At 39.7% G+C, this 72089-nt stretch overlaps 2 protein-coding genes across 5 annotated transcripts; one reads left to right on the top strand and one right to left on the bottom strand.

Moving 5' to 3' along the window:
* Nucleotides 1–18823: 18823 nt before the first annotated feature.
* Nucleotides 18824–55854, bottom strand: DCUN1D5 (defective in cullin neddylation 1 domain containing 5). Of its 4 annotated transcripts, XM_079787153.1 has the most exons (8): nucleotides 52735–55854; nucleotides 50617–50708; nucleotides 44509–44579; nucleotides 44005–44096; nucleotides 22722–22830; nucleotides 22527–22631; nucleotides 20165–20267; nucleotides 18824–19020 (listed from the first exon to the last, which is right to left on the bottom strand). In XM_079787153.1, the coding sequence occupies exons 1-8, from the start codon at nucleotides 52818–52820 to the stop codon at nucleotides 18965–18967; spliced, it is 714 nt and encodes a 237-aa protein (XP_079643279.1). In that variant the 5' UTR covers nucleotides 52821–55854; the 3' UTR covers nucleotides 18824–18964. The 4 variants fall into 4 exon arrangements, with proteins under 4 accessions (XP_079643279.1, XP_079643280.1, XP_079643281.1 ...); XM_079787154.1 differs by lacking the exon at nucleotides 50617–50708; XM_079787155.1 differs by lacking the exons at nucleotides 44005–44096; nucleotides 50617–50708.
* Nucleotides 55855–63135: 7281 nt separating this feature from the next.
* LOC307108878 (uncharacterized protein) lies at nucleotides 63136–66816 on the top strand. Its single transcript, XM_079787152.1, has 2 exons — nucleotides 63136–66617; nucleotides 66688–66816. Exon 1 carries the CDS (start codon nucleotides 64424–64426, stop codon nucleotides 65633–65635), a length of 1212 nt encoding a protein of 403 aa, XP_079643278.1. The 5' UTR covers nucleotides 63136–64423; the 3' UTR covers nucleotides 65636–66617; nucleotides 66688–66816.
* The last annotated feature ends 5273 nt before the right edge of the window (nucleotides 66817–72089 follow it).

Consider the following 72089-nt stretch of genomic DNA (forward strand, 5'->3'; position numbering starts at 1 on the left):
TCCCACACTCAAACCTATACACTGTATTTGTTTCACCTGTAGATGAGCCATTCAGTGCCTATATCTATAGGCATTTGCTTAGATAGATAAGATGTGGAAGTTATGGAAGGCATTTGTATTTTAATAATTGGAGGAAATAACATTCTAAGTAGTTCTGAGCAAATTGCACATAAATCTATACTGGGGCTGCATTAAATTATAGCTTTTATTTTTATAAAAGCTTATATCACTTTAAAATATAACAGAGAGTTTCTAAATAATCATTTTTCTGAAGTCTTGCACGTAATTAACTTTTAAAAATTATTATTTTTTGGTATATTTTTATTGGTTTCAGAGAGAAAGGAAGGAGAGAAATGTCAATGATGAGAGAGAATCATTGATTGGCTGCCTCCTACACGGGCATCAAGCCTGAAGCCCAAGGAATGTGCTCTGACCAGGAATCAACCATGACCTCCTGGTTCATAGATCAACACTCAACCACTTGGTAACACTGGCTGGGCAGTAATTAACTTTTTTATGTTAAGGAAAGATATTTCATGATTGTTAGATGGACCTTGAAAATGAAGTTGTGATACCATAAGCACAATAGTCATAATAAGGACAAAAGAGGCAAGCCTGTTTACATAGACAAGCATGAAAGACCAGAGGAAGAAAGAAAGTGAAAAACAAAAGAATGTCTTAGAGAGCTAAGAGTAGGCCAGAAGGTAAAACAAAATAGCAGGTCTTAACTTAGCCTCCCTGTTCTCTGTTCATGGGAATGTGAATCTGAAATTAAAAGAGGATAATTTCAAGAAAAAGGTGAGTAGCCAATCCTCTACATCCTCTACTGGCTGAATTTTATGTTTCTTTCTAGGATATCTGGTATTTTATGTTTCTTTCTAGGTCCAATATTTTAAGAGAATTCAAAAGATGAAATATAGCAAAGCAATAGTGTATTCATTTGTTCACCCATGTATTCATTAGTTCTTCTATAAACACTTCCTGAGCACCTACTTTATACTGTAATCCATAGTATATGTTAGATTCATTCATTCATTCATTCATTCACTCACTCACTCATGCATGTCCATCATGTTCCAGGAATTGAAGAAGTCAGTTAAGGTCCCTGCAATCACAGAACACTTGGATATGTTAAAGAAAACTTAAAATACAGTATAAAACTTAAAATACAGCATTTATAAAGCACAGAGGACAGAGGACAGGATATGTCTGGAAGAGGAAAGGGTTTAACTTGGGCCTTGAAGAATGAGTAAATCAGTGTATGGAGAAAGGGCGGAAGGGTACCACCACCAGCAAAGAATTGCATGAGCAAAGTCACTGAGGTGCAAACATACAATCAGGTTGGAATACAGCAGCAGGAATAAGGAACAATTTGGTCATATGAGAAATTGTTAAAGAAACTAGATTTTTAACCTGGAGAATAAGAGGCTCATGGCTGGGGTATTATTATTGTCTTCAAATATCTGGAGGTATGTCATGTGTAAAAGAGAAATTCCATTCCATAGGGCAAAACCAGAAGCAATCCACAGAAGCTTGAGAGAAATAAATACATCTAGAGTGAATGTCAGAAAAACTTGCAACGAGGGTTGTGTCATATGGAATGAGAGGCCCTTTGTGGAAGTTAAGATCGAACTACAGAAAATATTCAAGCAGAGCCTGAACAAATCATAGGTCTACAGAGCCAACTCCCACACTGGGCTGAGCTCTGACCTTTAAGTCTAGTCCAGTTGTTCAGTCCAAATGTTCAGTATCGTTGAGAGCTAAGATCAGGTCTCAGTGTACTGAGAGCACAGTGGAATCCCGGAGAGGAACAAGACCTTGATGAACGAAGCCAATGGTTTTATTTTACAGATGGAAAATGGAAGGCTTGGAATGAAAAATGGCTAAGGTCGCCAAGCAAATCAGTAGCTACATTTGGATTAATCACCCCTTCAACTCCCTGTGTGGTAATCATTCCACCATATTACACTGTTGCTCTGATGTAAGTCTAAATATCTGGAACCCAAATTCTCATGAATAGACACACTTAATCACCAAAGCACACTCTGGAATGTTAAGGTAAAGATGCGGAACCAGAAGCTCAGTTATTAGAAAACTGGAGAAGGGGATACATTTTCCCTGATTTTTCAGAAATAAAAGGGTTTCTGGAGATTTTTACTTTAACCCAGGAGAAATATATATCAGATCAATGAATATAATAAAAAAATTGTGATCATAAGGAACCAATGCAGAACAATTCATGCCAAACTAACCTTTCTTTACCTTTTAACATAGTAAGAAAATGTGTCTGTGTATGCCATCATCCATTTCTTCATCTTCTCAACAAGGATACATTTGAGTACCTGCGATGGGTCTCACACCGAACTAAGCACATCAGGAAGATAAAAAGCCTCTTGTTTCAAGGAGCCAGAATAATACAATATGCTGCGACCAATGCTACTGAAGGTAAGAGAGGATGTTGGGGTTTTAAAGGATGAGTGAAGAGGTGGAGAGGGTAGCCTGTAAAGAAGTACATTTGGTAAACTGCAGGTAGTATAGTGCTGTGCTGTTATTATACTGTATCTGTGTTTCAGCAGTTGATAAAATCTGCATAATAATCTCCATACATAATGTAAATACATTAGGTAGGATAAATTACTGACTGGCTAAAAGGCCCCTCCCTAAAAGTAAGAAGCAACAATTTGATGTACTCGTAGATGTGGGAGAGGGTCAATTGGCTTTTGTCTACTTTTAGATTAAAATAAAGCAAATGTATAATATGAGGACAAAATAGCTTAACAATGACTAATATAGTTAAGGATTGGTTGATATACTAGTAAAGTTTTCCTTAACTATATATTCTATGAGGCAAAGTAAAACAAGGCTACTAATTAAAGATATTGTAAGAGATACAAGCATGAAGATTTCTCTTTACTTGGAGAATCTGTAGTTGTACAGATGATAGTTTTACAAAATGAGAGGCTCAAGTGATCAGCAAAAGCAATAGACTAGAAAGTGAATTTCTGAATTCAGGTTTAGACATTTTATTTATTATCCACTTAATCTTGGGCAAATCTTTGGGATCCAGTTTCTCTGGCTCCAAAGAGAGAGGTTTGGACTAGATACTTAAATTCTTAGTTTAAAAAATATAATTTGGCCTTCAAGAATTTGATGCTTATCCTTGTATCTCAAGTTCCTAAGCCACAGTAGGGTCTCAGTACGTATTTCCTGAATGAACGAATCAGTGTTACTTCTAATGCTCCACTGTTTCCTATGACTACCATGGGAACTAGGGTGGAACAGGTTAGGGGAAAAGGTCTGCTGCACTGGGTCCAGGTGAAAATTCCTATTTGAAGGTTGGTTTTCCTCCTCCCCCTTCTTCTCTCCTCCTCCTTCCCCTCCCCCCTCCTCCTTCTCCTGCTTTCCTTCCTTCCTTCCTTCCTTCCTTCCTTCCTTCCTTCCTTCCTTCCTTCCTTCCTTCCTTCCTTCCTTCCTTCCTTCCTTCCTCCCTTTCTCTTTCTTTCTTTTTTGTTAATCCTCACTCGAGGATATTTTTCTCATTGGTTTTTAGAGAGAGTGGAAGGGAGAGGGAGAGACAGAAAGAAACATCAATGTGAGAGAGACACATTGGTTGGTTGCCTCCTGCACGAAACCAAGGTACATGCCCTTGACCAGAACCAAACCCAGAACCCTTCAGTCTGCAAGCCAACTTTCTATCCACTGAGCCAAACTGGCTAGGGCAAGGTTGGTCCTTTTTCCTTTACTGAGAGGATGTGTATAATCAGCAAAGGAGAAAATATGCTTCCTTATATAACCTTCACTTACTTTTTTAAATTATGAAAGTAATACTCACTGTATTACAGAAATAGGGAATGAAGTAAAAATCAAAACTGCTGGGTAATTCTATCAGCAAAAAGCTACCTTGTTTCCTATTTTGGGATAGAGCCTTTCAGTCTTTTTCCTATACTTTTTTTAAAAATAATATATATTTTTATTTTTCAATTAGAGTTGAGATTCCTATACATTTACATATACACTGGAGTAACCAATTGTACATTCTGCTTTAAAACCTGTCCCTTCTTCCTTTGATAATATAGCATGCGTTTTTCAAGGCAGTGCACTCCATTGTGTGAATATACATACTATAGCTTATACAGCCAATTTCCTATGCTTAAGCATTTTGGTTATTTCCTTTTTTGCTCATCTATAAACTATGTTATGTTAAAATCTTTTGGAAATTTCTAATTTATTGTTTAGGATAATTTGTTAGGCATTGGATTGCTAAGAGAGAGGATATAAACATAATTAAGACTTTTAAATATATCTTGGTAAATGCCTCCCAGAGAAGTGTCTGCCAATTTATATTCCCTTCAAAAAATATAAGAATGCCTGTTTCCTTGCACTCTTATTGACAATGGGTATTATCAATTTAAATAATTCTGCCTATTTGGGAAGCAAAAAGGTCATATTTATTTTAATATGCAGTTCTGCTTTCATTTTTTAATAACTTCAATAGTGGATCAACATTAAAAATAGGGCTGTGGAATGTTAGCCACCCAGTGGAAAAAATACACAAAAGACAGACATCTTACACAAGCAAAATCATTTAACAGATAAGTACCTGTTAATCTTCATTTATTTATCTATTCTATGATTAAGTGCTTTCCCTGTGATACTGAATGCTGGAGAAATAAAAGGCAAAAATACCTAAGGAGATGACAGTTTTAAAAAAAGTATGTAAATTATACATTATAATACAGTGTTATCAACACTAATAAAAGTATATGCAAAATTGGTAATGCTCAAAGATGAGCAAGAAAGAATGTTTCTTAAAATTAATCAGATACAGAATAAGGAGGCCAACCCTCAATGACTATGGTAGGCAGGGTATTTCAGAAGCAAAGAAAGGTGCTACGGCTTTGGATATAAAGAAGTGCCAATAAATATAATCTTAGATCATGATGTTAAAGACCAGGGTTACAACCAATTCATACATTAAAGTTCAAAAATAAACATATTTCCCTTATTCAGCTGGTGGACTGTTGAGTTTTTTGCAATTATTGTGTAACATACACAGTCAATGTAACAATCTTACAACCAAATTTAAAACAAATTACCAGTTAAGGGAAAAAAAAGACTCATTTGTAAATAAAGATGCAAAGAGTTTTAAACAAATGAAGCATCCATCCTTCAGGAAGCTTTTTTTTTTTTTAAGCTTTTCTGCATGGTTAATCATGTGGTTTGCCTTTTTCAATAAATAAGGCAGCACCATTAGACATAACATCAGCATGAAGAGCTCATGACTTATTCATCTCTGACATAACTTTAGAGTCTCATAGGAGTTTCCAACTGATTCAAAAAGTCTTCCTTCTGATCATGAGATTCGGTGGCTCATGTATTTACTTTTCTTCCCATTAAGAATTAACAAGTTTACTGGCAGATTTAAGAGCTGAGATTCCAGTGACTCCATTCTTCTCATTAGTACATATAATGTATTCTTTGCCATTCAGAAGACATTTGGAACCCACCGCATTCAAAGAATATCATTAGGTTTTTCTTAGCATTTTACAAACACTTTTAAGTATAGTAGCAATATGTACATCAGTCTTATCTCCACTTCATAGAAGAAGAAAAGGCAGCTATAGTAATCTCAAGGCCACATAGCCAGTAAGCAGCCACAAGAACTCAGAGTAGAGATCTTTACACTCCAGGCCCAGAGCTTTTTCTACACTGTGCCTTCCTTACTGGTCATTCCATCTCCCGCTTCTTCCTCTGCTGTTGTGTAATTCATGTTCTTAAAACACCAATGTGCCCTCCTCCTTCATCAAGTCTCACCAGCTCTGAGAGGCCACCTTGACCACTTCAGTCCACAGAATATGTTGCTCATGTTATTCAACTGGCACCAACTCAGAAAATGCTTATTGGGATCTGTCATCAATCATGAAATAAATTTGTGTCTATTTAAAAGACATAGGCAGACTTTCTTCAAATCTCTTGAACAAGCAGCATCTCACTTGATGGCCCCAGGCCAGTCTTAGTTCACAGCTTGGCCTCTCCTGGATACTTCCAAGCCCAGCACAAGTAGCAGCCATCTACAGATTGCTTTGTAGTTCATGCAGGGTGGCCCCAGGCAGAACACAGGCAGTGGCTGAACTTAGGATTGCACTTCCTGGGAGGCCTCAGATACAGCACACCCAGTGGACAGCTTCATACCACGTGCAAGCATCACCAAATCTCCTCCATAAGCAACACACTCAAGAGGAAGAATCAGTGTGCAACAGAGCCCTGTAAATGTAAGTCCCACACTATGGGGTGGGCCTCTGCACAGCCAACCCTCCACTGTGGTTGGAGGTCAGTGGTCAATGGTTGCAGCCAGTCCTTGAGGCTAATTGGCCTGGGGGTAAATCCCTCCCATTTAGGTGCCAAAGCAATCAAGGCTCAATGACAATAGGAGGGTGCACGCAGCCCTCACAAGGTCGTACCTGGAGTGCCCAGCTGGGGTTATCAGGAAGGCTTTGCCACTGGACCTCACAGAACACCTACTACATTAGGCCACTCTACAAAGCCCAGCAGCTGTACCTAATACATAGAAACAAACACAGAGAGGCCAGCCAAAATGAGAAGACAAAGAAATGTGTCCCAAATGAAAGAATAGATCAAAACTCCAGAAAAAGTATTATACAAAATGAAGACAAGAAAACTATCAGATGCAAAGTTCAAAACACTGGTTATAAGGATGCTCAATGATCTCAGTGAGAACTTTAGCAGAGAGATAGGATACATCAAAACAAAACTAGAAAACCTGAGAAAGAACTAGTCAGAAATGAAGAATATATGAACTGAAATGAAGAATAGATTACAGGGAATCAACAGTGGAGTAGATGAAGCAGAGAATCAAATCAGAGATTTGGAGGATAAGGAAGCAAAAAACATCCAATTATAACCGCAAAAGGAAAAAGGAATCCAGAAAAATGAAGATAAGTGTAAGAAGCCTCTGGGACAACTTCAAGTGTGCCAACATTCGCATCATGTGGGTGCCAGTGGAGAAGAGAGAAAGAAATTGAAAACCTATTTGAAAAAATAATGACAGAAAACTTCCCTAAACTGGTAATGGAAATAGACATACAAGTCCAGGAAGCACAGAGAGTCCCAAACAAGATGAACCCAAAGAGGTCCAAACCAAGATTCACCATAATTAAAATGCCAAAAGTTAATGACAAAGAGAGAATCTTAAAAGCAGCAAGAGAAAAGCAGTTAGTTACCTACAAGAGAGCTCCCATAGACTATCAGCTGATTTTCAATAGAAACTGTGCAGGCCAGAAGGAGTGGCAAGAAATATTCAAAGTGATGAAAAGCAAGGACCTGCAAGCAATATTACTCTACCCAGCAAAGCTATCATTTAGAATTGAAGGACTTATAAAGAGCTTCCCAGACAAGAAAAAGCTAAACGAGTTCACCAACACCAAACCAATATTACAATAAATGTTAAAGGGTCTTTAAGAAGAAGATAAAAAAATGAACAATAACATGGTAATAAATACATATATCAACAATTGAAACAAAATAAACAAACAGAACAAAAAATATTACAGGAATAAACAGTTTTTGCCTACTCACAACTGTAAATGTACTTTTGCCCACCTCTGTATGTCTCTGTATTGGGATTGTACCTAGAATTGCATTTATCTTGGGACACTCCTTGGAACACTGCCATTTCATGAAGATTACCTATTGTTACAGAAGTACAAGAACATGGTCAATCTATTTTCCTTGGGTGTGTTGTTGATGTTTTTCTTATGTCCTCCCCTAATACATTTATATTACATAGTTGTAATTATTGCAAATTTTAAAAATGAAATAAAAAAATAAAGACAACACTGTGCCAGGTTACATGAGACTACTCTGGTACTACTCAAACTTAAGTCCTATTCAGTCCTACAAACATTTCTGACAACCTACTATGATTCAGGCACTATGCTAAGAGCTGAAGACATGGTTTCTTCCTTCACAAAACTTAGTCCAGTGGTCGGCAAACTCATTAGTCAACAGAGCGGCAAACCACAGCTTGTGAGTCACCACAGTTTGCCGACCACTGACATAGTCTAATGGGAATGTAGATACAGAGTGAGGGACAAGTAGGTTTATACTTCTTCACATGGAAAACAATATATTAACGAATAATAATATAAGGATAAATTCCTGTGTCTTGTGTACTCACAACTGTAAACTTACTTTTGCCCCTCCTTGCATATACATTTTTGATGTACATATGTGTTTGGTTTTTGTTGTTGTTGTTCATTTGTTGATTAATTCAGTAAGCAAACTCTAATTTACTGGCCATGTGTGCCACTGGGCACAAAAAAGTAAGTGAAACATGCTTCCTGTTTTTCAAATAACTTGCAATTTAGGAGAGATGACAGACTTGTACAAGTTTTCATTCATTCAATAAACATGTTAAGCCCTTATTATGTAGTGGACACAGAGTAGGGAACACATAACTAACATGATCCCTGCTCACAAAGCTGCTTCCCCTTTGAGGATTATATCTCCAAGGTAGAGACTAGAAACTAGAGTATTTTTTATCCTTTGTAGTAAGTGAAGACTCCATCCATAGACTTCATTCATTCATTCATTCTTATAACTATTCCAAATCTTTCTCGGCAGTTCTTTCATATCACCTTTTTTAGACCAACTCTAGATAATAAACTCAAAAAAGAATTACCATAAACTTTCTAGTGTAAATATTTAGAATGATAATAGAAATATTCATCTCATCTTATTCCATACTAAAATGCCAAAGGTTTTTGGTTTGGCTTTTATACAAAGTAAAATCTATTTCTAAAGAGATTTAGAATTTTCTCCCTCTATTACTTTGTCCACATGTTTGATAGGCCATGGTGCAAATTTGGAAGCAGTGGTTTTCAAAATGTGCCAGTCAGAGAGCAAGGGGTTCCTTTGGGGATTCTCAGAAGTGACAGTAGCAGTGAAGGTGGTGAGTAGGGAGGAATTAGAGCGTCCTACTTTAACCAGAGTGTGTCAGTTATCTTTCTGTGTTAAATATTGCACTTCTAAGTAAAACTCCTTTTGGAAAAGAGTCCTGCTACTTAAAAAAAAATTAACAACTGGTTTAAGAGAATCAAACAATGTAATAAAACATTATAGTCATTTGGCTTTATAATTTTTAAAATATTTGTCTTTCTAAAACAATAGAAATCTTTGTACGAGGTCAAATTGACCCACTTTTAAAGACAGCTATAGCAGCAAATGTTATTGAGCAATTATTTTTTAGCACAAGTGCACTCTAAATTGATCACCTCATTTATATTTAATATCCCTTTTAAGAACCATTTCATTATACTTCTCCATATTAATAGTAAATAAAACAAATCAGTTTATATAATTGACATTAGAGAATAATTTCCTAAGAGATTTGCAATTCTAAATATATCTGATTTAGTGAGTCACTCTTTTGCCATTGGTTTGATTTTACTATGTAAGAACACTTAACGAACACAAATCCATCCTACAAAGCCCAATTGATGTTTTTCCAGACTGCAGTGTAGCTATTATTTACTGCATTCATTATTTCATTTTGTCCTCAATCTTACCATATAAGGACCATTATTCTCATGTTATAGATAAGGAAACAAAAGAACTATCATATAGAAGTAGAGACTCAACCGAGCTGGCTTGACTCAGTGGATAAAGCATAGGCCTGTGGACTGAAGGGTCCCGGGTTTGATTCCGGCCAAGGGCACATGCCTGGGTGGCGGGCTTGATCCCCAGTGGGGGGCATGCAGGAGGCAGCTGATCAGTGATTCTCTCTCATCATTGATGTTTCTATCTCTTGCTTCCTCTCTGAAATCAATAAAGAAATATATATATATATGTGTGTGTGTGTGTATATATATATATATATATATATATATATATATATATATATATATAAAATGAAAGTATATGTATACATATATATCCTATATAATGAAAGGCTAATAAGCAAATCGGCTGACGGGCAGAATGACCAGTCACTATGACGCACATTGATCACCAGGGAGCAGACACTCAATGCAGGAGCTGCCCCCTGGTGGTCAGTGTGCTCCCACAAGGGGAGTGCTGCTCAGCCAGAAGCTGTAAGCCATCAGTTAGTAGGACATCCCCTGAGGGCTCCAGACTGCCAGAGGGCCCAGGCCGGGCTGAGGGACTGCCCCACCCCTCGAGTGCACAAATTTCGTGCACTGGGCCTCTAGTATATATATATAAAAGAAGTAGGGACCCTAAAATGACTAAGGGAACAGAAGAACCATGTGTAGGCAAACTTTCCAGGTGACGTGGGAAAAAAAGAAGGGTGCCTTCATTCCAGAAAGCTCCATCTCACCTCAAACTTCTCAAACTGATACAAGCAAGACAGGAAAGGTGTCCATCTTCTACATTGATCTTTCTTCTCCACTTCAGTCACAAAAGGTAGACCACCCAACATTTATGGATGGTAATAGGTTATCTCTACTAAATGCTCTTAATTGTGGGGTGTAAAGACTATTAAAAAGACCAGTGGGAACAAAGATGGAGTTGTAATCATCTCCATAACCACTTTTAAATTATTTTAAACTTTTTAAATGTTTTCATGTTTGTTAGTAGAAGAACCTTCCTACAAGGGGAAAAGTGTAAAAAGATGTTTGCAAAGGCCCCAATTCCCTGGCTGTGTAAATACACTTTTCCTCTTTTTTCTTTTTCAGTCATTTATTCATGCACTATAAACTAACTTAAGTACCGGGTACTGTGACAGGCACTTAGAGGTACCAAAGATAAATGAGTTAGGATTTCTAATATTGAAGGAACAGAAGACATTTAAATAGATATAGCACAAAATATTAAGTGCTGAAAAGTACTACACCAAAGCTTATTTAGGCAGGAACTATATTTTACTCATCTTTGTAGCCCAATTCTTATTGTAATTGACAGTTCAAAGTTAACAACCCAATACATTTCCTAAATGTGTTTTCATGTCCAAGATTTCTTCTGACAGGCTTCAAATTTTCTTATGTGGATATTTCTGTATCAGATCTTAATATAATTGTAGTGTTATACTTGAGTTTCCCTGGACTTCATATGCAAATGTATATTAATATCAACCAGTTCTACATATACTAAAATCAACCATTAGTCTTATTTTATGCTTGCCTAGCAATAGGAAAATACGATAGAAAACTTGTAATTTGAGAACCTGGGATTAAATATAGGTGCTATTTGGCTGCTCTTGCTTCTAGAAGCAAGCCTGCCCTCTAGTGCTAAAACTGTCTCATGGAACCAGAATAGCAATTCCCAACTACTAAAAAAAAAATGACCTAGCACTTCAGATATATATATTTTTGCCACCTCTTTAATTTACTTAAAAAAACTTATCTTTATTGTTGAAAGTATTTGAAATGTCCCCTTTTGCACCCACTGACTCTCTCCAACCAGCACCCGTGCCCCAGCCCAAGGCCTTCACCACACTATTGTCTATGGGTTATGCATATATGCATATCAGATATATTCTTAAAACGTAAAACTGTAGTATGATCTCAAAACAAAATGGCATTCCATCTTTAAATTTGCCATATGCTTATATTATCAATCATGTTTTTAAAGCAATCATAACATTATAGAAAGCAATTTTTGTGTAGAGAATGTTAACATCACATTTGTACTTGAAAAATCACATTAGTCCTAATTATACTAATATCTTTTCAATTTAGTTCTATTTCCTGACGTAAAATAGGGCTATACACCGATCACACACACACACACACACACAGTCACACACACACACACACACACCCATCTCCCCTGAACTCCAGACTCAAATATATCCAACTGCATACTCTACAGTTCCTTTGGGACATCTAATAGGCCTATTTACCATACATGTCCAAAACTAAGTTCTCATTCTTCACCCCACAAATCTGCTCCATTGAGTCTTCCCTATCTTAATCAATGTCACCTTTTTCTTGGAGTTCAAACCAAAAATCTTGGAATCATTCTTGATCCTTCTTTCTCATGCCCCACATCCAATCCATCAACATATACTATTGGCTCTATCAAAATATATTGAGAATATGACTACACATTTCCATTGCCCTCAGCCTCATTCAAACTATACCATCTCTCATCTGGATTACTGTGCTAGCCTAATAATACTACCAACATCTAGCCCTGCCTTGCTCAAAACACTAACAGCTTCCCACCTCACTCAATCAAAGTCTAAGCCTTTAGAAAGGCCTACAATGCCCTATATAATTAACTACAACCAGGCACAATCATTATCCCTTATCTCTCTAACCTTACTTTCTAATTCTAGCAATATTCTTCTTGTTCATTATAGTTACAGTGACTGCCTTGCTGTTTCTTTTTAAAAATATATATATTTTATTTACTTTTTTTACAGAGAGGAAGGTAGAGGGATAGTTAGAAACATTGATCAGCTGCCTCCTGCACACCTACTGGCGATGTGCCCGCAACCAAGGTACATGCCCTTGACCGGAATCAAACCTGGGACCTTTCAGTCCACAGGCCGACGCTCTATCCACTGAGCTAAACCGGTTAGGTCTGCCTCGCTGTTTCTTGAGAACTCCAAGCACACTACCAACTCAGGGCCCTAGCATGTAATAGTCCTTCTGACTACAAAGCTCTTCTCGCTGATATGCATATGGCTAATTGTTCACTTCATCAGATAGATCTCTGCTCTATGTCACTTTATCAGTGTTCACTCTACTTAAAATAGTAACACCATACCCCAGGCCCCTTCCGACTTTTCTTAATAATCATGTTACCATATGATAAACTATGCATTTTACTTATTAAAATGAAAATCCCATAAAAATTAGAATTACCTATCCTGTGCCCTATATACTCGGGCCTATAACACCCCCTAGCATATTATACATGCTTGAGATTTCTTGAAATGCTTGTTCCAAGAGGATTATGAATAAGTCTGATGATAAAAATAAGTGGTAGAAAACAGGAAATGCAAAATATTTCAGTTTATATAAAAAGTTTTGTCGAAAAAAGGGGATTTTAGCTATTGTTTTTATTCAAATATCAAGGTGTGTTCATTTAACATTTACTAGGTGGTGTAGATTCAGTTCTGTTTGAACTTCCTAACAAGTCTGGTAGGTATCACTATTTTACAGATGATGAAACTGGAAATGACAGCCGTCAAGTGACATATCTGAAAGTCACACAGCAAGGATGCTGCAAAAAGGAAACCAACTCAGGTTTCTCTGATATTACTCCTATAAACTCTCAATATTCATAGTTTCAAGGAATTATATAAATCCAAAATAGGAAGAGTTCTACATCTGTAGATAAAAAATATTATGTATGCATTTGCTATAAGCCATTTCATTTGTATGATAGGAAAATGCAGGTAAAGTACTAAGTAAATAAACTTCACTTAATTCAATATTCACAAAAATTAATTTTCTAAGTTTAATGAGTTAAAATACTAACTCTCAAATAACAAATTGTTCAAGTAGGTGTTAAGTCTTCCTTCTTTCATGGTTCAAATGCGATTGGTAGCAACAATATAAAAGCAAATTTTCTTCTCACCTTCAAAAATTTAGCCACAATCTATTTTCTACATGGAAAAATAAGTTATGGGTAATACTCAGTAATAGTCAATGTATACACACACACACACACACACACACACACACACACACACACACACACGAGTTATGGGTAAATCTGGCTTGGCTTGTTAGCTTTTAAAAACAATTATAAGATGGTTATTGAATATTTCATAATGTCCACTTTAACTTTTATTTTTAAAATATATTTTTATTGATTTCAGAAAGGGAGAGGGAGAGATAGAAACATCAATGATGAGAATCACTGATCAGCTGTCTCCTGCACACCTTCAACTGGGGACTGAGCCTGCAACCCAGGCATGTGCCCTGAGAATTGGACTGTGACCTCCTGGTTCACAGGACGCACAACCATTGAGCCACACCAGCTGGGTTCCACTTTATCTTAATACTTAAAACAATTCATGAAGTATATAGAACAATTTTCATATTTTAAAGCTGCGAAAGCCAAAATGCAGAAGGATAAAACTTCTTTAAAATGAAAGAAGTGTTTTTTTGGGAAAAAAAACTAAGAAATGTTTAATAAAACTATTTTATTATAACTCAACCATTTATGACCATATTTCCGTAAAATACAGCAAAACTGCAGTAATAATGGCATAGTAAGACAGGATTCTGTATTCATATTAAACTCTAACATTATAAAACGTTCTAATAAATTGTAAACAAATTACACAAAAGTCTAAAAAAGGGGTTGTGTGCTGTCTCTGAGCACAGTCTGCACCTTTACCCCTCGTCTCCTTCTCCCAGGCATGTTCTCTTTGCCTTTGTTTTTCCTTGAGCTCCAAGGGTCCTTCTTTGGCCTCTGCAACTTGTCTCCTGAGTCCATGCAGCCCAGCTGGTTCACTTATTTCACAGGCTCCCTTCTACCCCTGTGGCTTTCTAAATAGACTTTGGCTTGCATTTGAAAAAAAAAAAAAAAAAAGGCCAAACCAGTAACAACTAGAAAAGGAACAAAGGAAGCACTATCTATATAGGATACAAAAGATTATAAGGTGGGAATAGCAAATGTATGGTTTTTATTATTATTGGCATTTGGAGCACAGTGGTTGAGCGACCACCTATCAGAACACATGCTTGGGTTTCTGGGTTCCATCCACAGTGCAGGGGCTGGCTGGAGGCAGCCAATCAATGTTTCTCTCTCATCGTTGATGTTTCTCTCTCACCCCTTTCCCTTCCTCTCTGAAATCAAGAAAAATGTATACATATGTGTGTGTGTAAAAGATAAATTGTGCTTTAAAAACTTAAGGATTTGCTCTAGTAGAAAAGTTCACTAGAACAATTAATGAGTGATTTAGTGATAATTCACCTAAGGCTTGGGCAGAAATTCACCGTTCTACAATCTATAATCTATATAAATTTACTATACAAGTTAGACTGCCTTTTTGGTTTCCACAGTACTATTCAGAGGTAACTAGGTCTTGTTAACCAAAAAGAACATCTTAAGCAATCGTTTTTGTCTGGTAGTTACCAAATATTTATAAAGTAATAAAACTACATTCATTTAAAAAATTATATGATCTAGAATATTTAATAATTCAGAGTAGCCTTTTCTATAGAGGAAATCAATATTTTGCTATTATTTATCTTTTCTCCTGAAGAGAAAATGAATCCTTCTTGAAAATGTCTCCTTGTAATAATTCCCAGTATCACTCAAGAAGTAACACTTCCTCAAGCCGGGAGAAGTTCTCTTTAAGAATAAGAATTCTGCTATAGAAATAAGATTGGGATATTATTTTGCCTTTCTTTTAAGTTTAACAAAATGCACTTAAATCATTAAAATGTTCCCAATTTATATGATGCTTTAGACATTTGGTAAGCCCATGGTGTGCTATAAAATTTTAGCCTATAAGAGCTTTAAAAGCCCCCCAAAAACTTTATCAGACTATGAATTGTCACAAGAGTTTTAAGTACACTTCTATAAGACTAAGTAAGATTAAGTGAACATTCTACTTCCTTCTCAAGCTGAGCACATAATTCCTATAAATCCTTTCATAATTTTACATTAGGCAGAAAGAACATGTTCTGTTGAAGAAATTCATATTTCAAACTAAATATTTTATTGCTAATACACTTCATGTTCTGAATCCAAGCTATCTGTAATAATAAAAGCATAATATGCTAATTAGACCAGACATCCTTCTGGACGTCCTTCCAGACGAAGCTGGGGCTGCGAGGGAAGCCCAGGTCCCAGGTCCAGAAGGAAGCTGGTGCTGGCAGCTGGGGGAAGGCCTACTCTTGCAGAAATATCTTGCATCGGGCCTCTAGTGCTATATAATTTGTATGCTTTAAGAACTCTAGTTACCTTTAAATTCTACTTTCTTCCTCCCCTCACCACACAAATTGATGGCAAATATTGTTAAAGATAAATTTTTGGTTTACTAGATGAAAAGGCATTTGTGCTTAAGAGAAATAATCCTCTGAGTCAATCTAACATCCCATGGAAGACCCTCAAATTTCAGTTTAAGAAACACTAGTCCAGAGTACTTCAGAATAAAACCCAAATTGATAAACTCTATCTGTACATTATACACAAAAATACTGCTACTGTCAAAAATGTTTTATCAAGAATTTTACTGACAGCATTTAAAAAACAAGAAATCATTAGACAATAAAAGACAAACATTGTAACACAGACAGGTCAGCACACAATACACCATTTTTTAATGTCCGATTCAGGACATTAACACTATGTTACCTGTATTCCTTGCAACAATTTCTCCATCCTCACAGTTGAGCATCAACACCTGGTTCTACTTTCTTCAAGTAGTATTATTACATTTAAATGCTATTCTATAAGAAGCAAGTCGTTTCCAATATAAGCACCATTGAGTATTTCATCCCATACACAGGAAATAATCCTAAAAATTTTACAAGAGGATTTCTGGGAAGGCACTTAAAGCTAACTAATTAAAGAACCAAATTTAGACTCTTTTATATAATGCAGGTTCCTTAACACTGTCCTCGGATTTCCTAATAGATCAAATGCTGTTCAAATGTAAATTAAGAAAGCGAAGACAAGAAGGGACAGCCCACAGCCTGACTGATACATGAGGCAGAATAAATTTGCCTCCAAAGTAAGTAATGTTATGACTCTAAGGAGGTAAGAGAACTTAGAAGGAGCAGAGTAAAGCAGGCATGGCGTGGGTAGGATTAGTCTCCTGACTTAAGGGAACAAAGTTTCATTTTAGTTTCCAGATTCAAAAAGTCTTAAAGGTATCTTTGGATAAGTTAGCAAAGTAAACAGTTTCATATATATGTACTTTTTTAAAGGTCATCTATAAGTTTTAAGTGTTTCTTTACTCAAAGAGTGAAGATGACAAAGACATTACCATTAGTTCAGGCTATAAAATGACAACTTGTATGATTTCACTTAAATTATATATTTTGGAACTCAGCAAAAATGGGCAATATTCTTCAAGTTCAGCAATTGTTCCTTGGAGATAAGAGTCAAATTATAAAGTCTCAAATGTCTAACAATCTAAATTATTTACTTATTATAAACCTGATATTAAAGTATCACTTACATTAAATCGTTACACTGTCGGTATACTCAGTTCTAGTGCGTGATTCTAATACTTAAAAAAATTGTTTTCCAGCCCTGGCCGGTATGGCTCAGTCGATTTGGTACATGGTACATCCCATGTACCAAAAGGTTGCCAGTTCTATTCCTGGCCAGGGCACATGACAAAGTTGCAGCCTCAATCCTGGGTAGGGGGTGTGCAGGAGGCAGCTGATTGATGTTTCACTCTCATATCAGTGTTTCACTTTCTCTTTCCCTTCCTCTCTCTCTCTAAAAAAATAAAATAAAAATCAATGGGTTTTTTTTTTAATTGTTTTCCACTATTACATCAGTGTTTGACAAAGTAATTTCATTAAGGCAAGTAAAACAGCAATTAGTTTCTCCCAGCTTATTAACGAAAACACAAACCAACCATAAAAATCTTTAAAATGCTATTATTTTCCCTTAAGTAATCAATACTAAAAATCACTCATTAAATAAATTCACCACCAAAAATAAACCTTCAGCTTAAATCCCAATAGAAATGGCCTTATGAAAAAATAGTTTACTTCTCTCCACTCATACAAAGAAACTAGAAATGTTATTGTAAGTTGTGACTGAACTGTGAATGTGAACAATTTTCATATCAACGAGATATTGGGATAGTTTGAAATGGAATGTACCTCTGTTCTGCTACTAGCACAAAACAATGCCTTTTATGTGAATTAGAAAAGACTGTCCTTTCGTCAAGATACTTTATTGCCAACAGTCAGAAAACTGTGATTATTAGCAATACTGTGACTGTACTAATGTAAATGGAATCACAATTGAGTTGTGCACAATTATGTTCTCTCATAATTCCTTACTCTGTTATCTTCTTTTCCTATATAAGTCTTAATTAAATCTACAACATCAGAGCTACGGTTCTCTTTAAGAGAAACAAAAAGGGCCCTCAATACAACTCCCAATAACACAAAATGACAGTTAAAGAGATCATACATATGCCATTAATAGCAACAATAATGATGATGATAAAACTTCAATATTGATCTTAATTCTCTCATAAGGCTATCTCATTTGTCTGATTCTGAGACCATTAATATATGAGCCTTGCTCTTTCAAATATAAATGGTACTTTTAAACTGACAGAATACAGAAAACTTAAAATTCACAGTAAGAATAGACAGGCAATGCTGATACGCTTATTGACAATACTAGCTAATGGAAAATAACTGGACATCTTCAATTCCAAACTTTTCAGATAAAGTATGTGCATAGGACCATGGCAGCTTTCACAGAAAACCAGAGCTGAAAGTTGGAACACTTCCAATATCCAAAAAAGTATTAGCTGCATCAGAAAATCATTATCCCAGAAGTCAAGGCCAATAAATATTCTTCTTAATTGTGCAGAGATGAATACATTAAGCCGTACCATCAGATTACATCGCCAAATATTAAGGTTATTTAAAATCTTTATAATTCCACAAATTCATGGTGAATAGAACCTCTAAAATTCAAGAATTAAAATTTACAAAAATAAATACCACTCTGACACTCAAGGGACATCTTCACTTTAAGGCCTTTATCACAAATCTGAATCTTTATTGTTCTGAAATAAAAGTTATCAACATAACTCAAGACAAAAAATCCAATGTCAGTCTCAGAAGAGGTGGGGCACAAAGGCCCATCACATGTAACAAGAAAACTTCCTTAAAAAAAAAAGAAAGAAAAGAAAAGTACTATGAGAAGTCTTTCATATGAATAAAAATGCACCCTTGGAGTTTTTTTCCTCAGCTCATTAGCTTGTATGCATGTAGGAATCAAAAGGTTTGCGGTTTCTTCACAATAGTTCTTGCTATGATATTTGATGGACTTTTTGCCACTCAACAAATTCATCAAGAAGAACGGGCCCTAGAAATAAAGAAACAATTTTTGTTAGAATTCAGTGAACTCATCTCTCTAACTATAAAACAACTCCCCATGAGCTCTGTGATAACAAGGAACTGATCCTTCCCTTTTTCAAGTGTTTTGCTTCCAACCTCCCTCTTCTACTTAATAGTGCTGCCTTAGCTTTTTCTTTTTTTACATAAGTGACTTTTTTCACAATTGGTATCTGTAGCACTTCCTTCTCAAGGATTGTGTTTCACGAACTCTATAATAACTAAATCAGTGTTAACCTTGCCTTTTTTCCAACTGCTCATAGAATTTGCCACTTAATTATTTAAAAATCTGAGAAGTGTTAAATGCATTATTTCTATGCTACCTCAGCAAGAAGTATGTGAGCTTGTTGAAGGGGTAGCCATACTACAGACTTATATGGTTCCAGTAACAGGACCTAGTATAAATCTGCACACAGAGTAAGTGCCTAATAAACACCCGATCTAAGAACTATTCTAAAAAGACATTTTTATAATACAGGGGGTTCAAACTCATTTACATTCAGAAGCCAACCAGAGAGGCAATGGAAACGAGCTCAGTGTTTACTTTATTAAATGTAGGAAAACTCACTGCCACAAAGGAACATGATTGCCCTCTTTTTCTGAAAATGCACAACCCTATGGTAGTCTCTATTTTTCTCTTGCTTTTCAAAGATTATAAGATAAATAGCAAATAAACACAATCATGAATGGCAACTGGAAAGCACCCTAGTTGTTGGCAAAGCTCAAGTAAATATCATAAGAGCTTTTTCTATTATAGCTGATGTTTTGCTTTCCTAGCTTTTAAAATCATGATTGTACTTTTCTTCCATAGAAAAATGCCAAGAAAGGCAGAAATGAAGCAGAATTTTAGCTTCTAGATACAAAAATTATAATTTAAATTAAGCTTTATAATGCTGTTACTAAGAAATTAAAAATATTTCATTTATCAGTATAGATTTTATAATACTGCTCAATCTAAGCTCTCTGCCTACCTTCTACAAATGCCTCCTCCCACATGATTAAATACTAAAAATTACTGCTACGAAGTTAAAATCATTTATGATAATGCTACATAAATGCATATTCTCATTTAGTAGTTTAAAAATTTTATTTTCACAGGAAAACATTATACTTACAAGCACCATCTTCATCGTAGTTACTAAGATCAGTATGGACTGTTCTGCTGAATTCTAATACATTGTACCACTGATCTTTATTCATAACACGATACTTTGATTGCTGAAGAAAATAATATAAATATTTGGATTATAGAACATGCATTATTTATTAGGGCTTGACGTCAATAAATCTAGTTATAATATCTTTTGTAATTTGGTTTTTCTAAAACATTTATTGTGTTCTTTAAAATTGTGTTTTTAAATCCTCAGGGCCCTGGCTTGTGTTGCTAAGTCAGTGGTCAGCAAACTCATTAGTCAACAGAGCCAAATATCAACAGTACAACGACTGAAATTTCTTTTGAGAGCCAAAATTTTTAAACTTAAACTTCTTCTAACGCCACTTCTTCAAAATAGACTCGCCCAGGCCATGGTATTTTGTGGAAGAGCCACACTCAAGGGGCCAAAGAGCCGCATGTGGCTCGCGAGCCGCAGTTTGCCGACCACTGTGCTAAGTGGTTAGGGCATCAGCCTGAGCACCACAGGGTTACAGGTTCCATTTCCAGTCAAGGGCACGTACCTGGGTTGCAGGTTTGATCCCTGGCCCCGGTCAGGCATGTGCAGGAGGTAGCCAATTGATGTATCCCTCTCACTTCGATGTTTTTTTTTCTCTCTCTCTCCTTCCCTTCATTCTTCCTTCCTTCCCTCCCTCCCTCCCTCTCTAAAAATCAATGGAAAAAATATGCTTGGGTGAGAATTTACAAAAAAAAAAAAGAGAGATCACCAACTTACTTTTTCCTTATTTTTCTTTCATTTTGAAGAATATAAGCACATCAGGGTACTAATTTTTATCTATGCATATACTTGTGTAACCACAAATAAGATCAAGATATACAACCTTTTCTACAACCAGTAAGTTCCCTTGTGTGGCTTTTCCCAGTAACTCATTTCTTTGCATGAGATTTACTGTTAAGCCACATTCTGAAGTTGGCATCTTTGGAGGCAGTGGAAAGGCATGGGTTCAAATCTCATTTCTGCCATTTATAAGTGACCTTAGAAAGTTATGTATCTTAGAAGCCACCTCCTTATTTGTTAATGGGGATAAAATGTAATTCAAAATGGTATAACAAAGATTATAAAAGAGCCCTAGCCGGTGTGGCTCAATTGATTGGAGCATCATCCCATATACCAAAAGGTGGTGGGTTTGATTCCCAGTCAGGGCACATGCCTGGGTTGTGGGTTCCATCCCTGGTGAGTGTCTGTTCAGAGACAATGGATCAATGTTTCTCTCTCTTTTTCTCTCAAATTAAAAATAAATAGATAGATAGATAGATAGATAGATAGATAGATAGATAGATAGATTTAAAAAGATAGTATGGGAAGCACCCTCCACTGGATAACAAGTGTTTGAAAATATTTAGTTCTTTCAGTTCCCTTTATAGGTGAGTATTCTTATATTCAGTTATTTTTATTTTTGCCAAAACTACTGACAGGAGTAAGATTGATAACATCCATCAAAAACATCAACTTTATTAAGCTTAAAGATTTTAAGTATGTACAAAACCGATTCATATAAGGCCTTTTTATACCATTGTTTAAAACAAGTTTTAAACAAAACTACTTTGGGGAACTTGCTATGATAAACAATTAGCTTTTTGAGAAATTACTTTCAAAGCAAAAGCAGAAGGATCTATATTTCAAGGAATGGCGAGAACCACATTAAAAAAACACTGAAATTGCAAAGGCACAAAAACAGAAAAGCAAAGAAAGCAATGAAAAAAATAATTAGTATCTTCTTAAAACCACTGCCTATCATAGGTGCTATGATAAACCTTCTAATAGAATACTTTCTTCATAAATTTAGCATACATTTTTAGTAATCAGCACATTTCAGTACACCATTATAGCCACTCTCATATTTATGGACATCAAATATTAAAAGCTTTATTTGAATTTTTTAAATTGAGCCTAAGTAAAAAGTTATATTACTATACTTGGTTCTTATGTGGATTTCAGCCTAAGACCCTGGAACAGAAAGAAACCTGATTTAGAAGCTTGAGATTTATGCACTAATATCAATTTTCTCCTGCCAAAAGCCCAAGAAACTATTTTGTCGGAAGACTGCGATAAAATTATTTCTTAAAGGTTTAGTTTTTAATGGAGGGTAGGAGTAAAATAACTATGTACAGAATATATTACTGAACATGAACTTGGGTCTAAAAATGACAGTAATATGTAAACATTTTAACAAATTTTCTACTAAAGCAGATATTTTTAAAAGTATAATATTAAAAATCTATTTGTTTTTCCCCAATTAAAGGTATGTTTTTCAATCAGATTAAATTTTAAAATAATATTTTAAAAATAAAAAAAACATACATACCTCTAGGTACTGGTAAAATACTGAAAACAGTGGCCATGTCCTCCCAAGCAGAAGAGCTAACATAGATTTAGCAGTATCAATGTCAAGACTTCTCTGATCTTTATCCTAAAATATATAAGTAAAAATATTTTTCCTAAGTGTGGCGTCAAGATTGAAAAAAATATTAAAATTACAAAACATGGATATTGTACTTACCCTTGCAAAATCAAAGGCATATCTGTAGATATTCTTAAACGAAGAAATATCATTCAACTGTGAGCGCAAAAAGTCAAATTTGTTCTGTAATTTTTCTGTGCAGTCACACCTTAAATTTAAAAAAATCAAACAGATTATGTAATAAAGAAAAGTAAATTAAAAAGCACCTTTAGAAAGTCTAAAAGAATGCATTAAGAAAAAAAGTAAGAGCAATACAATATGTAGTTATTAATTTAGGTTTACAATTCTCTGATTCAAAATTTATTATAGCAAACAAACAACCCTGTTGCCTTGTATCTACCAATGCAATAAGAAAACACATACGCATGCGCGCGCGCACACACACACACACACACACACACACACACACACACCTGGACACCAATAACAGTTCAATTCAAGTAACATTTCTTTAAAAAAAACAAACTCAATAAAATTACAATTGTCTCTTAGAGAGTATTAAAATGTGCTTTTACCACATAAAGTTAGCAAATGGCAGAACAAATGAAATTAATCAGGCCTCTGTCACATATTTCACTGGAAAGTTCTTAGGCACCACTTGGTGAGAGATTAGCCATGAGTGGTTTCAAAAGTTGAAGACATTACACTGAGGAAATTAATACATTATGTTAGTGGTTCAGTCATAAATTTAGATTCCTAAAACTTTAGTCAACAAAAAATTGAGGAACATCAGTGGCAGCACCTGCAGTACATAACAAATGTTAATTTGTTTTGATAACAAATGAACATCAAATGCAGTACATATATATATGCAAAAGATGCAAAAAGTTATTTCTAAAAATAATATTAAATATAAGAAGCTAAATAAATTTTTTGAATGCTCAAAAATCTTTATTGACTTTGATTTTTGCTGGGTTGATATATCCCACTATTTTGCAAGAAACAAGGAGACAAAGCCTTTCACAATTGGCCCAAATTTCCTGTTACATCTCCTGGCAGGTCCCAATATCTGTATTGTGCTCTAGATATATTTCACTTATCATTCCCAAATGCCACAACTATGCTTCAGTACACATTATTTCCCTCTACTTGAAATATCATTCCAACATTTTCACTAAATATTATTCATCAAAACCCCACTCACATTTTGCCATATCTGAGAGACCTGCCTTCCTTCAAACAAACTAGTTGTGCCATCTATTGTGACCCACAGTTATTCCACTCAAAACTGAAATTTTAGTACTCATCATATAGGATAGACACGTAGCATTCTCATATTTAACTGAGACTTTCACTACAGTAAATCAATAATGTGATATGGTAACTTATAATTCTGTAAGATATATATATTTTAAATAAACCTGTGTGTTGCTTAAATTTTGCATTCCTAGAATAAGCCAAAGTTGATCGTGTTACCACTTAGTACATTGCTATTTTTTTTTTTTTGCTATGTTCCTAAGTGAGATTGGCTTACAAATTTCCTTTTATCACATTCTCCTTGATAGTTTTAATAACAAGCTTATAACTTAAGCCTCAGAAAATAAAATGAGTATTATTATCTTTTATTTCTGTTTTCTGAAAAAGTTTATTGAACACTGGAAACAGCATTTGTTCAAACTCAGGTGAAAAACAACCTGGGCCTTTTCACTGAAGGAAGAAAGGACTTTTAACCACTAAATCAGCATTTTAATGGTTATAGGACCATTCAGATTTCCTACTTCTTTTTCAATCACTTTTAGCCATTTATATATTTTTATGATAACTTGTTTATTTCGCACAATTTTATTTAAATATGTCAATTAAAATCATTTACAAAAATTTTTAATATATAATATATATAGTTTTGCCTTCTCTTTGATTTTCCTGACCATCTTGCAAGAATTTGTTAATTCTCTCAATTTTATTGTTGCTTTTTATTTTACTAATGTCTGAACATCTTCTCATCTCTTTTTGCTTCTTTCTTTGGGTTCTTTGTCTAAATTCTTAAATTAGATATGAGCTCATTTGGTTTCAGGCCTTCTCTCTCTTAAGGCTATAGATTTCCCTCTAAGTATAAATTTAGCTTCAGCCACAGTTTTGATAAGTATCATTGCTTTGATTATTCATTTGCAAATGACACCTTGCTAAGTGATTTCAGAAGAGTGGAATAAAAGTCTTATTAGAATAGGTTTAAGAGAGAATAAGAGAAGAACTGGAGAAAGTAAGTATAGACAAATAATTTCAAAGAGTTTGGTCCTAAAAGGGGACTGAGAAAAGAAGAACTAACTAGAATGGGATTGAGAGGTTGGGAGGAGAGGGGAAAGGGAAGCATAAGGTTTTGCTTAAAAAAAAAAAATAGATAAAAGAAATAACTTCTGCTTCAAGCAAGGTGAAATAAATGTGCTTTTCTTTATCTATCCTACAAATTTAACTAAAAGTAACAGATATTATATATAAAAAAAAGCATAAGAAGGTTTTTGAGGAACACTACAATAGTGAGTTCTCTTTCTGCCTCATGTTCCCAGACTTGGAACTAAAGTCAGCAAACCAATGGGCAGACAAAAAGCAACAAATAAAAAACAAAAAACAAAAAACACAGCAGCTTTCCCTCTAGCCAAACAAAAAGGAGCCTAGCAAGGCAAAAACCTTTTAGGGAAAACCCCCCACAAAACCAACACATTATTTTTCAGTCAAACATCATAGTAAAGTATGGCTCAAGCTCCACCAATGCCAGCAAAGACTGAATGGTCCACTCTCACCAGTATACAAGGATGCCGTCCTCTCAACTCCTGCAGTGCCAATGGAAACCACATGGGGAACATGAACTTCTACTCCTGCCAGGTAGTAAGGAGCAGCCAATCCTCCCCTGCCCTTGGGTCATAGAGTCAGGGCTTTCACCATCACTGCAGGAGCAAGGCCACCGCCCTAGTAGTGTTACTGGGGACTTTGTGGGGTACAAGAAGGTATCAGTGAAGCCCTAGTGGTGACCTGGAACTCTCATGTCTGCCAACACTAATGAGGACCTTCCTTCTCAGATGTCAATGGAGCAAGAGTTGGAAACTTCAATTTCTATCTGTACCTGGAAGTAATGAGGCAGTGGTCCCCACTTCTGCGAAGTGTGTTAAAGGAAGCTAGCTAAAATCGAGAGTTTAAATAAGATCCAGAGTTTCATGAGTATAATAGTCAAAATTTCCAGGTTTCAATAAAAATGCTTCAATAATCAATTGTGAACATAATAAGACAACTGAAAATAGCCTCAGCAAAGAAATATAAAGTCTAAAGAAAAAAATATGTAAAAAAGAAGCAAGTGGTAATTTTTAAATTGTAAAATACAGGACAGACTTAAGCCCTTTACATTAAATGTAAGTAGCCTAAATATTAAAATTAGAAGACAGAGATGGACAGAATGCATTAAAACACACACACACACACACAAAGACCCAACTATATGCTATCTAGAAAAAAGAAACTGACTTCAAATATAACAACATAGGCCGAAACCGGTTTGGCTCAGTGGATAGAGCGTCAGCCTGTGGACTGAAAGGTCCCAGGTTCGATTCCGGTCAAGGGCATGTACCTTGGTTATGGGCACATCGCCAGTGGGGGGCGTGCAGGAGGCAGCTGATTGATGTTTCTAACTCTCTATCTGTCTCCCTTCCTCTCTGTAAAAAATCAATAAAGTATATTTTAAAAAAATATATATGTAACAACATAGGCAGATTGAAAGTAAAAGAATGGAAAATGAGCCCTGGCTGGTTTTTCTCAATGGTTGAAGAGCATTGGCCCTTGGACCAAAGGGTCTCGGGATTTATTCCCAGTCAAGGGCACATACCTCGGTTGCAGGTTTGATCCTCATCCCTGGTTGAGGCCCATGTGGGAGGCAACCAGTTAATGTGTCTCTCTCATATTGATGTTTCTCTCTTTCTCCCTCTCTCTCTCTCCCCCTCCTTCCTCCTTTCCACTCTCTCTCTCTCTCTCTGAAGATCAATGGAAAAAAATATCTGTGGGTGAGGATTAAAAAAAAAAAAAGAAAATGACATTGTGAAAATAATAAAAAGGAGTGACTATATTAATACCAACTAATGTAGAGTTCAGAACAACAAATTATCAGAACAAAGTGGAACATTACATAATGATTTAAAAAAGGTTAAGTCCTGGCCAATGTGGCTCAGCTGATGGAGTGTTGTCCAGTACACCCAAGAAGTGGTGGGTATGATTCTAGTCAGGGCATGTGCGGGAGGAGGCCCATTGATACTTCTCTCTCAAAAACTCAATTAAAAATTTTTAGAAGATAAATAAAAAGGGTTAACCTGTCAAGACATAACAATCTTAAATGTGTATGCACCAAACAAGAGTTGCAAAATATATGAAACTTAAACTTTTAGAATTGAAAGGAGAAATAAATCCATAGTTGTAATTAGAGATTTCAATACCCCTCTCGCAGCAACTGACAGAACATCAGCAAACATAAAGAATTCAGCAACACCATCAACCAATAGGATCTAATTGACAACAATAGAACACTTCACTCAATGACAACAAAATACATATTCTTTTCAAGTGTTCCAGAACATAAGCCAAGACAGATCATATACTGAGACATAAAGCAAACATAAACAGACAGGAAAGAATTGAATCATACAGAATATATTCTCTGACCACAATGAAATCAAACTAGAAATAACAAAGATAAGAGCAAAATCTCTAAACACTTAGAAAATAAACAGCAAAGTTCCAAATAATCCAAAATGACAGCATGTCTCAATGAAAACCAAAAAATATGTTAAAGTGAATGAAAGCGAAAACACGAAACATCAAATTTTGTGAGACACAAAGCAGTGCTGAGAGGAATATTTATAGTACCAAATGCAGACATTAGAAAAGAGAAAAAGTCTCAACTAATAATTAGCTGCCAATTTAGAACCTAAAAAAAGAAGAGCAAAATAAACCTAGAGCAAGCAGGAGAAAGTAAATAATTAAGAGCATAACTTGATGAAATTGAAACAGAAAAACAAGAGACAAAAATCAATGAAACAAAGAATTGAGTTTTTTGGAAAAGATTAATATTATCTAGCAAGAATGACAAAGAAAAAAGGAAAGGACAAAAATTATCAACATGAATGAAACAAAGAGTATCATTATAGACTTGCAGATATCAAAAGAATACACATCTGACAACATAGATGAAATGGATCAATTCCTTAATAAACAAAACTATCACAACATACACAATATGAAATAAATAATTTGAGTAGCACTATAATTACTAAAGAAATTTAATTCAAATTTTTAAAACTTCTAAAAAAGAAATCAATGTGAGAGAGACACATCGATTGATTGCCTCACACCCACCCCAGCTGGGGCAGGGAACAGATTGAGCCTGTAACTGAGGTACATGCCCTTGACCAAAATCAAACCTGAGACTCTTCAATCCATGGGCCAATGCTATAACTACTGAGCCAATAAAGCCAGTATTACCTTGACATCAAAACCAGACAAAGAGAGTATTAAAAAAAAAAAGAAATTATCACAAGAGAAAAACCTATGTAATTATGTATGACTAGAGGCCTGGTGCACAAATTCATGAACCAGTGTGGTCGAAACCGGCTTTCCAACATCCCCTGAGATGTCCCGGATTGCAAGAGGGTGCAGGCCAGGCCGAGAGACCCCACCGGTGCATCATCGGGGCTGGGGAGGGATGCAGGAGGTTGGCCAGCTGGGGAGGGCTCCAGGGTGTGCCCGGCCCATCTCATTCAGTCCCAATAGGCCTGACCTCAGCAGCAAGCTAATCTATCCGTCAGAGCATCTGCCCTCTGGTGTTCAGTGCACGTCATAGCGAGTGGTTGAGCGGGCTTAGCATATCATTAGCATATTATGCTTTGATTGGTTGAATGGCTGACCAGACACAGCATATTAAGTTTTTATTATATAGAATGATGGATGTTAACTTATTGTAGTAATCATCTTTCCTATCTAATAAAAGAGTAATATGCAAATTGACTGTCACTCCAACACACAAGATGGCTGCCCCATGTGGACAGAAGATGGCTGCCAAAAGATGGCCAGCAGGGGAGGGCAGAAGGGAGGGACCAGGCCTGCAAGGAGGGCAGTTGGGGGCAATCAAGCCTGCAGGGGAGAGCAGTTGTGGGGGGTGGGGGGGCAGACCAGCAGGGGAAAGCAGTTAGAGGCAATGAGGCTGGCAGTGGAGGGCAGTTAGGGGTGACTGGTTTGGCAGGGGAGGGCAGTTGGGGGGGGACCAGGCCTCCAGGGGAGGGCAGTTGGGGGGGACCAGACTGGCAGGAGAGGGCAGTTAGGGGTGACCAGGCTGTCAGGGGAGGGCAGTTATGGGGCAATCGGGCTGGCAGGGGAGCAGTTAGGCATCAGTCAGGCTGGCAGGGGAGTGGTTAGGGGGTGATCAGGCTGGGAGGCATAAGCCGTTAGGGGCAATCAGGAAGGCAGGCAGGTGAGCAGTTGAGAGCCAGCAGTCCTGGATTGTGAGAGGGATGTCCGACTGCTTGTTTAGGCCTGATCCTTGGGATCAGGCCTAAACGGGCAGTCGGACATCCCTTGAGGGGTCCCAGATTGGAGAGGGTGCAGGCTGGGCTGAGGGACACCGCCCCCTGTGCACAAATTTCGTGCACTGGGCCTCTAGTCCTACCTAAAAAAAAAAAAAAGAGAGTAATATGCAAATTGACCCTAACTCCGCTACACCAACAAGCCATGCCCACAAGCCACGACCACAAGCCAATCAGGAGCAAATATGCAAATAAACCCAACCAAGATGGCTACAGACACAGAGAGCAGGAGGGAGGCTTGGGTTTCCCTGGTAACAAAAGAAGCCAAGCTTTTCGCGAGCTGTTGCAGGCCTAAGCCTCCACTCAAGGCTACAAAGTTTCAATTATAGAAGGTAAACAAATCCAAACAGAAATGGCGGCAGCCACTGAGCTGGAAAGAGCAGGAGGCAAGGGTTACCCTCCGGCAATGGAGGAAGCAAAGCTTCTGCAGCCCTGGCTGGCCTAGGCCTCCGCTCCAGGCTACAAAGTTTCAATTATAGAAGATACATCAATCCCAAGAGAAATGGCTGCTGGCCACGGAGCGAGCAGAAGGCTTAGCTCCACTCCAGGCTACAAAGTTTCAATTGTAGAAGGAAAATAAATCCCAGATACCAGGGCCTCTGCTTGGGTCACCAGGGGGCATGGCCGGCCTGAAAACAACCACAGGCCCTTCACCCAGGCCGCCCCACACCCCAAGGGAACCCCCACCCTGATCCGGGACACCCTTCAGGGCAAACCTGCTGGCCCCCACCCATGCACCAGGCCTCTATCCTATCTAATAAAAGAGTAATATGCACATTGACCATCACTCCAACACACAATATGTCTGCCCCCATGTGGTCAAAATCCTGCCATGTGGACACAAGATGGCCGGCACAAGATGGCCAGCAGGGGAGGGCAGTTGGGAGGGACCAGGCCTGCAAGGGAGGGCAGTTGGGGGCAATCAAACCTGCAGGGAAGGGCAGTTAGGGGTGACCAGGCCAGCAGAGGAGGGAAGTAGGGGGTGACCGGGCCTGCAGGGAAGGGCAGTTGGGTGGGACCCAGGCCTAAACGGGAGGGCAGTTAGGGGCAAACACGCTGGCAGGGGAGCAGTTAGGCATCAATCAGGCTGGCAGGGGAGTGGTTAGGGGGTAATCAGGCTGGCAGGCAGAAGCAGTTAGGGGAAATCAGGAAGGCAGGCAGGCGAGCAGTTGGGAGCCAATAGTCCTGGATTGTGAGAGGGATGTCCGACTGCCCGTGTAGGCCCGATCCCACCATGGGATATTAAATATTTTAAATGCTTTTTTTGTGTGTGTGCATTAATCAAATGTCTTGTATCCTGTGATTAATCCCACCATGGGATCGGGCCTAAATGGGCAGTCGGACATCCCTTGAGGGGTCCCAGATTGGAGAGGGTGCAGGCTGGGTTGAGGGACACCCCTCCCCCCCGTGCACGAATTTTATGCACTGGGCCTCTAGTATATATATAAAAGCCTAAGCGATTGTTTGACCAGTAGCTATGATGTGAACTGACCACCAAGGGTCAGATGCTCAATGCATAGGCATGGAAACATGGAACAGACTGATGAATCTCAGAGGAAAGGGGGGGGGAGGGGAAAGAGATTAATCAAAGATCTTATATGCATACTAGAGGCCCAGTACATGGATCTGTGCACCGGTGGGGGTCCCTCAGCCTGGCCTGCAGGGATTGAGCTGAAAGAGGGCACAGGCCAGGCTGAGGGACCCCACCAGCGTACAAATCCGTGCAACAGGCCTCTAATTTTTGCAATATATACAAATATTGAATCTCTATGGTGTACACTGAAACTGATATATGTCAATTATATCTAAACAATAGGAAAAATAAAGAAAAAGAACATTACAGACCCTAATCCCCTATGAATCCTTAACAAAATGTCAGCAAATAGAATTTAGCTATATAAAAATAATTATACATCATGAAAAGTGGGATTTATTCCAGGTATGCAAGACTGATTCAATATTCAAAAATCAATGTAACAACATATTAACAAAGAAAAACTACATTTGATTAATGCAAAAAAAAAAGCATTTAAAATATTTAATATCCATTCAGGTTAAAACTCACAGAAAAATAGAAACAGGATAACTCCCTCAACTTAATAAAGAACATCTACAAACAACCTGTAGCTAATACACTTAACAGTGATACACTAAATGTTTTCCCTCTAAGATGGGGAGATAGAAAGGATGTCCACTCTCACCATACTAAGTTCTAGCCTATCCAATATGTAAAGGGAAGGAAAGAAAAGACATACAGTCAAAAATAAATACATAAATAAAACTCTCTTTTTCCCTATTTTATGTCATAACTATATGATGATTGTGTAGAAAATCTAGGGAATACACACACACACACACACACAAAAACAACGTAAAAAAGTGAGTTCAGCAAGGTCACAGGATACAAGCATAAAAAAATCAATTATACTTCTATATATCCTCTTACCTAATAAAAGAGGAAAATGCTAATTGACCACACCTTCGCTACGCCCACAGCCAGAGTGAGTATGCAAATTAACCAAAGATGGCGGTTAATTTGCATACGCAGGCGCAGAGCAGAGTGAAGCCTGCTATGAGGGGAAGGGGGGCGGCGGAGGGAGCTACTCGAGTGGTGCTTCAGACAGAAGTGAGGAAGGGCCGGCTCTATGCGGCCCGGAGCGGGGAATGGAGACTTGCTGGCTCTGGGTGGCCGCAAAGCAGGGACTTGCCCGGGCGGCTGGGGAGCGGTGACTTGCCGGCTCCCGGGCGGCTGGGAGTGAAGCCAGGGACCTATTCTTGCACGAATATTGTGCAATGGGCCTCTAGTCTACACTAATAAAAGAGAAACATGCAAATTGACCGTACCTCCGCTATGCCCACCAGCTACGCCCACCAGCCAATCAGGAGCAAGTATGCAAATTAACCCAACCAAGATGGCTGCAGCCACGGAGCGAGCAGGAGGCTTGGGTTTTTCTGGCAATGGAGGAAGCCAAGCTTCCTGCCTGCTCTGGCCGGCCCTGGCCTCCTCTCAAGGCTACAAAGTTTCAATTATAGAAGATAAATAAATCCCAGATACCAGGGCCTCTGCTTGGGTTGCCAGGGGGCCGGCCTGCAAACCACTACAGGCCCCTCGCCCAGGCTGTCCCACACCCCAAGGGAACTCCCACCCAGGGGGTGATCAGGCTGGCAGGCAGAAGCAGTTAGGGGCAATCAGGAAGGCAGGCAGGTGAGGAGTTAGGAGCCAGCAGTCCTGGATTGTGGGAGGGATATCTGACTGCCCGTTTAGGATCGGGCCTAAACAGGCAGTCAGACATCCCTCGAAGGGTACCAGATTGGAGAGGGTGCAGGCTGGGCTGAGGGACACACACCCCTGTGCACGAATTTTGTGCACTGGGCCTCTAGTATATAATAAAGCCCTAATATGCAAATCAACCAAAAGGCAGAACAACCAGTCGCTATGACACACACTGACCCTGGGGGCAAACGCTCAATGCAGGAGCTGCCCCTTGGTGGTCAGTGCACTCCCACAGGGGGAGCGCCACTCGGCCAGTAGCCAGGCTCACGATTGGTGAGCACAGCGGCGATGCCAGGAGCCGCTCCCTCCTCCTTGGCAGGGCTAAGGACCCTGAGGGGGATGTCCGACTGCCGGCTTAGGGGAGCGGGCCTAAGCCAGCAGTCAGACATCTCCATTGGGGTCCTGGACTGTGAGAGGGCATAGACAAGGCTGAGGGATGCCCCCCTCCCCAGTGCACGAATGTCGTGCAACCGGGCCTCTAGTTAGTAATAAACATGTATATGCTGAAATTAAAGAAATACTATTACTTACAATGGCTCAAAATACAAATAAAATATTTAGATGTAATTCTAAGGAAACATGCTCTAAACTACACAAGACTGATGAAAAAAATCAAACACCTAAAACAATAGAACCATATCTATCTTCTATGCATTGCAAGATTCAAATACCATATTTTCCGGCATATAAGACGACCCCCAACTTTTCCCGTTAACCTTTTGCACTCGGATGTCGAGTGTGACTCGACATGGTTAGCATCGGTAGCAGCTCTTTTTATACTCTTTGAATGTATCAATAGTTTGAAATACAAAAAAATCCAAATAAATAAGTTTGTATGAAAAGAAACTCCAGTTTTTTATTCTACTGCCGCGCTTTGTAAAATCTGGGGTATTTAAAAAATTAAATCCCGAGTAGAATAAAGGAATCGAGAAAAAAGCAAGCGAGTGCAAAGGGTTAAAATACAGAGTTTGGGATATACTCGCCATATAAGACTATCCCTCTTCCAATGCACACCAAATAAAAATTAAAAAAAACATCAGATTTGATTTCAATATAGTAATTTTAATTCAAATGCTTATGACATGCAGGTACTTAGCAGGAAAACTGTCACTTATAAACATCAGGCTGTTTGTCATCAAACATGTAAACATAAAACAGTGCAAGTGGATTAAACTTTTCCTAATTCACTCTAAAGCTGAAAGGAAGGATAAGACAATAAACCCATGGGAGCTGCCATGCTGTTTGTTTTCTAAGCTGTCAACCAAACTGGAACTGATGATGATAGGAGGAAGATAACAAACAATAGAGAGAGAGCAACTGCCAGGCAAGTCCCTGGTGAGTTAGCAATGCTGCTTCACTGCAGTCCTCAGGAGCGAGATCTGAGAGGCAGAGAAGGAGGTAGGTAATAGGATACAAGGGCGGGCCAGAAGGGTGAAAAAGGTGTGTTTTTCTGGGCACAGCTCTATTTCTTTTTTCCATACCCTGGGCATCCTGGACGCCTGCAGCTTGCTCCGCCCTTCACTTACACCTTCCCGGTGAGGCGCCCCCTCACCTGTCAGTGGGATCGAGTTAAGTCACTTCTTTCCACAAATCCTGGTGAGTGGATTTTCTTCTACCATACTTGTACAGCGCCGCCCTTGCTGCTTTCATAAGGTCGCCGCATAAGGTGGGGGGGAGCTCAAAAACGGCTGAGGCCGCATCCCCGCCGTATGCTGCGAGCACCAGGCCACACTCCATTCATTTCAATGGAGCCAGACGGAGACCATATGCGGCACAAAAAGGAGCCGGCCGGAAACACTTGCGGTCTCCGTCCTGCTCCATTGAAATAAATGGAGTGCAGCCGTTTTTGAGCTCCCCCCACCGTATGCGGCGACCGCAGATTCTCCAGTCAGGCTCGGAAGTTTCAGCACCCACCATATAAGACGACACCCAGCGTATAAGACGACCCCCGACTTTTGAGAAGATTTTCCTGGGTTAAAAAGTCGTCTTATACACTGGAAAATACGTTAATAAAGATGTCAATTCTCCCCCCAAATTCACATGCAGTTTAACCAAAATCTCAGTAAGATTTCTTTGTAGATATAAAGGAGCTGGAATAGCTGTAACAGTTTTGAAAAAAAGATGAATTGGTATGTGATTTTAAGATTTAGTACACAAGAATATACACTGGAAAAACACAGTCTCCTCAATAAATGCTGGGAAAACTGAAGAGACACATGCAAACCAAACAAACAGCTGGTTTGGCTCAGTGGTCGGCCTGTAGAGTGAAGGATCCCAGGTTTGATTCCAGTCAGATATGTCTCTCTCACATTGATCTTTCTCTCTCTCTGACTCTCCCCTACCTTCCAATCTAAAACCTGAAAAACCATAAAACTCCTAAAAGAAAATGTAGGCAGTCAACTCTTTGACATCATTCTTAGCAATATATATATTTTTGTTAATCCTCACCCGAGGACACTTTTCCATTTATTTTTAGACAGAGTAGAAGGGAGGGGGAGAGACAGAATATGCGATACATTTATATATGTAATACATATATAAAATGGAATATTACTTCACCATTAAGATAAAATTACTGCCATTTGTGACAACATGGATGGATCTTGAGAATATCATACTAAGTGAAAAAGTGATATATAAATCTGAAAGCAACAAATGAACAAGACACAAAAAACAACAACAAAAAGACAGACAACAGTATGGTGATTACCAGAGGGAAACGGAATTGGCGGGGGTGGGGGGTGGGGGGGAGAGGTCAAATATATGGTGACCGGAAAAGATTTAAATTTGGGTGGTAAATACACAATGCCAGACACAGATTATGTATTATAGAATTGTACACTTAAAACCTATATAATTTTATTAACCAATGTCACTCCAATAAATTTAAATCCTCATTCAAATATATTTTTTTCCATTGATTTTTGGATTGAGTGAAAGGAAGAGGGTGGCGGCGGGGGGGGGGGGGGGGGGGGGAAGAGGCGAGAAACACATGGAAGTGAGAGAGACACATCAATTGCTTGCCTCTCACACGTGCCCTAACCAGGGCTGGGGATCGAACCAAATGGTCTCAGGTTCAATTATCAGTCAAGGGCATGTACCTTGGTTCAAAACAGAACTACCATATGACCCAGCAATTCCACTTCTGGGTATTTATCCAAAGAAAACATTTATTTGTTTAAAAGATTTACACAATCCTATGATCACCGCAGCATTATTTACATAGCCAAGGTGTAGAAGCAATCTAGGTGTCCACTGATAACATGGTAAAGAAGAATATGTATATGTATATGTATATATATATAATAAAAAACAAAAGAATGAAATCTTCCTATTTGCAACAACATGGATGGGCCTAGAGGGCATTATACTAAGTAAAGTAAGTCAGACAGTGAAAGAGAAATACTGCATCACTTCACTTATATGTGGAATTTAGAAGACAAAACAAATAAACAAAACTAAACAGAGACTCATGGACACAGAGAACTGATGATGGCTGCCAGAGAAGAGAAGGGGTGAGGAGATAGGTGAAGGAGAGTAAGAGGCACAAAATTCCAGTTATAAAATAAGTAAGTCATGGGGATATAATACATATAGGGAATATATATACACATATACAGCATGGGGAATATAATCAATGATATGGAAATAACTGTACAGTGACAGATGGTTACTAGACTTATGTGGTAATCACATTGTAAAGAATATAAATGTTTATAATCACTATACTGTACACCTAAAACTAATAAAATAATATATGCTAACTATAACAAAAAACAAAACTGAAGTCTCACACCTCTTAAAAAAATTAACTCAAAATGCACCATTAATTTAAATGTAAAATGTAAAAATATAAGCCTCCTAGAAAAAAAATAAGAGAAAATTCTTAGGTTCTGGGGCTCTAGGCAAAGAAATCTTAGACTTGACACCAAAAACACAATCCATAAAAGAAAACTGGTAGGTTGGACTTCACCAAAATTAAGACCATTTGCTCTGCAGAAGTCCTTGTAAGAGGATCAAAACATAAGCTACAGAGCAGGAGAAATTATTTGCAAACCACATATTCAATGAAGGAATTTTATCTTGAATACAGAGAAAACTTTCAAAACTCATCAATAAAAGTTTATCCACAGTCTCTTAGCCTCTAATTCCTGAGATACTGCTAAGTTACTGATTCCTACTTCCTCTACACCTATTCCTTTGTAGCTTATCTATTGAGTTTTAAATCTTTTATATTTTACACTTCTATAAATATACTAGAGGCCCGGTGCATGAAATTCATGCACTCCGGTTGGTGGGGGGAGGAGGGGGTCCCTCAGCCTGGCCTGCACCCTCTCACAGTCCGGGAGCCCTCAGGGGAATGTCCGACTGACGGCTTAGGCCCGCTCCTCCCAGGCATCCTTAGTGCTGCCACCAGCTCAGGACTCTGGGCTGAGTGGCACTCCCCGTATGGGAGCGCACTGACCACCAGGCGGAAGCTCCTGCATCTGCCCCCTGGTATTCAGTGCACATCATAGCAACCGGTTATTTCGCCGTTCAGTCGATTTGCATATTTGCCTTTTATTATATAGGATTATTATATAGGATTTGGTATCCGATCATCTGAGACCATTCCTCTTTTTACTTTAAACACATTAAATGTAGTTATTTTATACTGACATTGTGATAGTTCAAAATACTATTCTTAAAGAGTCTGATTCTGAAGTTTAAGCTGTTTCCCAATATGTTTAGTGATTTTTTTTATTGTTAAATAACCACTAAAGCTTTTTCTGCAGAAATTGAGGCTTGTTTAAAATGAATTCTGGTACAGAATTGGTTCCATTACACCTATGGGAGCACTACTTACCTGGGACAATTCTAAAATACATCTTTACTTGTGTCATAAAAATAATGAATTTCATCCCTAAATCTGAGAGACAAAAAGCTTTTGACTAGGAATTCTCTCAAGTGAAAGCCCTTCATCTCCAACTGTATGCAGAACGAAGCCAAAGTAATCAAGTCTCCCCATCAATTGGGTAGGTTTGGCATCTAAGACCTAATTCCAACACAACTCTGATTGTGCAATTTGTCTCCTATTCCCAAAACCCACGACAGGTTAATAGCCAGACGCTGACTAGGAATAGGTAGACATCCTTAGGGAAAATGCCAGTTCTATAGATCTCTATGTAATCACCATCTCTGGTCATTTATGGCCTGATTATTTTCCTTCATTTATAGTCAAGTACAGGTATATTTTTAAAAAGATGTTTTTATATTTTCCCCAACATGTTAAGTGTTTTACATGAGAAAAGGTCTCTTTGCACATTTAGTCTACTATACTACCAGAAACAGAAATCAAAATTTGTATTAGTTAACCTTTGTGTGGGGCCTAGTTCCTTACATATTAGTGAATGTACAGCAAGTTTCATCCAAAAACAAGAAAAATATTCTTATTTATTGAAAATGTGTATTTCATTAAGTGGTTTCTACTAGTGCAAAAATTATTAAGGAAAAAAAAATTTAATGAAAGCTAAAAATGCAGTTCACTTCTACCAGGATATGCAAAAGAAACAAATTCTCAGACTATTTGCTATTATAACGCTGTTTGAAATTTTTCACATGAAGTCTCTTAGATCTCCAGAGTTATCAGTTGAAAACGTACAGAGGGTATTACTTTTAAGCAACGAGTAACATGTACTCCTTTCCCTGTCATGATCCATCTTAAGTAGGAGTTTCGTTTCTTAAATCTTCATAGCTTCTGGAAGCAGTGCCTTTTCACATTTTTTAGTAATGTGATTCACAGTTTCACACAAAATCTCAAGCATAATCTTATTAGATTTGAAATTCAGGAGGGCGAAAAGATAAAGGACACCTCCCTCCATTTAGAAGTTCTTCCTCTCACTAGCAGCAGCGTTTGAAAATCATTCTCCTAGCACAACATAGGGTCTGGCATACAGAAGCATTCAAAAAGTATTCGTTAAATAAAAATATGAATACCAAAAATAAAACACAAAGTAGATAATATATTTATTTGATTATAGGAAGTTTCAAAATGTCCTATTTAGGGAAAGGTTAGTGAATAACTGTAGTTCAAACAAAATTGTAAAGTTCATTAATAGTAGCTGACAAGCCCTAGCTGGTTTGGCTCAGTGGATAGTGCATTGGCCTGTGGACCAAAGGGTTCCAGGTTCGATTCCAGTCAAGGGCACATGCCCAGGGTTGTGGGCTTGATCCCCAGTGGGGGGTGTGCAGGAGGCAGCCAATCAATGATTCTCTCTCATCAGTGATGTTTCTATCTCTCTCTTCCTCTCCCTTCCTCTCTGAAATCAATAAAAATATATTTTTAAAAAAAAAGTAGCTGACAAGTCACCAAGTAGGTAAGAATCCAAGAAATTACCCTCTTTACCAAATGTTTTATATTCCAGAGGTATACAAGGAAACAGTAATAGTTAGGAAGTGATTACAATAAGCTTAACAGAGATAAAGTGAAGAACAAAGGTTCAAGTCAAAGAGAGTGTAGTTAAAATTCCAAATTCTCCCATGTGGCTTTAGGCAAGTTACTTAACCTTTTTCAGTCTGTTTCCTCATTTTAAATCAGTAACACTAATAGACAATCCACAGATTAAATGAACATATATGTGTTAAATGCCTAACACAGTTCTGGGCACAATATGCTCCTTTTGAGGCAAAAATCATCTATACACGGTGGCTCTCTCTCCAAACTATTTCATACCATTCCTAATGGTATATCTAAATCTTGAGCAGAGAAAGATTCTAATATAATAACTGGCAATTAATGTTTTCTACTTGAAGAGTGAAACGAATAAGAGCATAAACTTCCACATTTGTTATCAATATCACACTGTAAACGAAACTAGCAATACCAGTGAACACACTCAAGCAGTCACTATCACAACCCTTACATTTAATCTAGTCCAAAAACAGACTCACTAGAGTTAATATCAATACCTCATAACTTGGAAAGCTTAGAAAAAATGTTTCCCCTGAACTAAAAAGAAATAATGCATACTTAATTATGTCACGGAAAGCAAAAGGTAGTTTTACAAGATTCAGGGAGTAATAGGACTTAGCCAATTGAGAAAAGATGCTTTGTATACTTGACCTTTGAACAATATGGTTTTGAACTGTGCAGGTCCACTTACATGCAAATTTTTTTCAATAAATATGTTAACCTTTTGCACTCGGATGTCGAGTGTGACTCAACACGGTTAGCATCGGTAGCAGCTCTTTTTGTACTCTTTGAATGTATCAATAATTTGAAATATAAAAAAATCCAAATAAATAAGTTTGTATGAAAAGAAACTCCAGTTTTTTATTCTACTGCCGCGCTTTGTAAAATCTGGGGTATTTAAAAAGTTAAATCCCGAGTAGAATAAAGGAATCGAGAAAAAAAGCAAGTGAGTGCAAAGGGTTAAATATGCATAACATCAGTGTTTTTATACCATGTAAGACAGTACTGATGTAGATACTGATAGATAATTCATCTTGTAAAATAATAACAACCATATGGTATGGAGAAATAAAGTACAGTAATTGTATTTTCTCTTCCTTATAATTTTCATAGCATTTGCTTTTCTCTAGCTTACTTTATTGTAAGAATTATATAATACCAGAAGCCTGGTGCATGAAATTTGTGCACGGAGGGGGGTTGTCCCTCAGCCCAGCCTGTACCCTCTCCAATCTGTGGTCCCTGGGATCGGGCCTAAACGGGCAGTCGGACATCCCTCTCACAATCCAGGACTATTGGCTCCCAACTGCTTGCCTGCCTGCCTTCCTGATTGCCCCTAACCGCTTCTGCCTGCCAGCCTGATCACCCCCTAACCACTCCGCTGCCAGCCTGGTTGATGTTTAACTGCTCCCCTGCCAGCGTGTTTGCCCCCAACTTCCATCCTCTGCCGGCCTGGTCACCCCTAACTGCCCTCTCCTGCAGGGTTGATCACCTCCAACTGCCCTCCCTTGCAAGCCTGGTCCCTCTCAACTGCCCTCCCTTGCAGGCCGGGTGCCTCTCAACTGCCCTCTCCTGCTGGCCATCTTGTAGTGGCCATCTTGTGTCCACATGGGGGCAGGATCTTTGACCACATGGGGGCAGACATATTGTGTGTTGGAGTGATGGTCAATCTGCATATTACTCTTTTATTAGATAGGATAGAGGCCTGGTACAGGGATGGGGGCCAGCTGGTTTGCCCTGAAGGGTGTCCCTGATCAGGGTGGGGGGTTCCCTTGGGGCATGGGGCGGCCTGACCGAGGGGCCTGTGGTGGTTTGCAGGCCAGCCATGCCCCCTGGCAACCCAAGCGGAGGCCCTGGTATCTGGAATTTATTTTCCTTCTACAATTGAAACTTTGTAGCCTGGAGCGGAGCTAACCTGCTGCTCCCTCCGCCGCAGGCAGCCATTTCTGTGGCAGTTAATTCACCTTCTATAATTGAAACTTTGTAGCCTTAAGCGGAGGCTGGGCCCGGACAGGGTGTGCAAAAAGCTTTGCTTCCCCTGTTATCGCCGGCAACCCTGGCTTGCTCTCTCAAACTCCGTTCTGCCACCATTTCTGTTTGAATTTGTTTACCTTCTATAATTGAAACTTTGTAGCTTGAGTGGAGGCTTAGGCCTGCAACAGCTTGCAGAAAGCTTGGCTTGCTCTGTTACCTGGGAAACCTTGCTCTCTGTGGCTGTAGCCATCTTGGTTGGGTTAATTTGCATACTTGCTCTGATTGGCTTTGTGGGCGTGTCAATGGTACAGTCAATTTGCATATTACCTTTTTATTAGGTAGGATAACTGGCAAAATATGTATTAATTGTAAAATATTTATGTTATGAATAATGCTTTCAGTCAAAAAGTAGGCTATTAGTAAAGTAGTTGGAGAGTCAAGTTATACACAGATTTTTTACTGCACAGGGAATGATGCTAACTCCCGTGCTGTTCAAGGGTCAATGGTAGAAAACCCTATTTTCACAGTCAAGTGTGCTTGACTAATTTGAATAGCTTTAAGACTATACAGCAAAGGGTTCTAGGCCAACGGACAGGAAATACTGAGTGAAACAGAAACATCTAATTCAATATTAAGTGCTATATAATTGCTTTAATTTTGTACTAGAGGCCTGGTGCACGAAATTCATGCAGGGTAGTTTAGGCCTGGCCTCCCCGCCTCCTCCTTTCCTTGCTCCCTCAGTGCCCCACCAACTCCGCTGGTCACCTGCCATGTTCCACGCCGCCCCTTGGTGGTTAGCGCACATTATAGTGAGCAATCAAACTCCTGCTCTCCCAGTCGAACTCCCAAGCAGACAATTTGCATATTAGCCTTTTATATATATAGAAGATAGCTGTGAACTGCCTATAAGAAAGATGTGCTAATAAAAAAAAATATGTTCATGCCCTAACTGGTTTGGCTCAGTGGATAGAGTGTCGGCCTGCAGACTCAAGGGTCCCAGATTCAATTCCGGTCAAGGGCATGTACCTTGGTTGCAGGCACATCCCCGGTAGGGGGTGCACAGGAGGCAGCTGATTGATGTTTCTCTCTCATCGATGTTTCTAACTTTCTCTCCCTCTCCCTTCCTCTCTGTAAAAAAAATCAATAAAATATATATTTTTTTAAAAAATATGTTCATGGGTTAGTCAATTTCTATCCTTGGACTCAAGGCCATATGTTGCTAATTATTCAAGAGTATATATTAGAAATACTTTGTGTTACACATTTGTTTTATACAAAGGCAATATAAATCAAGCTATGCAAAAATGAATTAAAAACTCTTTGGTTTAAAAATATAGAATATTCAAAGAAGCAGTATACAAAAAAAAACAATAGGAGTAGTAAAAAAAGCAGTTACAATGCTAAATAAAATGTGTTATAATTAATAAGCCATGTTTCAACTGAAACATTTCAATGAAACAGACTGAGCTATGTAAAAACTAGTTTATGTTCTTTGCATACTCTTTTCTATATATATTTTATCTTTCTCTATAAAGCTAATTAAAGGTGGGAAATAAGCCAAAGCATTTCAAATTCAACATTATTTTAATATGGCACGTTATGACATCTAGATAAATTGCAAAATTTAGTCTTGGTTGTAAAAGTATGATTTAACAAGTTAATAATGGCCTTCTGTTTTTAAAAGAATGCTAACAGATATACAAATGAATGTCCAAATGAAAGTACAGTACGGTAGACTGGTAATGCTGAAATTTAAATTCTAGGTCCTCACTCTGCCACAAATGAACTATTTAAACTTTAGCAAATATTTACCTGAGTCTCAGACTCTTGTTTTCACCTATACCTAATGTAAGTGAGAGGGTTGATTTTATGCTCTACTAGAAGCCCAGTGCACAAAAATTCGTACAGGGGGGTGGGGAGAGTCCCTCAGCCCGGCCTGCCCCCTCTCACAGTCTGGGAGCCTTCAGGGGATGTTCTACTGATAGCTAAGGCCCGCTCCCCTAAGCCAAAGTCTGGCCTCCCTCTGCAAGAGGCAACCAGACCAATCAGGGGAAGGCACTGCCCCATCACCCCGCCGCGACTGCCTGCCCTCAGCCCTCACAGCCGCCGTGGCTTTGTCCGGAAGGAAGTTTGGCTGTCTGGTCTAATTAGCATATTATGCTTTTATTATTATAGATTATTACAGATTCTAGAAATTAGGATTTGGTTCACATGAGCAACGTTTTTTACCTAAATATAATCTGTATATTAATACTGGTTAATGTGTTAATAAAAGCATAATTGGAACAGGAAACCATATGGCTAACAAGTACCCCAGTTTGTGGCTCAAAGGTATTATAAATTAATGATTCCTCTATTTTAGAATGTTGATAATTAGTAACATCTGCATGAACATTAGAAGCATGATATAAAATTACCACATAATTCCTAACTGATTCTGAAACTAAGTCTACTTTACTTTGGAAAGACAAAATCAAATTATTTTTATAAAGAAGCAATTCTATAGCTATGACAGTGTTCCAAAGGCAGCATCCTAATACTACTGTATAATGGCTACAGGCTGTACGGGAGACATACAACATTTCTACTTTTGTTTTTCATGAGATTCATTTGGCAAAAAAGAATTGAGAGTGCTATACAACTCTACCTTCAAATTTCATCTTTAGGTAAAGTATAAAATTGAAGAGGAAAGAGAGGAGGCCTCAGAGCTTAGAACTGCCCAAAGAGCAAACTTCGTACAGATTTCTATATTCGGAGAAGGAAATCTTTTATTGCTCAAACAACCTGTGAGTAAATAACTTTCATCATGGACCTCTAATTCACCCACCAAAAGAGTCAGTGAATTTAAATAGGACTGTACTAAGGTTCTTTAAAAGACAATATGAAAAATGGGGTAACTGTTCATTTTGCCAAACCATAGTATACATTTTGTCAATCCTAAACTGATTATTACAGATCAAACCAATTTGATTACATAATGTGAAACTTTACTCCTGAAAATTGCAAAGCACAAAATATCAATTAAGATCTTCAAATAGCCCATCAAATTTGTTTTTTAAAAAAATATCTTACTGTAATGAAGTCATGCCCTTTAACCATTCTTCCTTGGTAAAAAATCCCATGCTTTCAGCCTCCAATTTCCACGCTAAAACTAACATAATAATCTGGAAAGAACAGAACATAAAGGATAGGGGAAAAGTCAGCATAGAGATAATCATGTCTATATTTATCATGGAGAGCATTTTTATACAACTATTTCCTTCCTTCAAATATTAAAGAGTACAACCTCTGAATTTATTATCTATAAAGAAACTTAGATGGGACCAATTTCTTAAAAGTAAAAAGTTCTAACAGTTTCTGAAGGTAGAATCACCCTCACTCTATTACAAATGGCATTTGTATCAAGAAAGAGAACTTGGGCCCAATTTAAATTGATTAAAAATATCCTAAGTAAAAATTTACAATAAACATGAAGAAACAAAATCTTCACATAAGATTAAGGTGTCCAAATTTTTAGAAATTTATGAATATGCTATACCCCACTTATATTCCATTCTACTTAGAAATAAAACATACATTTTCAGGTTCAACACCAATGTCTTCACAAAATTTTTCCATTCCTTCTGGCCCTACAACTTCATCAGGACCTTCAAAGACAAAAATAATTTATATATTTTATTGTTATAATTTAATATCAACATAAAACATAAGCCATTATTCTAAAGGTATCTATGAATATACCATAACATTTTTGGAAATAAATGATTTTGAATTTTGACATATCTTTGATAAAGTAGTATAAACATTTGCTATAGAATATTTTAAATTTTTGAAATGCTCTTAAAATACATTACAAAATTAAAAAATTAAAAATGAAGCAGCATCAATATCAATCACTATAACTTGAATCTATCCATTTAAAAAATATTCACTGGGAGCTCTAAAGAAAACTATTGTGCATAGATATAAAGTAACATAAGAAGGTTTAAGCTTCTTACTCTACTAGAATGTGCCAGTACCAATCCACAATTTAAGACAATCAGAAGAGAATGTCTGTTTAGTTACTAAAACAGAAGATCATTCACTATCCTTTTGAAATATTCCAAAATAAAATTTAACACTTTAATAAAAAGATATACATATTATAAAAATACGACTTAAGGGGATTACTACATTCCAACTCCAGAATATTTTCTTATCATCTTGGTTCTTGAATAGACAGTAAAGCACTAGTTATGTAAAAACAAAAGTTTAATCCTTCAATTAGTTTGTTTATCATTTGTTCAAAAATTACGATACGTTTCTTATTTTTCTACCTTAGCAACACTAAATGTAAGTCAATACACCAATTCCCATATTTTCTCATGTTATCAGATTCCCAAAATATAATAAAAAGATACTGTATGACTGATTAACTTATATGTGGACTATACATTAAAAAAAAACAAACACACACCAGACAGACCAAAAAAAACACAAACTCATACAGAGAACAAATTGGTGGTTGCCAAAGGTAGGCAAAATGGGTGAAAGTAGTCCAAGGCACAAACTTCCAGTTATAAAATAAGCCCTGGGATGTAATGTACAACATAGTGACTATAGTTAATATTACTGTATTGTATACTTGAAAGTCACTAAAAGTGTAGATCTAAAAGTTCTCACCGCAAACAAATTTTTTGGTAACTATGTGGTGATAGATGTTAACGACTTATTTTGATAATTATTTTGCAAAATATACATATATTCAATCATTATGTTGTACCTGAAAGTAATGTTATATCTCAACTTTAAAAGGCTAAAACAATATGAAATATGATAGAAATATGTTTACCACACTTGACTTTTGAAAATATAGTCTTGCCAATACACGCTTGCTGTTTTAGATGAGATCCATGATGCTAAGATGATGTGATCTTAATTAAAACACTTGCAAATTTTTTGGTCTAAATTTTTTTTGCTGCACAGCCCTAGCTGGTTTGGCTCAGCAGAGAGAGCGTTGGCTTGCTAACTGATGGATCCTGGGTTCAATTCTGGTCAAGGGCACATACCTCGGTTGCAGGATCCCTGGTTGGGGGCAGGCAGGAGGCAACCAATCGATGTGTCTCTCTCATACCGGTGTTTCTCTCTGTCTTTCCCTCTCCCTTCCACTCCCTCTAAAAATCAACAGGAAAAGTATCCTCAGGTGAGGATTTTAATAAAAGTAATGCACTTATTTATGCAGTAAGGTGTTAAAAGATGAAGAGGGTGACAATTATAGGAAACTTTCACTTCCTAATATCTACCTGGGGGATTTTTTTAACAAGATGTGTTAAGTAATTTAAAAAGCACACATCCTATATAATAAAAGGCAAAATTGCAAATTTACCGAACCGTGGAATGACCCATCACTATGAGGCGCACTGACCACCAGGGAGCAGACGCTCAACATAGGAGCTGCCCACTGGTGGTCAGTGCGCTCCCACAGGGGGAGCGCTGCTCAGCCAGAAACCAGGTTCACAGCTGGCAAGCGCACTGGCAGTGGCAGGAGCCTCTCCTGCCTCCACAGCAGCACTAAGGATGTCTGACTGATGGCTTAGGCCTGCTCCCTGAGGGCCTAAGCCATCAGTCAGACATCCCCTGAGGGCTCCCGGTCTGCAAGAGAGCTGAGGGACCCTCCTCCCCACTGAGTGTACAAATTTCATGCACTGGGCCTCTAGTATACAATAAAGCTATTAAAAATATATCTGGCCCTAGCCAGTGGTTCGAGTATCAGACCTTGGACTAAAGGGTTGCAGATTCAATTCTCTCGGTTGCAGGCTTGATCCCTGGCTCAATGGGGACATGTGCGAGAGGCAACCAATTGATGTCTCTCTCTCATAATCAATGTTTTTCTCTCTCTCTCTCTCCCTTCCACTCTAACAATCAATGAAAAAAATATCGTTGGGTGAAGATTAACAAAAATGTGACTCAGTGATTGAGCATCGAACTATGAACCAGGAGGTCGCAGTTGGATTCCTGGTCAGGACACATGCCCGGGTTGTAGGCTCAATCCCTAGTAGGGGGCATGCAGGAGGTAGCCGACCAGTGATCCTCTCTATCATTGACGTTTTTATCTCTTTATATGTATAGTTTTCAATATAAACATATATTTAAAGACTAGAGACGCGATGCACAAAATTTGTGCAAGAGTAGGCATTCCTTCCCCTGGCTGCCAGCATCGGCTTCCCTCTGGCACCCGGGACCTGGGCTTCCCTCACAGCCCAGCTTTGTCCAGAAGGTCGTCCGGAAGGATGTCCAGTCTAATTAGCATATTATGCTTTTATTATTATAGACATATATGTCTGAATGTACATCCTTATATGTGGTTTGAAAGTAAACATGAGATAAAAAATGTAATAGAAGAAAACAAAGGTATTTTTAAGGCATGATAGGAATATATTCTAAATTTTTCTATGCAGCAAGAAAGCTGACTTGCTCTTGAAGCTGCTATCATTAGTAACTAGAAGAGACAGCTGAAGAGTTTGTCAAAAAATAAAAGTTACAGTTAAAAAATATAGTCTCTCTAGATACTGTGCAATTAGTGATTAAAACTCTATTAAAATCAAGTTAAATTGTTATACCAATATATATAAGACCTTTCTGCAAATGTATAAGGCTTTCCCAAAGTAATACAAATAGTAACAAGATCTAAATCTAAAATAAGGTCTATACCCAGATTCTTTTCCCAGATTGCATAATGTTAATTATTCTTCTTAAAACATACTCTTCCAATAAAACTATTCCCAAGGAGCTGAATTTAACTAACTTTTAAACAAAAACCAGATTTCTAATCAAATTTAAAAGCTATGGAAATGAACCAGTTAGATACTTTACTAGGATTATGTAATCCTATCCCTAATTTTGATTCTTTGTAAGACTTTAAACATGTCTTTCCTTCCCATGCCTTTTGTTTTGTAACAGGCCCAGTATATTACTGAATCCTTGCTAATTTAAATATCAGTCAAGCTGAGAGGTCTTGTGAAAGGGCAAAACCATCAGGCTTATCGAATATAATGTATTGATATTATGTTAATAAAATTACTGGTGAAATATTTTAACAACCATAAAGAAATGTTTCTGGCTATGTATGTAGATATAAAACCATGTCAGCCACAGCAGATCAGGAAAAACACTATGCTAAATGAATGGCACAGCATCTTCTACATGAGCTACATAGGAGCTATATTGGTAATTTTGGAACTGTATTGCAAACATACAACCAGTAAATCTGATGCTCTAATACTATTACTCTTTTAATAATAACTAACATTTTGAATTCTAAATATGTACCAGTTACTGGACTAAGAGCTTTACATGTGTTACCTCAATAGGCAATTATTGTTTCTATTTTAATAAGCAACACTCCTATTTTATGATGGAATAGTAACTGTTTATTGGACTAATAACTGGTTCCTCCTTGTCAATTGGTTCTCTGCCCATTGTAACCTCTAGAGAGGCCTTTCCTAATCACTCTATTTGAAAATCCAAAGTTCCTACTTTCTATCCCTGAACCTCACCATATTATCTTTATAACCTTCCAAAATCTGTATCTTGCCTACTTACCTATTTACTGTCTGACTTCCCACTAGAAGGCAAGTCCCCCAAGGACAAGGGCCTATCTTTACTTGTTCACTAATACATTCCCAGCACTTAGAGAGGGCCTGATACACAAGTGCTCAAAAAATATTTATTGAATGAATCATTCCATGAATGACAGAAGATAAGTTAACCTCAAGTGTACTTACTAATATTTTCTTTGCAATAGGAAAATTAGTTGCCACAAATATATTTAAAAAACAAACATGAGATAGTAGTAGTTAAAAGCACAGGATCTACAATCAAAATGACCTAGGTTTGCATTTTGGCTCATCATTACATGATCTTAAGCAAATTACTTAATCTAAGCATCAGTTTTCTCATCAATAAAACAGGGCTAACACTGCGTATTTAACAAAATGGTCACTAGGAAAAGCTACATAATTAGCATAGTTTTTAAAATAAAGATAGCATTATGCTATTACAAAAATGCTAGTATAGGAAATAAATGTTTAACTAATTAGAGTCTTGTGCTACCAGGAAAGTCCCTACAAGAGGTAAAACAAGCAAGCATGAAAGAAAAAAATTATCAAATAATTTTATAATATCTAGTAACCTTTATAAGTAAAATGAGTGACCTTTTGATTCTATATCATGCATAATAAAATGGCATTGTGAATAATGGGTCAACATTTTAAATGGAGGTCAGTAATAAAATGAATTTCCTTCATTTAATTTGGGTTAGTGGTTGTCTTGGGATGCCAGTAATAGCAGTTTTTCTGGTCTAGAAAGAATCTGTTCTGTTTCTAAACAACTTTTAAATTATGCTTTTGAGATCACTTAGCTGATCCCAAGAGTGAAGTTATTGTCCCCCACCCTCAGCCTAAACCTATATCTCAAGTTCAGAGTTCACTTGAAGCCTTAACTTGATTACACTACATATAATACAATGACTGCATATACACTGTTTTATTTTAAACAAACACTCTGAGAATGATAATGATAAAAGAGGGGGGGGGCAGGGAGGCAGGTAAGAGAAAGAAAAAAGGGGGGAGGGGCGCTTTAAAACCAGTAATTTCAAGACGAAAAAATTCTAATGGGAAAAAATTTTCATATATACTTATAAAGAAGTTAGAATAGCCCAGCTGATATGGCTCAGTGGTTGAGGGTTGACCTATGAATCAGGTCACGGTTCGATACCCAGTCAGGGCACATGCTTGAGTTGCAGTCTCCATTCCTAGTAGCTGGCATGCAGGAGGCAGCTGATCAGTGATTCTCTCTCATCATTGATGTTTCTATCTCTCTCCCTCTCCCTTCCTCTCTGAAATCAATAAAAAATGTATTTTTTTTTAAATAAGTAGTAATAAATGGGAAACAAGTGTTGTTTTTTATATATTTGCTTAACTCTTCAGCTTCATCCCTGGCTTTGACTTTCACGCCACCCTAGGCCAAAAGCTTTATATCTACCACTACAAGATTTGGTTTGAATTAGCTTCCTCAAGAAGCCTTCCCTGATATTTCAAGGCTGGGTTACATATTCCTCCTATAAAATTTCACAGTGCATCTTCCTAATATGACATTTATCACACTATATTAATATCTTTCTGTTTATTTTTATTCATTTTTGCATCTTTCCTAGAAGTTAGTGGCTAAATAGCAATTATTAAAGGGTGTGTTGTGCAATGATATGTCTGAGTTTTAAATCTTTTACTATGTCTCTCAGAAGTTTCAGAAAATGTCAGTCTCTGGTTCAGAAAAATTTCAAGAGAATATTGAAAAGCAAAACAAAAACTATGTATAATATAAAATGTTTTATTACATACTTTGTTTTCCAGAATATCAACTCTATTTTTGCTAATGGATGTAAACCAGTAAGTAAATCTGTCTGTTTACAAATTGTATTTATAGAAAATGAGTTTCACCTCTCTCACTAAATATATAATGAAGTATATATTTAAAGACATAGCCTGAAATTCTTAGCCTACCCACAATCCTCAGTTTTGACCCTGATCCCAGCACACAGCACTAACACACAGCAGGCCTGAAATAAATAGTTTGTTAAATGAATGAACACCCCCAAAAAAAGTTTTAAAGCATGTGACTGATATCTTCTTATATTAATTTCATTACCTGCATACTCATAAAACCAAGCCAGGCACTTCTTGCTTGAAAAATGTTCCTCTCCACTTATTAGTCTAGCAGGGGGTTGGGATCTGCAATAGCTTAGAAAACACACAAATGCCTAAGAATTTTATAGTCTCAACTTGTAGTGAAAAGCTAAGTTCAATACCAACTATGTCAATTCAAACTAAACAAAGTTTTTTGTTTTTTTTACAGCTGGTGTAATGGGGAAAAAATAGAGTTAAGTATTTGCAATTTGATACAGTAATCTATACATAAAAATGTATGGCTAACAAAACCCAAATGCTACTTTGCTCACTATCAAATTCCAAAAATATCAACAAAAACTAATTCCCCAGATTTCAAGAGGTTCAACCTAATGGTCTCAATGCAGGACTAGTAGTTGGAAAGTATTAATCTTTATAATGATTCTTCTGAATTGCATGGAAACCATATTTTTGTATAATGGTTATACATTTGAAAACAAAATCTTACAAAGTATATTTTGATAGTTAATTTGTCAATATTTCAAAATAAAACTATATATTTAGAGTTGTTTATCATCTACCAAGTTTAAGTAGATATTTAAAGATAAAAGACGATTTAGAACCTAAGGATATAATTAAATTCTACAGATTAAAAAACAACCACCAAAAAAACCCATAAGGATAACATTAATACAAATAATTAGGCCAAAGCTATTTAATCTGATTTTTTTCTTTTTCCATAAAGTCATTTAAGGTTAGTAAGTTCATAAATGGCCTCTAGGATATAATGAACTTCAGAGAACCTTTTCTTGAGGAGGTCAAATAGTTATACTACCACAACGACATAGAAATGCTGTAATTTCTGCAACTGAGTAATGTAAAATAAGGGTACCATATTTAAGAGTTTAAGTTGATAGAGCAAAGTATCACTTGAGTTATAATGACTGCTTAGCTTTTTTAAGTAGTTACTTTAAATCACTTTGATACATTATATACTTAAGGTACCTACGAGTTAAGAGTAACAGGACTACTAGTAATTTGCATGTTCCATAAAAACTGAGCTAGTGGAGTAACCATGTCAAATTCTAGTATGAGTTACCAAGAGGTATAAAAAAAATCATCTTTCACAGTAATAGCCCAAGAAATATAATTAGGCTCTGTTTTCCCAAACAGCTTAATGAAGGAAAAAAAACTGAACCAATCAGAAAAAGATGCGGACTAAATAAGTTACCTACCTCATATTTTAAGCATAACTAAGTTCTATTATCATCTCTCGCCTTTATAATGCTGGCTACAGTCTTCTTTTAATGGTAGCATCTGAAGTTGTCATATCAAGTGCCAACCACAGATACAATCAGACACTCCATAAGAATTAAAAACCCCACTCCTCACACCTAAATGGCAATAATATTTTGCATTATATAATGTTGCGATGATGCCTCAATGACATGTTACAATGGGATCAAAGAGCTACAACTACAGCTCTGCTTTGTTTTCTTTTTCTTCAAGAGGATAGAGTACAATAGCTCTCAATTATTAATATTTATATTGGGAGCGAACAGCATCCTGGATGCTAGAAAACAAAACGCATGCAGGGGCTTCCCAATTTGGCACACAGGGACTTGGCGCAGGTGGAGGCACTATACTTCCGGAAAAGGGGGCTTCTGCTATTAAACGGCCTCCAGCTGGGGTCCTCCGGGTTAGACCACTAAATCTGGAGGCCAATGGCAACATGCCTTCTTATTCCCATGGCAGTTGGCAGGTCAAGATTATTCCTGTTTTGCTCCTTTCCTCACTCTACAAAGAAATTCTAGACGTGACCCTGCCGCGGATCTGTTTGGAAAGAAGGTGGAGGAGGGGTTAAGACCGTAGGGGTCAGAGAAAGAGCGCAATTTACGTGCGCACTCGTTTCCCCACCCTCCGGGGCACGTAGACTGCCGCGGGGCGACTCCGCCGGTCCCTCCACAGGCGCGGAGCACACGCACCGAACATGAGGCGGGTCCGGCGCCTCCCACGAAGATTTATCGGGGTGGAGAGGGGGCGCCTCTCCGCAGCTCGAGCCTGGGGGACCCGACCCGCCTCCTTCTCCTCTGGCCGTCCAGCAGAGGAGGAAAGACTGAAGGGTGGGGGGAGGTGGTACCTGGAGATTTTACACTTTTTGAGGCCTCCGTCTTCCGCTACTGCCGCTGCCACGCCAGAGGATTTTCTCTTCTTCTTCACCGGCATCTTCCGCCCTCCCCGGCAGGGCGGGCAGGGGAGCCGGGGGAGGGGGTCGCTGTCCGCTGAAGGCTCCTCAGTGCTGGCCCCCGGTTCCCAGAAGCAGCAGCAAGCGTAGTAGCAAAGTCTCCAGCCCGCACCGCAGCTTCCCAGCCCGGCCGCTGGCCGCTCCCCCGTCTCCTCCCGGTCTTCCTCCGCCTGGGGCAGCGGGTCACTTCTCACCGGTGGGCACTGCGGCTCGGTCACTCCGGGAAGGGAGAGCGCGGACTGCGCGGCACCACCACCAGTCACAGACTGAGAGCAAGAGGCTCACTCTGACCCGGATGCGCCTCGCCGAGGGCCGGAAGTGACGCAACGCAGAGCTGGTCCCCGGGAGGGGCGTAGCTCTGGTTGCAACGCGGTAGCGGCTTCTCAGGCTGAATGACGCCAAGGACCGGCCCGGAGGGGAGCGATCCGGCTTTGTGGGCCCTTTGACCGCCTTGGTGGTCCAGGGACTTCCATCCCCCCTAATGCTGGTAAGTCACCTCCAAGAAATGTTTTATGAAACCACTGATACTTTGGCCTTAAAAATAATGTGGTAAAGTAAATCAAATTTCACTTCTGAGCTCTTCCATTCGGTAACCTCACGTTCATTTTTACTTCTTAAATGCACATTTTCTTTTTGGGCTGGCTGGCCATCAGCCGCCCACTTTCAGACCCCTTCATTGTCCCTCACCTCTTTGCCTTGTTAAAACTTAGCTTTACCATTTCTCACCTGTCAGATAAGAAACAGTAGGAAGTCGCTGACCTAGGAAAGAGGAATTTGGAGAGCATTTCTAAGGAGTCTTCCCTCAAACTTTTAATGACTCCACCTTAAGTGAAAATATTGTTTATAAATAAAGGTTGTTGCATATAAAGATTATATAATAAAAAGTCGCTTTAGTCAATATATATGTAAAATAAGTTAACATCTGTAAACCAAAGTGAGATTATAGAGAAAGTGTCTTTAAATTCAGTAACAGCCCATGTGGTTCTAGTGAGATGACTTCCACCTGGACACTCTCATTTGGACAATCAGAATATCCTGTTTCCTTAGTGCCATTAATTGGTTCAGAAGGACATATGATCCAAACCAGGCCGATCAGTGCCAATGACATGAAACTGAACCATCAGGAATCAATTTATTTCCTATGGACTTGAACCTGAGAGGATGCAAGAATAAGCCAAAACTCAGAAAAGGCCAGAATCAAGTAGAAAAACAAAAGAACAAAAACAAATGATTTTATGGTATAGGGCCTGAGTCCATGATATGCCCTGAAAATATCAGTTACAGGAGCCATTAAAACTCACCGTTTTGCTTATGCAGTTCTGTTACTTACAACCAAAAGAAGGTTGTTCCGAATGCTACTGTAATCCTTCAACTCAATTAAAAATGCATGAGACCAAAACTTCAAATCTGAATAAAATCAAGTTTCTAAAAAAAAATATATATATATATACCATCTGTAGGTAGGGACAATGGAACATGTTAATACTCAATGCAATCAGCAAGATCTAACCTGTCAGAAATTCTACAAGAAAAATGACCCAGATTCTGCAACAAGGTATTATTGAGAAGGAAATTTTCAAGGACAATTAATCATTTTCCATATTTGAATCTTGAGTTAAAATTTTTATTAATAGTATGACATTTATAGGACAATTGGAAATTTGAAAACTAGCTGAATATTTGATGAAATTCTAGAACAAGCAAAACTTAACCTATAGGGCAGTATATCAGTAATGCTTGGGGACTGGGATAGGGTAGTGATAGAGGGAAAAGACTAACTGTAAAGAGGCAAAGGGAACTATATTGGTTAATAGACATTCTTTGTCTTATTGAGGTAGTGGTATATATACTTGTCAAAGCTCATTGAACTGTACAACTAAAAATATATGCCCTTACTATATGAATATTATTCCTCAATAAGTTGATATAAAAAGTGCAAGTAGCCCAGCCATTGTGGCACAGTGGCTGAGTGTTGACCCAGGAACCAAGAGGTCACAGGGTCAATTCCCGGTCAGGGCACATGCCCAGGTTGTGGGCTCAATCCCCAGTAGGGGGTGCGCAGGAAGCAGCTGATCGATGATTCTCTCTTATCAGTTTTTCTATCTTCAAATTTCCAATCCTCCTATATAATAAAACTTAATATGCAAATTGACCAAATGGCAGAATGACTGGTCGCTATGATGCGCACTGACCACCAAGGGGCAGATGCTCAAGGCAGGAGCTGTTTGGGGGCAGCCAGCGGGCAGCACCAGGCCACCAGCCAAGGTGGGTGCCAGTGGGGGCCACCGATCGCCCCGCCTGCTGGTCGCCCCACAGATCAGCCCTGATCACCAACCAGGCCTAGGGACCCTATCCTATATATTGGGAACAGTCTCTTAGATTTAAAAATTAAAACCTGGCAAGGCTACTCTAACACTGAAAAAAACAGGATGATGCAGTGATGACATGCATGGACTCTGGCTTGCACATTTTTGTGGTCAGTCCTGATTCTGACACTTAGAACTGTGTGACAAAGCCAATTACTTAACTTCTCTCTGCTTCAGTTTTTCCACCCATAAGATGGGGAAAATGGTACTACTGCCTCAGAAGGGTCATGTTATGTACTACTTTTTATAATCAGGGCAAAAAAATGTAGCTGCCCATACAACAGCAAGATGCCTTTCACCTGTAGGAAAAGTATGGTTACTGGTTCATGCAGCGTCCTGGATTGCAAGAGGGATGTCCGACTGCCGGTTGTTGGATATCCCCCTAGAGGTCCCGGATTGCGAGAGGGTGCAGGCCGGGCTGAGGGATCACCCCCCCACCCCTGTGCAAGAATTTCGGGCATCGGGCCTAGAGTTGTCCTATAAATGTCATACTATTCAATGTTCCTCTCCCTTTAAAATTCAATAAAAATTTATTTTTACAGAGCAAACAAAAATACCCCAAATAATGACACTATTAGACATTAACACAGCTTATTTCAAGAAGTGAGCTATAAAAACTAAATATCCCTTTTCATGAATAGAAAAAAGAAGTGGAATAAAAATCTAAATGATGAAGACAAAGACCTGAGAGGACAATGTTCAAGGGATATCCTTCCAGAGAGCAGAATTAAGGTTGAATCAAGGGGTAAGGAACCTTTATAAAGCCTGTCTAGCAGGATACCAGCATTGCTATGACCAGTGACTATGTATATCCTCCATTCTTTTCTCAATAGGAATATTTATTATGATTATTGTGTCCCTTCTTCACTGTTGTTTATTATATGAGAGTGGATAGGCCACTTCTAGACTAGGAAGAACCACTTCTAGACTAGGAAGAATACCCAACCACACCTGGAGACTCTGGAGATTCAACTGAACGCCATGACTGGATAGGAGCCTACCTGCATCTATAGAATTCTCTGGAAAAAAGGTAAAAGACTGGTTTTATGTATGGTATTCATTCTTTCAGTCTATTATTCAAACAGTATTTAATTATCACTTAAAATTAGGAACTGTTTTTGGTTTAGGGATATAAAAGACAGGTATGATGCTTGCATTTATAAAGTTTACAGTCTGGAGAGGAAAGTATATGGAGCCCGTATGCATTTGAGAACAAAGAATAGGGACAATAATCTATGCTTGTCAATGATTATAAAGGGGTGGTGTTTTCAGTCATATAGATAATTTTCTGTATTGTTTTCCCTGATCAATACCTACTGTCACCACCACACCTTCATTCTCAAAATGGAGCATTCCATTACCCTAATTACACTCACCGAAGGGGCCTATTGATAGCATCACTGCCTGTGAACAGTATAGAAATGCTTAGTTATGTGGTTTTAATCTTATCTGGTGCTCATCAGAACACAAATAGGATATTATTTTCCACCAAGAAGGCACTTATAAATGGGGAAAGAAACTATGACAGTACTGTAGTTCTTTGTTGTGTAGAAGAATTTTTTAATGAAAGTAATGAGAAGGGAGGGATGAAGCATTTACTTTAAGCAGAAACTCAGGTGTTCTGGTTTCATATCCAAAGAAGATACTCAGTGATTTTAGGTAAGATACATAACTTCTTTTATCCCTCGTTTTATCCTACAAGAAGGATGTGGATAAAACAAATATCCATCTATAAGGGCAGTGGACATATATTTATGCCAGACAGGACAGGAGGTGGAAGAACTGAGACTGAACATAGTTTTGTCATCTATTCCTTAGCTTTTTTTGGGGGGGAGGGTTATAGAATAAAGTTATGAAAAAGATCTTTTAAAATAGTTGTATCTGTATCAAAGCAATCAAATATAGTGCCCTAAAATTTATTAATTTATATATTCTATACATAGTTGTATTTTCTTAATACCTCTTTAAAATATGGCATTTCCACTTGCCAGAAAAACAGGCAACACAGAATTTCAGTGATTTATGGAATGCCATGTAATGTGGTCCTGAATTTATACAAATACTTTCCATATATTAACACTGATTTTCAAAATAACCCTGGTGAAAACTTTGTAAAATATTCCCATATACATAAACCCTGAAAATGAAGACTAAGAGAACAGTAGAAATGGGATGTTTTGGAGCCTTAGTCAAGTCCACAGGAATTCCTAGTGTTAGAAGCTCAGCAGTGCACAACTATGTAGCACATGCCATGTGCCCCTTACATTTATTGCAGCCTGACTGTGGCTGTGGTTCACACTGGGACCCAGACTGAGGGTGTGGCTACTCTCTGGAACACGGCTTGTTATTGTGATAAAGGGCAAGGAAAACATGGTGAACCCCATGCTGGCTGTTAAAGGTTCTGTCCTGAAATGACACATATCACTTCCACATCCAATCAAGAGAAGAATGTATAATCCTTTTGCAGAGACAGGCACCAAATAAAGATAAATACAGTCCACAATAGTATGGGATTGGAATGCAATTTTATTGAAAATCCAGGGAAGAATGAGTTCACAGAGCAGTTTTAAAGGGAAGTAGGGAAAATTATAAGATTGGTGTCTGCTTATACTTCACATTGACACATTGTATTTTCCAAAGATGGTCACATGATCTTTCAATCCGCTTGTTCTTCTAGAACTTTACCACTCCCTCTCAATAAATGGAGTCTTGTTAATAATAGTCATCATCATCCTTTATCATCAATGTTGGTTCATGAATTGTGAGTACTGTACCATACATATGTAAGATGTTAATAGGGGAAGCTGGGTGTGAAATACATGGGAACTTTGTGTATTATCATTGCAACTTTTCTGTAAACCTAAAAGTATTCTAAAATAGTTTATTTTTAAAAAGTCAAAGTGAACAGAAATAAAAATTAAAAAGTAGTAGAGTGCAGGAAGAAAGAGTAGTAACTCAAGAAAGCCACCTCTGTTGGGTGCCTTTGGAAAGGTCAGTAGTCATAAAATTCTGGATGTGGGATCATAGGTAGGAAGCATTGTCTTATATATCAAGTGCCCAACAATAAAGCTGAATCCTTACCAGGAGGACTAAGAATTACTGCTGGACACCTGATTTTCCTTGCAGCATATGAATATATATCCCAAATGAAGAAAAGTAGTTCACAGAATCAAATTACTACTGGTAGAGAGTGCAGTGTATTGATGACTTGCTGCAGAGGAAAACTGTTTTTAGAAGAGTGGTAGGACCAAGTGAGTACAGACAGTTTGTGTTTAGGTGTTTTTGTTTTTGTTTTTCTTAATATATTTTTATTGACTTCAGAAAGAAGGGAAGAGGAAGAGAGAGAGAGAGAAACATCAATGATGAGAGGGAATCATTGGCTGCCTCCTGCACGCCCCCCACTGGGGATCGAGCCCACAACCCAGGCATGTGCCCTTGACCGGAATCGAACCTGGGACCCTTCAGTCCGCAGGCCGATGCTCTATCCACAGAGCCAAACTGGCTAGGACAGGTGTGTTGTTATAAGCATTTTCATAGTCTTAGACTTAGATGGGTGGTGTTTTTGTCACACTTTCCAAATAATATTGGAAAGATGGCATTGTGGAAAAGGTTTCTTAAAGTGAAAACTTTAAGATTGATGGATTTGCCTTTTAAAGATTTGCAACCTTGAATAAAATATGTTTTACCATCTGTATAATATAATAAAATATATGCCTTAGCTAGACATCACAGTACTGTATTGTTGAAAAAATAGTAAATGTGAATGTGTTATCAAAACTAACTGCTAAGGGGTATATAATTATGTATCAGCTGGAATCCCTGGGGTACACCCTACAAAAATCAAGTTCTTCTAGCCTAGAAAGAGTTTATTTAAGGTTATTCACAGAATCAAAGGATGGAATTGCAAAGAAGGGGACATGTAAAAGAGGTGACTTATCTGTTTTCCTTTCCCACTCAAGCTCTGGTAATAGGGCTTTCCTTTCCTATCACTACTGCATTTATTAAATGTCAGTGGCCCTGTCTTTGTTTCCAGGCATCTTAACCAAGTTCTCAACCATTGAAAATGGGATTGTCTACACAGGCCAGTTTGAATGAGACTCAGCAAATTCTTAGGTCATAGTTAGGCATTACTTCTTTGGAAAATCCAAAGGTGACATGTGGGCAGTTACTGAAGTCTCTCGCTATGCAGCACAAAGCAGATTAGTTCACCGGACTGTAGCAGAGGCAATGATTCCTAGAAAGACAGTAAATGATTTGCAAATTGTCTTATTTATTCAGAACCTATATGGCTGTGGTCACTGGTAATAGCAACGTTGGCATTTCTTAATGCTGAGTCTGCTCTTGTCCATGTGTTCTTTTGCAGATCTATCCCCTCATCTATAGCTTCACAGAGATCTCTGCCAAGTTTGAGCCCTGTCCAACTCTTGAACCCCTTCCTAGCCAAGATAACATTCAGTTGTTAGGGCATAAAGGTATGCTCTGCTTTCAGGGCCTGTACTTTTTTTTAATTTTAATATATTTTTTATTGATTTCAGAGAAGAAGGGAGTGGAAGAGAGATAGAAACATCAATGATGAGAGAGAATCACTCATCAGCTGCCTCCTGGCACACCTCCTATTGGGGATCCAGCCTAAAACCTGGGCATGTGCACTGACTCGGAATCGAACCATGACCTCCTGGTTCATAGGTCAACACTCAACCACTGAGCCATGCCAGACAGGCTTAAGTTTTTTTTTAGTTTTTTTTTTAGTCCTTACCAGAGGATATTTTTCCATTGATTTTTAGAGAGAGTGGAAGAGAAAGGGAAAGACAGAGGGAACATTGATGTGAGAGAAACAAATTGATTGGTTGTCTCCTACATGGGCCCTGACTAGGGCCCGGGCCAGGGAGGAGCCTGAAACCGAGGTATGTGCCCTTGACCAGAATCAAACCTGGACCCTTTGGTCCACAGGCCGACGCTCTATCCACTGAGCCAAACTGGCTAGGGCAGGGCCTGTAATTTAACTTGCAAGAGCCTTCTGGTCTCCAAAGAAAATGTGGCTCATGAGAATCAAACGTTTTGGCTTTCAATTGCATTTTTTAAATATCGTGGGGTTTCAAAGTATAGTTTTATAGAAAACAAAACAAAAAATTAACTATTTTTCCTTTCTGATTTTACAGTCAGTGCTTGAGGTAATGAGAATGGCACTGACTTTAAAGATCATGAGTAAGAATGTGCAGAAAAGAAAACCATGCAAATGTTTTTAAGATATTTTCTCCCTATGCGCTAAACAACAAGAGAATTCTCAGACATTCTTCATTGAACTCTTCCATTCTATACTATATAGCTAAAGCTTCCATCTGCACATCCTTCTGGTATAACCTACACCTACAACCAGTAACATAACTTGTAGGGCCCTGAGCAAAATGAAAATGCAGAATTTTGTTCAAAAATTATTGATCTGTGAGGGTAGACCATTCAACGCAGGGCAAGGACTTGCTCATGAAGCCACCCCTGCACACACCTTAAAATCAAGTCAAAGCCTGAGTTTTGCACCCACAGTTTCATTCAATGGAGCTCTAGGTTTCTTTGTCACAGAGTGCTATGTGTTCTAAACGCATTCTTTCTTATTTTAGAGACACATTACATTTCCCACCCTATCTTGTAATCAGGAATTGCCATGAGACGGTTCTATGTAAGCCTCACTCTTTATCTGCCAATCAGCCAGATTCAAAATAATTCAGGAGAGAATTCTGTCATTTCAGAGAATAGTGAAGCCACAAAATAGAAGAGGTCTAGATTCCTGAATCATCATATGGAAGACTGCCTGCCAAATACTACATTGAACTGTCAAATGAAGGAGAAATAAAACCAGTGAAATTTTGGGGTTTATTGTAACGTTTGACATACCTTGACTATACGTCAGGAGTAGCCTATGTTAAAATAACAAATGACACCAAAATCTCAGTATCTTATAACAAAAATTTATTTCTTATGATATGCCATCCAGTAGACTATACTCATAGCTACTCAGGGAACTAGGCTGATGAAACTTCACCATGACTTATGCTTCCATGACATCACGGCAGTGGAAAAAAAAAATCATGATTATACATTGTAAGGTTTTTGTGCATACTGGTATGTAATACATCATTTCTACTTACATATCAAAGACCTTAAGTCAAATGGCCATGCCTATCTTTAAAAAGAGTAAAGAAGCCCAGCCAATAGGGCTCAGTGGTTGAGCATCGACCTAGGAACCAAGAGGTCACAGTTCAATTCCTGGTCAGGGCACATGTAGGGGGCATGCAGGAGGCAGCCCATGGATGATGTTTCTCATCGATATTTCTATCTCTCCCTCTCCCTTCCTCTCTTTCTAAAAATAAATGAAAACTTAAAAAAAAAAAAAAAAAAAACGAGCAAAGAAGTATAATCCCATGTGCCAAAAGGGAGAATCCAGACCTATTTTGAAAATGACAGTCCTGAGTACCACATGGTTATAGACATTGGTTTTTGGAAGGAGAGTGCTGCCATACAGAAACTTAAAATATGTTGTATAGAATAAGTAGGCAGCAAAAAACAAACAAACATTAGTATAGGCTGGTTAGCTGGAGAGCTATAGTGTACCTTGGTAAAATATTTAGTAAAACTGTCCTCCATGAGAAGTAGAAGGTAGACCATGAGCCTAATAAGACTCTTAACTGTATAGGAAGTAGATAGAGGGAGGGTAATGGTGTGAAGTGAAAATAATTTTGCAAAAATCAGATTAAGGGTTTTAACTTTGCTATCCAAGCCTATTGCTTCAGATAGCCTCAAGAGGGGAATTTGTGTGAGGAAGCAAAGAAATAAATCATTATTGATAATTACATACAGAAAAGAACTAGAATGTGAAATTTAGAATATGAAACTAAAAGCAAATATATCAGAAAGTCTAAGTTTTTAAGGGAATTGTATTGTTCATGAAACCATGTGCCTGGACTAAAAAAGACTTGGAGAAATCATCAAGCTCCCAGAGTGTCCCCAGCAGAAAGCCCAGATAACTTATCTTTATGGTTTATAGGTTGTACCCTGAGGACCCACATTTGAACCTGATGGAAAGGTCTGTGCATCACATGAAGCTGTGATTCATTGACTTCACAACCCTATTCCTGACAAGTACACTAGACCTGTGATAGGAATAACTTTAATTGGTTTCAGTGAATATGTTTCTTAAAGGTGTAAGTTTTCAAATTTCATATTTGTTAGTTATCTTTAGGAATTAAAGGGGCCAAGTCAGTACTTGAAAAACGGGAATTGTAACTTGGTCTCTTTTCCTTTAAATTTATCATGAGCTACCCTGTTAAATGAATTTGTGCTACCAATTTTTTAATGTTCTATTCTCATAGCAACACGCTGTGATGTCAAGAGGGTTATTTATCACAAAACTGATTTTAAAAATGCTAGGCTATGAAGCAGAAAGCTCCGATTTAGTTGCATGTTATTCAACAATCATCCTATCTAATAAAGAAGGAATATGCAAATTGACCCTCACGCCATCACAAAAATGATGGCACCCACAGCCAATAAGTAAGGAATATGCTAATTGACTGCCCTGCCCTCAAAGATGGCAACACCCAGTCCCCTCAGCCCTGCCGCGCACCTGCCTCCAGAGTCCCCCAGTCTCCTCAGGCCCCCAACCGCCCAGGGCTGGCCTGAGGTGCAGGCAAGCCTCGGATGGTGGCTGCCCAGCCACCCAGGGCCACCTGAGGCTCAGGTAACCAGGGCCGGCCGAGGCTTGCGCTGCCGGCAGTGGCAGCAGCAGACATGTGATGGGGCATCGCCTTTCCCTGATCGCTGGGTTGACTCCTGCTCCTGAGGACTCCTGGACTGTGAGAGAGGGCAGGCCGGGCTGAGGGACCGCCCCCTTCCAGTACACGAATTTTCATGCAACGGGCCTCTAGTGTTATGCAAATAAAAATGGAAACAGATCAAAAGTAAAAGACTCAAAATAACAAGTTTATGTGAACATTTTTATTAATAGTTGCCATAGTGTAAAAAAAGCTTTCCCTTCAGCAGTTATCAGTGCTTATGTATTTTTAAAAAAAATACTATTAAAAAGCATTCAGTTACAAGTCTGAGCAACATTATTTCCTGCAAATTAAAGGTAAGCTAGATCATGCACACAGTAAAGAAAGCATCAAAGCATCTAAAAGAATTACTATTCAGGGAAAGATTACCTATTAATTTTTTTCTACTAAAAACCTAGCATACTTCATTACACTGAAAGGCATAATTAAAAGCATTATATCAGACAAATGATTATCACATAATGTGGTAAAGGTGCAATAAACTTCATTAAGACAGCATTTTGGAGAGCACCTTTACAAAGTCACATGCCCACAGGGTCTGGTAGGTTATGTAAATTAGTGAAATGACCTGGGTGTGAAACAGTAGGGTGGGTGAGTACATGTCCAATCTATAGCAGTCTAGATGGGCTAGGTTAGGCCAGAACAACAAAGAAGACAATAGCTTAGTTGTTGAAGACAAAATTTGTTTACTTGCTCAAGCTACATGTGGTCAAGGATCAGCTGGGAACTCTGCTCTTTGTCATTAGAGCAGCCACTATGTAGAACATTACAGGTTACCATGGCAGGGGAAAAAGACATTCTACTCTCTCACACTGCACAGCTCCAGTAGCAGCTTAATAGGGCATTTTACACACTGGTATTTGCATTAAAAGTGGCCTGTTCAAAATAATGAATTAAATAAGAAGCAAGTACCACCTTATATTAATAAGCTCTTATGTTCATCTACACTAATAAAAGAGAAAGATTTAATTGACTGTACCTCTGCTACGCCCACAGTCAATCAGGCCCTAATATGCAAATTAACCCAACAATGATGGCGGGTAAATATGCATACGCAGGCGGCGCAGGCAGCGCCCGACGCCACCAGCTGGCGGTGGGGGCAATCGCGGCTTGGACCCGGGCAGGTGACGTCCAGGTCCAAGCCGCGGGGACCCGGGCAGGCCCTGCCAAGGCCCTCCCATGGGGTCCAGCAGAGTGAGAAAGCTGGCGGCTTAGAGGGCATCGCTCCCTCTGGAGCCCCAGCTTCCTCATCCCAGCTGTGGAAACTGACAACAGGTAGGAGGAAGTCCCACCTCCACAGAATCAGCCATTGGTCACACAGCTCTCAAAGGCCTGACAGCCAGGACTCTCATTCACCTGTAACTCAGACCGTGGCAGTAGAGAGGTGGGACTATGTCCAAAGAAAAACTGTTGATACAACATAGCTCTGCAGCAGAAAGATGCCAACGTTATCAACAGAAAATGTCTGAAGAGCAACGTGCTTCTGATCTTGAAAGAAGGCGACGCCTGTGCCAGAATGTATCTGAAGGGCAGCTATTGGAAAAACATCGCTCTGAAGCCAAAAAACACCGGCATCATCAACAGAAAATGTCTAAAGACCAACGTGCCTTTGAAGTTGAAAGAAGGCGGTGGCAAAGACAGAATATGTCTAGAGAACAGTCATCAACGTGTACTAGCAATACTGGTAGGAACTGCCTTCTCAGCGAAAATGAAGTACATGAGGATGCAATTCTCGAACATAGTTGTGTTGGAATGACTGTTAGATGTGAATTTTGCCTATCACTAAATTTCTCTGATGAAAAACCATCCGATGGGAAATTTACTCGATGTTGTAGCAAAGGGAAAGTCTGTCCAAATGATATACATTTTCCAGATTACCCGGCATATTTAAAAAGATTAATGACAAACGAAGATTCTGACAGTAAAAATTTCATGGAAAATATTCGATCCATAAATAGTTCTTTTGCTTTTCTTTCCATGGGTGCAAATATTGCATCACCATCAGGGTATGGGCCATACTGTTTTAGAATACACGGACAAGTTTATCACCATACTGGAACTTTACATCCAGGTGTTTCTCGGAAGTTTGCTCAACCCTATATTTTGGATACAGCTGAAGCTACAAGTAAAAGATCAGCAATGCCAGAAAACCAGGGCTGCTCAGAAAGACTCATGATCAACATCAACAACCTCATGCATGAAATAAACGAATTAACAAAATCGTACAAGATGTTACATGAGGTAGAAAAGGAAGCCCAATCTGAAGCAGCAGCAAAAGGTATAACTCCCACGGAAGTAACAATGGCGATTAAATACAATCGTAACAGTGACCCAGGTAGATATAATTCTCCCCGTGTAACCGAGGTTGCTGTCATATTCAGAAACGAAGATGGAGAACCTCCTTTTGAAAGGGACTTGCTCATTCATTGTAAGTCGGATCCCAATAATCTGAATGCCACTAAAATGAAACAAAACAGTATCTTGTTTCCTACATTAGATGCAATGACATATCCTATTCTTTTTCCACATGGTGAAAAAGGCTGGGGAATGGATATTGCATTAACCTTTTGCACTCGGATGTCGAGTGTGACTCGACACGGTTAGCATTAGAATAAAGGAATCGAGAAAAAAGCAAGCGAGTGCAAAGGGTTAAGACTCAGAAACGACAGTGTAATTAACAATAAGACAAAATGCAAGGGCACAAGTCACACAAATGCAGTATTATGGATTTCATCTTTCCGCCTGGGGACACTTTCAATCCTATTCTAAACTAGGGGCCCGGTGCACAAAATTCCTGCACTGGGGGTGTCTCCTCAGCCCAGCCTGCCCCCTCTCACATACTGGGAGCCCTCAGGGGATGTCCTACTGACGGCTTAGGCCCACTACCCATAAGGAGCGGGCCTAAGCCGCAGTCTGGCCTCCCTTTGTGAGAGACAACCGTGCTGATCAGGGAAAGGCACCAGCCCCATCACCCCACTGCTGGAGCCACTGCCAGTCATCACAGACACCAAGGTGTTTTCATCAACACGGACTCCAGTCCTTTCACAAAGAAAAAATGACAACTTTCTTTAAGCATTTTCAAGATGTGTCTCTCATAGAATATGACATTTCTTTTTTTTTTTTCTTATCCTCACCTGAGTTTATGTTTCCATTGACTTTTAGAGAATGTGAAAGAGAAAGGGAAAGAAAGAGAGAGACATCAAAGTGAGAGGAATACTTAGATTGGTTGCCTCCTGCATGAGCCCTGACCTGGGCCCCAGCCAGGGAGGAGCCTGTAACTTAGGTACATGCCCTTGATCAGAATCTAACCTAGACTCTGCGGTTGGCAAACCTAGACATTATCCACTGAGCCAAACCGTGTAGGGCAGGTTATGACATTTCTTAGCCCTCCAGCAGCGGACCTTTGTTTTTTTTCTCCAGGAGTGTGGTGGAAAAGCCCTAGATCACCTTTTTGGATTCTTATACCCAAGTTACTAAGAATATTACCAGTGGCATACAGGGAGCTTAGCCAATGAGCAGTCAGAAAAGGTATTTCCTCTGTAGTTCACACCTATCTCCTGTGATCTCTGGCTCCGCCCCTGCCAAGGCCTAAAGCCTCCAGCCCTTGGCAGGGGACTCCCAGCTGGCTCGATCGCCCTGCTCCACCCCCAGCCAAGGCCGAAAGCCTCTGTTTGAGGCTTGGGCCCTGGGCAGGGACCCCCAGGTGGTGCAATCGCCCGGCTCCACCCACGGCCAAGGCCGCAAGCCTCTGGCAGAGGCTTGGGCTCCGGGCAGGGACCCCCAGCTGGCTCCGATCGCCCGCAGGGGACCCCAGCTGGCTCTATCGCCTGGCTCCACCCCCGGCCAAGGCTGCAAGCCTCTGGCTGAGGCTTGGGCCCTGGGCAGGGACCCCCAGCTGGCTTCAATTGCCCGCAGGGACCCTCAGCTGGCTCAATTGCCCGGCTCCACCTGCAGACAAGGCCTAAAGCCTCTGTTTGAGGCTCGGGCCCTGGACAGGGACCCCCAGCTGGCGCAATCGCCTGGTTTCACCCACGGCCAAGGCCGCAAGCCTCTGGCAGAGGCTTGGGCTCTGGGCAGGGACCCCCAGCTGGCTCCGATCGCCCGCAGGGGATCCCAGCTGGCTCTATTGCCCGGCTCCATCCAAGGCCAAGGCCGCAAGCCTCTGGCCGAGGCTTGGGCAGGGACCCCCAGCTGGCTCCGATTGCCCGCAGGGGACCCCAGCTGGCTCCCAACGCTAGGCTCCACCCCCAGCCAAGGCTGCAAGCCTCTGGCTGAGGCTTGGGCCCTGGTCAGGGACCGCCAGCTGGCTCCAATCACCGCAGGGGATCCCAGCTGGTTCCAATGGCCCAGCTCCATCCCCAGCCAATGCCGCAAGCCTCTGTTTGAGGCTCAGGCCCTGGGCAGGGACCCCCAGCTGGCTCTGATCGCCTGCAGGGGACCCCAGCTGGCTCCAATCTTCCCCTCTGATCTTCGGCTCCAATCGCCCAGTTCCAACCATGGCCGCACTCTGAGGCTGCAGCCATCTTGGTTGGGTGTATTTGCATATTCGCTTTCTGATGGGCTGTTGGGCGTGGCTGGTGGGCGTGGCTTGTGAGTGTAGCGGAGAGATGATTTGCATATTACTGTTTTATTAGATAGGATGCAGAAAATAAGTTTAATCACTTTATCAGTCATTATTTGCATCAATGTTGTTTTTATATCATGAGTTTGTTATTGTTGTTATATCATTTTGTTATTGTTTATTTATTAATAAAATTATGTATTATTTTCATATACATTATACTCATTTCCTTTTATCTTTCACACTTTCATTATAGAGAAAGGGCAAATAGCAATATTAAAATATTTCCTCTAATTCCCTTTCAATGTGCACGAATTTCGTGCACTGGACCACTAGTTATCCATAAAATGTAAAATTTAATCTTTGCAAACAGGCTATGAAATAAATGCATATCTTCACCTTCATTATACAGAAAGGTAAACTGAGACTTGGAGAGTTTAAATAACTCAACCAAGTTGTCAGGGTGTAAATGAAGAGTTAATACAAACTAGTGCACTCTCCTGGGGAATACATTCCTTTCACTCATCTGAAATAAAAGGGGATTCATATAGCACCATTCTTCAAAAACATAAGTGTATTTTTCTATTCTGTTGGTGGACATTTAGGTGTTTTCAGTTTTCGACAACTAAAAACAATACTATTATGAGCATTCTTTTAGGTGCATCTTAGTATATCTATATATATAAAAGCCTAATATCCTAAGTTTCTGACCATTCAACCAGTCGCTATGATGCACACTGACCACCAGTGGGCAGACGCTCCAACCGGTAGGTTAGCTTGCTGCTGAGATCCTGCCCCTGTGCCCACTGCAGCCTCATAACCTACCTTTCAAGGTGCACAAATTCATGCACTGGGCCTCTAGTCTGTCCTATCTAATAAAGGCAGAATATGCAAATTGACCGTAACTGCGACAAAGATGGCAGCTCCTACAGCCAATAAGGAGGGAATATGCAAATTGACACAACAAGGTGAGAGGCAGAAGGCGGCTCTGGCCGGAGCGAAAGTGGTGCCGGCAGCCAGGGGAAGGAAGGCCTGTTCTTGCATGAATCTTCGTGCATCGGGCCTCTAGTATATATATATATAAAATCCTAATATGCAAATAGACTGAATGGCAGAACCGGTCGCTATGACGTGCACTGACCACCAGGGGGCATGTGCAGAACATGGCAGGTGACAGCAGCAGGAGGCAGGGCACAGAACATAGTGGGCATCAGCCACAGCGGGATGGTGGAACAGGTGAGCGGGGGCGCCAGACCAAGGTGGGGTGTCGGTCGCTATCACTGGGGTTACTAAAAATTCTTTGCTCCTGTGTGCTGTGGTCCCACGGGGCGCTCGCACCTGCTGCCAGCCCCGCCCCAGCTCACACCCGCTGCCGGCACCAGAGCCGCCATTCACACCTGCTGCAGGTGCCCGGCACCAGCCCCGATTGCTCGGCGCCATTAGTGGTTGTGAGTGGTGGCTGCCAGCCTCGATCACCCCTTAGGGCTTCTCCACCTCCCTCTGCTCCTGAGGGGCAATTGTGGCCAGCAGCCACCTCTCGCACCCGCTGACGGTGCTGGAGCCGCTGCTTGCACCCACTGCTGGTGCCTGGTGCCGGTCCTGATCCCTCGGTGCGGTCAGTAGGTGCAAAAGCAGCGGCTGCTGGCTCAGATGGCCCCTCAGGGCTTTTCCACCTTCCCCTGCTCCTGAGAGGCAATCAGGGCACCAGCTGCTGCTTGTACCCGCTGCTGGTGCTGGCCCCAATCGCTCCACACCATCAGCACATGGGAGCGGCGGTGAAGGGAGCAGGGCTGCCAGGCAAGGCCAGGAAGGGTGTGGAGGATGAGCAGAGACCCGCCCCTGTGCCCACCGCAGCCTCGTGGCCCACAGTTCCTTTCAAAGTGCACTAATTCACACACTGGGCCCCTAGTTTATATTAATAATAGCCTAGGTGGTCATCACGCCATGATGCCCTCATGCCATCACAATCCCATCAGCAGGAGGCTATGTGCGCAACAGGCCCGTGCCGGTGGGAGGTGCTGCATGCGTGACAAGGCAGAATAGGCCCTTTACATGGGGGAGGGGTGGGACCTGAGCACTTGGCATGGAGGAATAGGACAGGCTCTATGGGAGGGAATGCAGAGCGGAGCTGCGAGTGGAGCTGGTCATGTTCTGGCGTGGCGGCTCCTCTTCAGGTGTGACAGGCTGCAGCGGCCTGGCTGAGAGGGAAGGGGAGAATGCGGTGCCCAGAGCACAGTCACCATGGACTGCCCGGATGAGAGGCCTCCTGCCAAGGCCCGCTGCCTGAGCAGCTTGGAGCCCTCTCAAGATGAAGTGCCACTGCCACCTCACCACTACCGCTCATGTGACTGCCTTGCCTCCACCAGAGCAGCACCCTAGGCTCTGGGAGGAAAAGGAGGCGGCACAGGTCCTGGCTGACATGAGCAGGGTGGGATTGGGCCCCACTCTGCCCACGCCGTCCCCCTGTCATTCTCGAGGAGGGGGGAGTGCACCCAGTAGGAACACCTGGGTGCCGGGTGTTCCTACTGGGAACCTGATTTCGAGTCTGGGTATGGGAGGGGCCCCCTTCCACAGAGAGCCTAGAAACATTCTCTCCTGAGGAGGTGGCTGGGGGAAGCTTGGAGATGGACATTCAGGTTACCGAGCCAGAGCCTGAGCCGGAGCTGGAGCCAGAGTCGAGCGGCTTTGGTGGAGAGGCTCTAGATACCTGTAGCATAGGGGGACGGGAGTACCAGGTATTAGCCGGTCTACAGGGGAGGGAAGAGGCCATTATCATAGTGGAAGATGACAAGGAGGAGGTGAAGGAGAATGTGAGCACGAGGAGGAGGAAGCGGAGGAAGAGGCATGGGGGGCCCACGGCTCCAGACTACCTCTTTAGGGCAATCCATCGAGGAGCACCGGTGTCCCGGGTCTCACGCGATTTCTCTTGCTGGGTCATTAGTATATAATAAAAGCCCAGCGACTGTTACCATATAATGACCAGAACAAGCAAGGACCAACCAACCAGCTGGTAGCTATGATGAGCACTGACCCAGACTTTGCTGTCAGCGCTCTGACAGCCCCGAATCCCATACCCGCACCCCAGACCCTGACAGCAGGGAGGCGGGAACCCCATTCCTTGCGGAATCGGCCATTAATCAGCTTGCTGTCCGCGCCAACAGCCCAGATTCCCGTTCACCCACACCCTGGACCCTGACAGCAGGGAGGTGGGATCCCCATTCCTCACAGAATCAGCCACTGGTCAGCTTGCTGTCGTGCCCTGACAGCCCCGAATCCCATTCACCCGCACCCCGGACCCTGAAAGCAGGTATTAACAGGATCTGCAGAAGGAGAGGCTGTTCTGATTCCAAGAAGTTATTTGTCCCTGTCTGACACTAGCCTCCCATTTAAATTAGTTTCCCGTGATGCCAGCATTTGCGATGACAATAAATCACAGGGACAAACTCTAGACAGAGTAGGAATATTACTAACTGAACCCATTTCCAAATATGATCAGTTGTATGTTGCTTTCTCTTGAGTTTGAAGAGCATGTGACGTTAAAGTTGTAAATACTTCATCACAAGGGAAATTAGTCAAGCACTCTGAAAGTGTTTTTACTGTAAATATGGTATACAGGGAGATATTAGAATAAGTTTAATCAATTTATCAGTCATTTGCATCAATGTTGTTTTTATATATCATGTTTTTGTTGTTGTTATATCATGTTGTTATTGTTTATATAATAAAGAGGTAATATGCTAATTGGTCCTAATGGTGTCCCAGTCACAACCAGTCAACAGGCTGCGCATGCACAGGAGCTGGTGGGCAGGGATGGGGGCTTCTGCTGAGGTGAAACTGCCGGCTGAGGTGAAGCTGCTGGCCTGCTTCCCTGGCCAGGGACGTGACGCTGCCTGCCTGTGTTCCTGACCTGGGATGTGGCGCTGCATGCATGCATCCCCGCCTAGCGCTGAGGTGAAGCTGCCTGTGTGCATCCCTGGCCAGGGACATGAAGTTGCCTGTGTCCCCAGCCTGGAATGTGACGTTGCCTGCGTGTGTCCCTGCCCAGCACTGACGTGAAGCTGCTTGCCTGTGTCGCGGCCTGGGACGTGAAGCTGCCTGCCTGTGTCCCCGCCTAATGCTGACGTGACGCTGCCTGCATGTGTCCCTGGCCTGGGACATGGCACTGCCTGTGTGTGTCCCCACAAGCACTCATGTGAAGCTGCCTGACTGTGTCCCCAGCTGAGGACATGACACTGCCTGCATGTGTCCCCAGCTTGGGATGTGATGCTACCTGCGTGCATCCCCGTTCAGCGCTGACGTGACACTGCGGGGGGGCCAGGCATGACGGGTGTGCAGCTCGCCGGGTCTGGGTCTTGCCCAGTGGGTGGGGCCAGCCGGGTCTGGGTCTCAAGTGATTTTGAGGCATGCACAGGTGTGCGGGGACTTGACTCTGGGTCCCACGGCGTACCCCACAGTCTAACAGGAGGGAGGAGAGAGTCTGATACCCGCACCCAGGAC

The sequence above is a fragment of the Cnephaeus nilssonii genome, assembly GCF_951640355.1.
Source record: "Cnephaeus nilssonii genome assembly, chromosome: 13".
NCBI lineage: Eukaryota > Metazoa > Chordata > Mammalia > Chiroptera > Vespertilionidae > Cnephaeus > Cnephaeus nilssonii.

What these genes read in the sequence shown, in the direction of transcription:
- LOC307108878 (XM_079787152.1), top strand. Translation starts at nt 64,424, where the DNA reads ATGTCCAAAGAAAAACTGTTGATACAACATAGCTCTGCAGCAGAAAGA.
- DCUN1D5 (XM_079787153.1), bottom strand. Translation starts at nt 52,820, where the DNA reads ATGCCGGTGAAGAAGAAGAGAAAATCCTCTGGCGTGGCAGCGGCAGTA. An exon ending in AAAAAGTGTAAAATCTCCAG is followed by an intron (nt 50,709 to 52,734) that starts GTACCACCTCCC and finishes GTGTTTTCTAAG; the next exon opens with CTATTGCAGATCCCAACCCC. An exon ending in TATTTTACCAGTACCTAGAG is followed by an intron (nt 20,268 to 22,526) that starts GTATGTATGTTT and finishes TATTTTCTTCAG; the next exon opens with CAATCAAAGTATCGTGTTAT.